This window comes from Castor canadensis, chromosome 6 (genome assembly GCF_047511655.1).
Source record: "Castor canadensis chromosome 6, mCasCan1.hap1v2, whole genome shotgun sequence".
Lineage (NCBI taxonomy): Eukaryota > Metazoa > Chordata > Mammalia > Rodentia > Castoridae > Castor > Castor canadensis.
In genome coordinates, this window is record NC_133391.1 from 8,585,237 (window position 1) to 8,657,325 (window position 72,089).

Consider the following 72,089-nt stretch of genomic DNA (forward strand, 5'->3'; position numbering starts at 1 on the left):
GCTCTTCTTTTGATGTTGTTCTTCTGGAAACCCTGACTAATATACCAAGAGCCTCTAACCTTTCTGCTGTTGCCTGACAATCTGGGGTCTGTGGCCTGAACCAGGGACCTTTGACCTCCCTCCAGGTGGTCAGCATCAGAATCCCATTGTGCTGTACCTGTCCTTAATGGCTCTGCCTTCCTGAAAAATTCCCCCTCCTCAGTTGCTCCACCCGCTCAAACATCATTCCTTTCTAAGCCTTTTTTGCTGGGGGAGGGATATTGGCCTTAACTCAGGTCCTTGAACTTTTAAGGCAGTTGCACCATGACAGGAGTCACACCCCCAGATATTTTCCCAAAAAAAGTGAGAATTACTAAGTGACTTATTGCATTTCTGTCAGTGGTTTTGCAAAAGGGTTATTTACAAATCCTAAACTCACCCTTTTTTCTTACACTGCTGGGGCTGGAACCAAGGCTTCCCAAAAAGGCTACTAGTGCTATGTCACTGAACTATACCCAAAGGCCATTGCCTGTTTCAGTTCAGATATGTTCAGTATATTTGCAGAGTTGTATAACCATCACCATGATCTCAGTTTAGAATACTTAAACCCCGCTCCCCCAATGGGAACTCCTGCCATTTACAGCTACTTTCCCCTTGTAACCTCTATCCCCAGGTGATGACTGGTATACTTTCTGCCTCTATCAAAAGATTTCACCCTGTAACAAAATCAATTCAAAAAACTACAAAGTTTCTGCAAAGCCAAAGAAACAGTCAACAAAATGAAGAGACAACCTAAAGAATGAAAGAGAAATCAAGGCAATATATTCACCCAAAGGGAATTAACATGTAGAATACAGAAAGATCTTAGAAAATTAAACAAAAAGAGCAAATAATCCAACACTATGGACACAAAAGTTGTTGGTACCTGCTATTCAACCAGAGGCTACACAACATTGGGTCAAAACCCTGCACTTGGGGCATTACTATAGTCTATAAGTTCTGGAAGCCTTGAGAGATGGGAACAATGAAAATGTGAATGGAGAAAGGCAGGTATCTTACCAGTATAAACTCCAAAGAGTTAGATGTACAAACAATCTCTCTGTACAGCACCAGTTGCCAACCCAGAGGCACATGTCCAATTTAGCCTGCCATACACGGGAATGAAAAACACAGACCCGGATGAGTGAGAGAAGAGCAACAAAAACAGAAAATTTTCAAATTTACATAAAATTTTTAAACATTCCTGCTGAACTGTGATGTATATCTCATACTCATTTACTTGCAGATATTTTTTTCTTTTTTCTGTACATTCCAACAGTGGTTTTTGTCTTTTTGTTTCCCAATTCCTTCTTTTAACCTACCTGCCTCCCACCCCCTCACAGCAGGCATTCATGAGACCCCCACCTTCAAGTTTACAACCCTAAACTTCTATTATGCCATTTCTACCCTGACCCCCAATTCATTCTTTCTTCCTGTCAACCACCAAAACAACCTCAACCTATCAATTCTTTTTGTCTACCCTCCCTCAATTCTCCTTCAATACCAATAATTCCAACAGATGAAGGGGTTTCCACATGTTATTTTTTCTGTTTTTTAAGTTCTGTGGAGTTTATATTTGTTTGTTTTTCTATTCAATTTTCTCCAGTATTCTTTCCCCATTTCTCCCCTACTTTATTACCTACCTGATCTCTTCTACCCATCTGACTCTGCCTTCTAATTGATGCTTTATATTAGCTTAGCCACCATCCCATCCTATTGTATAAGCACTTCACCTCTTATTACCCACTCTACCTTTCCCTCTTTCTCTGTCCCATGACAACTCTAATTACCTTTGACTGTTCAAGTCCATGAAGAATAATATTTGTTCAAATTGAAAACAAAACATACTGGAATAATAGTTATATCTGATCTTCACCAGGGATTACTGTAACTTCAAGGCTGTGGTTCAGTAACTGAGACAGGTTGAGTAGCCAGTCCTTCTTTCCTTATGTGAAACAGGGGATAGAATTCAACATCTTGAGAAAAAGAATCTCAAACGATTGACACTGAGTCATACCATGCCCTCTTCTTTTTTTTTTGATAAAGAAGTCCTACAAAGTTATTTTTCTCATGATACAACTTCAAGGCCCTGCCCCCCCACCAAAAAACTATACATCAAATTCTTTTGCAAATTTTGGTTCTTCTGCTTTGCCTATTTGAGGGTGTGTCCTTGAGAAAGTCATCTCCCTTCTCTGTAAGCCACAGTTTCCTCACCTGCAAAATCTGAATCCAACTGCTCTGTGGTCCCTCTAGAGACTAAGGCCCCTTCCATGGCTGGGCTCTGTGCTGAATGCTTTCTTCTGCTCTTAAGCCCACTCTCCTTCCTAACCTAACCCTGAATCTATCCACAAGAACATCAGATATAACAGTGATTGTTTAGGGACTCACAATGACACTGTAATGTAGATTTGGGTGTGTCATCATTCCCTTTGCCAACCTGGAAGCAAGCTCCAACTGTGAGATGACATGCTCAAGGTCTTACAACCAGTAAGTGACAGAGTCAGGATCTGAACAGAAAGTTCCACTCAATTTCCTCTACTCAAATCTCCTATCCAAGATGGCAGAAAACCCCAAAGCTTTGCTGTTTGGGGAGTTAAACTTCATTTCCCTGATAATGTATGCATGTGTCATATGTGGGGTGTCACACTGCACATCAAGTCATTGGATCAAACCAGGGCTACAACTTTTCAAGTGCTTTTAGTCAAACTCTCAGTGAAGAGACTGGGAGGGTGCAGCTCAGTGACAGAATGTGTGTTTAGCATGTGCAAAGCCAAGGTTCAATCTCTAGAACCACCATAAAAAAAACCAAAAAAAACAAAGCTTCATACATGGGCCAGTGATTCATGAAAGCACTGAGGCCCAAAAAGATTTCCTAAAAAAACAGCAGCCCTGCAAATCCTATTATTTTTCCTTTCCCTGTTCAGGCACAGCTGCCTGACTCCTGCCTCTCTCCTACCTCAAAACAACGCTGGCATACATGTTTAATTTCCCAGTTACTGTATCAAATAGTCATGGAAAAATGAAGAATTTGGAGAAATTCCTTCCACTAACTTTATAGTTTAGTATTATTTTATTTCAAATTACATAGAGGAGTCTAGACATACCTGCCCACACTACATGGGTTGTAAATGAGGGAGAGGTGGTTCTCCACATGAAATTTGAGGAAATCTTTTTTCCAGAGAAGGAGACTGAATCCTGGAAAGCATAGAAAGGAGATATCCACATCTAACTCTTGGTCTTCCTCTGTAAGCTGAAGGACCATTTGCATAGGACACAGTTTGAACTTGCCCCTCCCCTCCCTGGACCTCATCTCTATGTAAACAACTACTGCTTACTCAGCACCTATTGTACTAAGGTGGAAACAGGTTTCACCTGTGGGCACATAGCACACAATCCCATCAGTTGGGTGTATGTAAGTTTAAATGTGTTTTAGATTCAAAAGAAAAACAAAGACAGGTTCAGGTAAAGTGGCTTTGCCTAAAACATATACAATATTGTATGTATTGTCAACCCAGGTCTGCATTGCACCAAGATATGCCCCCTTCTTCAGAAAGAAAACAAACCAGAACACAAATATTGTCTAGTCCTGTATAATACTTCATGAAACCCCAAACACAGGGGCACAGAGTCTGGAACCCTGATCCAAAAACAACCACAGATTTGTAACTCTCAATTTAGAAACATAAAACACAAAGACAACAATTTCCCCTCAAAAGCCAACTCCACCAATAAGGATATAAAGAGTGAAAAGAAGAAAATATGAAATATTGAAATCCAAAAAATAATAGACAGTATGGTTCATTTGCTCAAAGAAGAAACACCAAAACTAGTGTCTGATCTTAATGAGGATATGAATAAACTACAAAAGAGTCCAAACAGAATTGAAATAAATAGATGAATGAAATTAAGAAAATTATGGAGTGTAGAAAGAGGAACTCAATAAAGATACAGAAATCCTGAAAAAGAATCAAGCTGAAATGAGCATCTTAATATCCCAAATAAAAATCTCAATTGAAAGCTTGGCAAGAAGAGTGGAGCAAGCTGAAAACAGAATATTGGGAACAGAAGACAAAGTAGAGGAATTAGATCAAACAATGTGAAAGAATGGGAAAAATTCCTAAGAAAACATCAATGGAACAATCAAGGCATCGGGGACACAATGAAAAAATCAAAACTATGAATCCTGGGTACTGAAGTAGGAAAGTAGAACAAACTAAAGGCATAGACAACAAATTCAATAAAATAATAGTTGAAAACTCCCAACAACATGTGAGTAAAGTACCCAGGTGTAATAAGAATCTTATACAGCATCAAATAATTAGGAGTAAAAAAGAAATACCCCTAAACAAATCATAATCAAAACACTCAACATACAAAACAAAGAAAGAATACTGAAAGCTGCAATAGAGAACACACAAGTCACATGTAAAGGCAAACCTATTAGCATAACAGCAGATTTCTCAACACAAACTCTAACACAGGAAAGTCAAGGACAGAAATATCTCAGGCCCTGAAAGAAAACAACTGTCAAACTAGACTAGTCTATCCAGCAAAACTATTCTTCCCATTTAAAGGAGAAATTTAAACCTTCCACAACAAGGAAAACCAAAAGGAATTCTGGACTACGAAGCTATAGCACTACAGAAAGTACTTGATGGGCTGCTACACACAGAAGAAGAAACTAGAGTGAGACAGGAAGATGCAAAAAATAAATAAATAAATAAACACTTTTGACCAGCATACCAACAATTAGGGAATGGGATAAAAGTAAACATAGGGAAATAAAAATGACTGGAAAGACCACACAACTCTCAGTACTAACACTGAATGTAGACTGCCTCAATGACCCAATCAAAAAACATAGAATAGCTGACTGAGTTAAAAAACAAGACACTATCATATGTTGTTTGCAAGAGAGACTTCTCATTCAAAAAATAAAGACTTTCCTAGAGTCAGTGTTTTTGAAAAAGATTTTCCAAGCATATGACCACAGAATCAGACAAAATAGACTTCAGACTAAAATCAGTCAGGAAAGACAGTGAAAGTCTCTTCACATTAATAAAAGGAACTGTTTATCAAGTGGAAATTTCAATTCTTAACTTTTATACACCAAACAGAGGGGCACCTAACTACATTAAAAAAACACTGATGGACCTAAACACAGATAAATCTTAACACAGTGATAGTAGGAGAACTAATGCCCCACTGTCACCAATAGATAGGTCATCTAGGCAAAAAATCAACAAAGATATTAGAACATTACACACATTAGGACACATGGACAAAATAAACATCTATAGAATATTTCACCCAATAACCAGGAAATAAACACTCTTTTCCACAGATCATGGAACTTTCTCAAAGTAGATCATCTTTTAGGACACAAAGCAAGTCTCAACAAATTCATAAAAACTAAAAAAGGCCCAAAATTATATCAGAACACAATGGAATAAAACTTTACCTCAACAAAAAAGAAATCATAAAAAATATTCAAACATATGGACACTGAACAACACACTGCTGAATGACCAGTGGGTGACCAAAGAAATAAGGGAAGATATCTAAAAGCTAGAATCTAATGAAAATGAAAACACACCTTACCAGAATCTGTGGGACATAGCAAAGGCAGTGCAAATGGGAAAGTTTATTGCTATAAGTGCCTACATTAAAAAATAGACATCTCTAAAGTAAACAACCTAATGATGTACCTTAGCTTCTAGAAAAACACGAATAAACCAAACCCCAAACTAGCAGATGAAAGAAATAAAAAAGATCAGGACCAAGAACAATGAGCTGGAGACCAAAAACAAAACTATACAAAAAAGCAATGAAAGAAAATGTTGGTTCTTTAAAAAGGTTAAGAAGATGTATAAAACTTTAGTCAACTTGACAAAATGGAGGAGGAAAAAGACACAAATAAATAAAAGCATATATGATAAAGGGGCCATAACCACAAATACTAAAAAAAATCCAGAGGAGTATTAGAGAGTTCTTTGAAAACTTATATTCAAGTAAAGTAGAAAATCTTGATAAAATGGATATATTTTTAGATGCATATAACCAATCAAAATTGAAGATATTGGCCCCTTAAACAGTCTTATTCCAAGGAATGAAATTGAACCATTAATAAAAAGTCTCCCTACAAAGAAGAGCCCAGGACCTGATGGATTGGCAGCAAAATTTTACCAAACATTTAAAGAAGAACTTATACCAATACTCTTCAAACATTTCCAGGATGTAGAAAGGGAATGAACACTACCAGACTCATTTTATGAAGCCGGCATTATACTCATTCCAAGACCAAATAGAGATGCATAAAAAGAACCAGAACTATAGACCAACATATTTAATGAATATAGATTCAAAGATTGTCAACAAAACACTGGCAAACAGAATTCAACAACACAACAAAAAGATCATACACCATGACCAAGTTGGTTTCATTCCACAAATGCAAGAATGGTTAAACATAGACAAATCTACTAATGTCACAGCATATAAACAGAAGCAAGGACAAAAGTCACATGATCCTCAGAATAGGTGAAGAAAAGCCTTTGACAAAACTTCAAACCCTGTCATGATAAAAGTTCTGATGAAAGTAGGAATTGAAGGAATGTTCCTCAACTTAATAAACCTAAAGACAACATTATACTATTTAGAGAACAACTGAAACCATTCCGACTAAATTCAGGATGATACAGGGATGCCCACTTTCCCCACTTCTACTCAATATAGTTTTGGAATTCCTGGCCAAAGCAATAAGACAAAAGCAAGAAAAACAGGGATTCAACTAGGAAAAGAAGAAGTCAAACTATCCCTACTTGCAGAGGACAGGATCCTAAACCTAAAAGACCCTAAAAACTTTACCAAATAACTATGAAAAATTTTAAACTCTTATGGCAAATAACAGTATACAAAATTAACATACAGAAATCGGTATCCTTCCTGTATACAAACAATGAACAGACTGAGAAAGAAACCAAGAAAATAATCCCATTTACAATAGGCTCAAGAGTCATGGAATTGTATTCAGCCATGAAGTAGAAAGAAATTGTGTCATTTGCAGGTAAATGGATGAAACTGCAGAACACTGAATTAAGTGAAGTAATTCAGGTTCAGAAAGACAAAGATACTAACAGGAACGGAGAGAAGAAACTTATCAGCTTCTGCTTTTGCTCATTTCCATGTTGCATGAGCACAAATATCTATATTTGAATTCTTGTCACAGGAATGCTCTATCAAAGAACCTAAAACAAGTAACTTAAAACAACAGAGATTTACAACAATGCAGGTAGGAAAGGTCCCCAGGACTACATCTTAAAACCATAGAAATTTTGAGAACCTAGATGTTCAAAACAAAGGTTTCTCTGGGCCCATACAACCTGTGAGCCACTGGACAGTATCTTTCCTACTCTCGTGGCATCTGTCAGTGCTATTCAATTTTGGCAATCCCTTCTATGCAGTTTCATAACCCCAGCCTCCATCTTTATGATCACATGACACTGTCCTTATAATACAGGACTCCAGTCACACTGGGTAAACGCTCACCATAAGGACTTCATCTTAACTTGAATACACCTTCAAATACTGTATCCAATTCTGGTCACATTCTCATGAAGCAGGGATTAGGACATTAACACATTTCTGAAGACACACAAATAAATGAATAACAGCAATATTCCTTAAGATTTTAGATGATAGGCTTAGTGTCATAAGGTCTCATATTTTCATGGTCTTTGCAGAAGTAAGTGCCAGCTAGTCAGCCACATAATGCAGTGTTATTTGAATTTTACAATGCCTAAGCTTGGAGAAATATAAGAACTCAGTTTTTTAAGCAATTGACCTGATGTTTTATTGGCCTTCTCCCTTTCAACTTGCACCTAATGTAGCATTCTCTGATGCAATGCATTTAAATCACTTGAAAGGACTTTTGTGCCAGATGTGAGTATTCTCTAGGTCTGTCTGACCCTTTCACCTCAAATATTATTTTGTGTCATCTGATGCAATTCACTTACATCATTGCAAATGATGTTCACTCAAATGGTTTGATGACAAAGTTTTGGTAGCAAAGCTTCTCAAGAGGAAATTTTCCCTGGGGACTTGATCTCTGTGGTCTTGGGTGAAATCACAGACCTGGAGTTGGAAAGGATGACACTCACATATATTTTCTAACTTGTGATTTTTGCATAGACACAGGAATTCAGCTGCAGTGCCCCAGGGAAGAGAATATTCCAGATATACCCAGGTGCATGGAGGAGGTTGAAGAGAAAGGAACTGGGAGACAGAGTGAACTCTCCATTCTTCAACACTAATAAAAACAGATATATGCATACTTGCACACGTTTATATGTCTACCAGTATGATGTCGCAGGTTCCACTTTTGCCTACACTTAGAGCTCAGCAGAAACAACAGAGATGTTTATATATAACAAGTCCCCCTGGACAAAGGGACTAGCAACACACTTTTTATTAAAATGTATGTTCTTTTTAATTTATTTATTTTCTGATTTATTATTATGACGAATGATGCATAGGAGGTCTATGGATGGATAGATCAACAGTGCTGTGTCTTCTGTCCTGTTCTTCCCAACCATACCAAGACCTACCCAAAAATTATTCTGTCTTGTACTGCTGAATACTTAGCCACTTTTGAAGGGTTGAGGTTATTTTGCATTTCACTCTTTTAGTGTCTCATTTTCCTGGTGAAAGCTGAGTGAGACAGTTGTTAATTGTACTGCTGCATCACAACTCTCCATCCTCTTGAGAGTTGTCATTGCATGGGGTCAAATGATGTCTTTTACAAACACTGTCCAAGCCAGTGGCATGAGCTTAGCACTAAGAGACTGCAACACAGTGTCCCTTTAAAAAATCAATGGTTTACTAATGTTTCTTTAAAGAAGCAAATAATTCCTAATGCTTGTGCAGATGGGCTACTGTTATTTATGTCCCTCCTGCTTCCGCAGAGGTATTAATGATATTTACATACTCTTTCACTAATGTGCATGCCATCACTTCATGCCAGTGGTGCTCCATCCTAGTGATGCTTCATGCCAGTGTTGCTCCATGCCCTGCAATCCAGGAAAGGAATAATAGAATTATCATCTGTGAGATTTTTATGCTTTCCATTTTGACTCTGCTTTACTTAGACTTATGCACAGCCAGAGGTATTACCAATTCAGGTCTGCATTCAAATGTCTAGTTAATAGATGAATGAACAGACATTCAGGGAATCCTAGTAGATGGGGTGAGCTCCTTTGAGGAAAGGGAAATTTCAATGAAGACACTGATTGATTACATCCCTTGTCAGATGCTACAGTGGCAGGTGTCACACCTAATATTTGAAAAAGCATAAATGGGTGGTTTATAAATTAGAGTCTCATTCCTGATGTAAAAGATGTCTAATTTATATATTCATGTTTGGATTTTATCTGTTTATTTTTTCTAATTATCTGGGAAAACTATTTTTCCTTTACTCTTGTCTTTTTTTTTCTCTTTCCTTAGTTTTACAACTACAAATTTTAATTCTGATAGTTGCTGCTGATTTTTGATGTTAGGTCTGAAGGGTTAGGACTCTGATTAAAAGAAGGTCTGTTCCCAATCTCCTGGTGGATATTAAGGAAGAAGTAGTTGAAGACTACTTTTTATAGTTGGTGATACAGACTTAAAGACTGCTCAAGATGGGTCATCACTATAGGCATAGGTACAGTTCCAGTGTAGTTTCCAGAAGACAGAGACAGAGAGAGAGAGAGAGAGAGAGAGAGAGAGAGAGAGAGAGAGAGAGGATTTAACTCTGTATATAACATGAGTAAATTGGAATTGATAATGAAGGAACAGTTTGCAGGTCTGGGGGTCAAATTGTATAAAATTATCAAAAGGGAGCATAGGAGTAAAGGCAGACTGGTGAAACTGAATTAAGCATGTGTTGAAAGCTGATCAGGGTGAGCAGAAATCTCCTCGGTATGGTGCTGGATGAGAAATGGTGAGCTATTGAGAGTAATCAGATATCTAAGGTAGATAAATTGACAAAGCAAGATTTATGCTGAAATTGGACAATGAAGAGAAGAACACCATAGATCAAAAGATGAGTCCTAGTCAAAAAAGAATTCAGAGGATGCTGAATAGAATTTTAACAGAGTTCAAATCTTTGTTGCAAGTAAGGCTAAGTATCTTACTTGTCGTCCCCCCAATCCTGAGGCATCCTGGATGCTGGAGGAGACATTTCTTCACTTCACAGGAGATTAGGCCATCTGCAATTCCTCTAGTCATCTGTTCACTCTCACCAGATCAAGGATCATTGTACTTTAGCCATTGATTCTTTTCAGACCTATGAACAGAAAACTCTGTATGTGAAAAATACATAGTTGTAATTAAATAAAAATTTCATATCCAGGTTATATGTCCACACCAAACAAGCTTTAGAGCCCAAACAGGGTGTTAAAATTCTTAAGTTCACGAGGGATCAAAAGAATATTAGGACAAGGAAAATATTTTCAAACATAAGCTACTAATTTTTTAATACCACCAAGATAAAGAATGTGGTCCTCATTTACTCAAGCCTACAAAACACACAGTATGGCTCAGAATATATATTTTATTTTTTCATCACATAAATAAAATCACATTTTAAGCATGGGATATTCTTACCTATCAACTACGTAACTTATTTTCATTGCAGAACAAAATCTCATGAATGTGTTTCTGTACTTATAAAATCCTTACATTTCTATATGGAGTCTAAATAATATTATATCAGGTATGGTAGAATGTTATTGGCAAATCTGTTTTTGGATATTGCTAATTTTGCAATTGAGTTCTAGTTTTATATTTGTATGTATGTATATAAGTGTATATGTCTAGATGTATATATAAATATATGTGCATTTAGGTGATAGAGGGATTATAGTATATTGTTTCTTCAGCTTGAGTAAAGCATCTGAATTTATAGGAGTAAAATCTCTGAGTATGTGATATGTACACATTGTTTTTTATTGGAGATTGACAAACTATAGTTATATATTTTAGGGCATGCAGAGTGATGGTCTGTTACATTATATAATGGGGTGATTATGTCAACCTAAATAGTATATTAGTCATCTCAAATAATTACCATTTTGATGGCAACTATCTATATATGAAAATATTATTAGGCATAAACCCTAAGAAATTTCTGGAAATTTGTCATTGATATTTTCACCAGTTTTGCAGAGAATACTATTTTTCCTTTTTAATTGAAAATTTTCTTGCCTGATCTATAAGTGTAAATATTTTTTCATTGATTATACACATAATTTTAATTACAAGTAGCACATTTATAATGGAATAAAGTTCATCTCATCACAAAGAAACAGTAATCTTACATCACATATCATTTAGAGTTATATAACTAAATAGAAAAGTAGAAGAAAAACAGAAAAGATGTGGATTAGGAATGAGAACAAGAAAAGTTAGCTAATTTGCATTAGCTATAAGGCCTTATAAGAACCAACTGTTAACACAGATAGATATACTTGACTGCATATGCACCCTAAGTTGGTTCATTGTCTTAGACAGTGAAGGCTGTTATATAATTAAATACTCAAAACTGAGGGACTTAAATAACACACATTTTTTCCACAATTATGCAGAATGAGAATTGCAAGTTCAATGCATTAGCAGATTCATTGTTTGGTAAGGACCTGCCTTCTGGTCCATGAATGGCTTATAGTCTACTCACAATGTCCTCATCTATCTGAGATAAAGTAAGTTCTCTGCATGTTCAAAAGTACACCAATCTGGTTTACAAGACATTCGTGCCCTTGAAATTTTAAAATCCTAATTTCTTCCCAAACATCTCACTTCTAACACCCTCATATTAGCATGGAGCATGTTTTCAACATAGGAATTCCTTTTGGGAAACAGTCATGAATATGTGTTAGATTTCAATCTTCTATTTGGAGGGCTATTTCTGAAGATCCCAATCCCTTCTTTCAGGTTTCTGTGGTATACAACATGCTATTTTACAGCATATGCTTAATAAGTCATGTGCATTTTCTGTTGTCTTCTACTTTACAGGTAAGTAGGGAAGATAGCATTGAGATGTAAATTCAAGGTAGTAACATATGGCTGTGATAAATGTATACAACGTGATCTACAGGATGAAATAAGTGATGATATACATATTTTGGAAGGTTTCTGTGAATTCTTTCAGAGGGATATTTTTAGTATATCAAATTAATCAAGGGTGGAAGTAATTTTTGGTAAAATTGTTAGAAATAGCTGAATATGAAAAATTACAGAGTTGTATAAAGACCAGAGAAGAGTTTTAAAAAGTTCCATGTAATTTGAACACAAGAAAAGTGAGGGTGGCTGTGGAACAGGATGTAAAAAAGGGGCAGAAGAACAATACTAAAGAGTTTGGATACAGTAGATTTTGAAAAGAGACCGAAAAAGGAATATGTGTTGGAAAGTAAGGAATGATATTGTGCTTATTACATATTATCAATTAATAGGAAATCCAAATGAATTAAAAATTAGTTCTTGACCTTAGTGGTGGCTGAATATATGTTTACATGGTAGAATTTTCATTTCTAGTTGTTAATAATGTTGCATTTGGAAAAGGAATTATAAAAGATGAGATTTATGATATTTATAAATTATGAAATACCTACAAAAATTAAATGAAACAACTTAGATCTTCTCACCATAAATTTAAAGAACATCCTTTAAAAAATATGAGAGTATATAAATAGTAGAAAAACAGGCATGTCCCTGGGTGAAAAGTGTTACAGTGAAGATATCTCATTATTTTACTACTAGATCTACTGATTCAATGTAATTAGATTTAAAATCCAAACATAATGTAGGATGGAAATATAGCTGTGAGGTCAGAAGAGTAACTCCCCCTATTAAATATCATTTATTATCTTTATTTATTATAAGCTCACACATTATCTTGATCATGGTGCTATCTCAATGAGTACATAGTTCTGGAGTGTTTTAACACAGCCATATTTTATAAGCTTGTAATCTTATAAGCATGTAATTTACTGATAAGAAGCTTGTGTACTACCAAAATTCCTATGTCAAAACATAAATCACAACATGATAGTATTAAGATGTAGGACTGTTTTTGAGCTAGTAAGGCCATGAAGTCTTCATTTATTTAATACAAGTGCCACTTACAAACTAATTTTATGGTGAGGCAAAAGTGGTAGAGCACTTAATAAGCAAGCATGAAGCTCTGTGTTGAAGTTTCAGTACTGCAAACAAGCAAAACAAACATATGTAAAACCCCACAGGATATAGGAGAGTTTCTTTCTCTCCACTTCCATGGGAAACATATAATCTTCATCAGATACTGTATCATCTAGCCTCTCGATATTGATCCCAAGTTATAGAACTATGAGGACTACATTTATGCTTCTATGAGTTTGCAATGCAAGGAATTTTATTATCACATACTGAATGTACTAAAACACTAGATACATTCCTTTGCATAAGGTAAAAACCTTGTGAATATGCAACTTAAATACGGACACAATAGTGTTGTTTATTTAACAAACAAAGTCTTCAGGTATTATTAATTAGGAATCATTCCTACAGAACAATCATTTTTTGCATTTTCCACCCACAAAGCAGAATTTGGCTAAGGTTATCTAATGTACTTAGTGAGGTGTCCTGTACAAAAGAGAATGGCTAAACTTCTACTGAAATATCACTTTTTAAATCAGATATGGATCATTGTGTGAAGTGTCCAGGTTATCAGTATGCCAACAGAGAACAAAAATACTGCCTCCAGAAAGCTGTGGCCTTTCTAGCTTGTGAAGATTCTTTGATGGCTCTGCCTGTATGGCTGTTTGCTTCTCTGCACTTATAGCTGTTTTTTTGGGATGTCTTTGTAAAACAGCAGGACATTACCCTTGTTAAGGCCAGTAATCTGGATCTCAGGTACATCTGATAAACTCACTTCCTGCTGTTTTCTGTGCTCCTTGGTCTTCATTAGCCATCCCCACCCAGTCACCTACATCCTGGGTTGTGTTTACCATGGCTCTTTCCACTAACTTGGCCAAAATTGTCACTCCTGTTCCTGCCTTTAAGATCATTTCTCCAGGGAGAAGGAGGAGAAGATGCCTGTTTGTAGGGGTTCCTAAGTTCGCCGTACCCATCTGCACACTGATCCAACTGATTCTCTGAGGAATCTGCTTGGGAACATGTCCTCCATTTATTGATGTTGATACACACTCTGAACCTAGCCACATCATCACTGTGTGCAACAAATGATCAATCACTGCCTTCTACTGTGCCTTGGGTTACCTGGAATCCTGAGCCTAGGGGAGCATCATAGTGGCTTTCCTAGCAAGAAACTTTCCTGACGACACATTCAACAAAGTCAAGTTCCTGACGTTCAGCTTGCTGGTGTTCTGTAGTGTCTGGATCACCTTCCTCCCTGTCTACCACACCACCAAGGGAAAGACCATGGTGGCCGTAGAGGTCTTCTCCATCTTGGCATCCTAGGCTGCATCTTTGCCCTCAGGAGCTACATTATTTGTTAAGATCAGCTAGGAACTCCCTATGAGTTCAGGGATAAAACACATTCTAGGAGTAATGAATTTTCTTAATTTTTAACTGATATCTTTCTTTGACTTTCTACAGACAATACCACCATTCTACCTACCAAATATTTGTTTTAATATGAGATTTGATATCATGACCAGCTATTATTTCACCACTAACTGTGCTAGATTCACTGTAATCTCAGCCAAAACCTGTTTTCAGTTGCACTTCTTTTTTAAAATTTTCTTTCATGCTGTTAAGTCACCGTTCATTTAGGGTATTCTTGGTTAATTATGTCCATGTAATCCACTTTATTTGCCTTACACTTGGTCTTTTCACAATATTTTCCTAATTTGCATCCTACATCTTGCTAAAGATTCATTTCCTTAATCTAGCAATGTTGAAAGACAGAACCAAGAGCACTCTGGAATCTCATTTAAATTTTCCAGTAATTTGGGAAGTTGCCTTTTTAAATACACTATATCCCTACTTGTAAGTCATTATGTCTTTGTACCTCTTGATGTATTTCCTTAATGTAATTTAATTAATGTTTTCTTCTTAAAGGAGCATGCTTTTAGCAGGACCTACATAGCAAGCAGAGCCCTGAGTTCAAGCCCCAGCATCACACACAAAACTGAAACACACTTTTGTTAGATCAAAGTAAGTCTGTCATGAAGGAGACCTCGTATGAAGAGTCCTTAGATACCAAATGTAACTGAACATATATACAGCCTGGCATGTAATAGTCATGAAGATATCATCTGCATATGAATAGTATATGCACATAAATTTAACTTTATGCCATCGTTTCCCATGTTCATGACCTGAGAAAATGATTTGGAAAGCTACTGTACAATCCATGATGCAGAGTCATATCCTGACTGGGAAAACTGACACACAGAGGTTGGACACACCTAGACATAGTTGGAGACTGAAGAAAGCAGGAACATATACACATGAAAATTTAAGTAAAATGGCTGACAGTAGATCACATATGTGTGAAGAGATGACTAGCCATCCCAATGAGCAGGAGTTTAGCATCTGGACACTGACAAGAGGACATGGATGATTTACATCTAACATGTCCTAGTCTGTACTAAAGAGTACTTACAGCACAAGCCTGAGCAGGGACTGATCAGCCTGGCTCCTTTGTGAGCACCATCAGAATGACGTCCAAACACCAGAAACAGCTCAACAAGAAGAAAAGAGCAAGGATCTTACAAGACCACATCATGGGCTGGGAACCAGTATCTTACCATTGCAATCCTAAGTACTCAGGAGGCAGAGATCAGGAGGATTGCGGTTCGAAGCCAACCCAAAGAAACGAGTTCCACAAGACCCTATGTCAAAAAAACCACCTCATAAAAAAAGGCTGGTGGAGTGGCTCAAGGTGTAGGCCCTAAATTCAACTCCAGAACTGCAAAAAAAAGAAAAAAAGTAAAAAAGACCACATCTGGGGATGGATATACCCGAACAACAAGATGTTACAACAAAGGCATCTTTTTCACATATGTTTATTGTAGCACTATTCACAATAGCTAAGCTATTGAAATACTAAGATGCCCCACTTCTGATGAAAGGATTAAGATACAGGATTAAAATAAAGGATTATGGTATAAAGTTAAGAAAAAATGGTATTTATCTAGAGTGAAATTTTACTCAGCCACAAAGAAGAATGAAATGTTGTCAGTTAAATGGATGGACTAGAGAACATCATCTTAAGTGAAGTTTGCCAGGCTCAGAAGGCCAAAAGCTGCATGGAATATAGACCTAACACAAATACAGCAACATTATAAAAAACTGGTCACACTAAGGGGACATCACTTATGAAAGTGGTACAGTAAAAGAAGAATACTAAGGTGATGAATGTGGTTAATATACTCACTATTCAAGAATGAATATAGACTTCTTAAACTGGTTGAAACTACCATAAGAAAGGAACTAAGGTGGAATGAAGAAAAATAGAAAAGATGAACCATTTGGGGTTATAATACATATATACATGGAAATATCACAGAAGGAAACTCCCTATGTGGTACTTTCATCTCAAACAAGCAAAAATATCATTTTTTCTTTTCTCTTTTTTCTTCTACAAAATTGGAGAAGAGGAGGGTGGAACAGGTCCTGCCTGGGGGCTAGTACCAGTGGGAAACGGAGGTGGCTGGGATAGGGTGTAGGAGGGGAATATGGTGCAAAAATGTGTACATGTGTATATAAATGCAAAAGTGATACCTGTTGAAACTATTCCAGGAATGGGGGGAGGGATGATAAAGGCCACTGGGTGGAGAAGAAAACAAGTATGATACATTTGATACATTGCAAGCACTTTTGTAAGTGCCACAATGTACAACCAGCAAGTACAAAAATAAAAAAAAATCATGAAATGTGAACTCTCTGAAGTGAAAGCTGAACAAGATTGTGAGAAAAAAGAACAAGAAAAAATCAACATCTGTGTATAGAAGAATCAAAATATGAATGTCAGTGTCAAGAAGTAAATAGCCATCTCAGGAATATTGCAAGGCTAGAATTGTCTATAAGCCAGCTACATGAAGAGAAGAGAATAAAAGAACATTACTCAGCACTCTTAGTAAGAGGCCTATTCCTGAATTCCCTTGTGCTTGAAGTCTTCACAGAAGTTTGGGCCTTAATCAAACTTTCAATCTAAGAGAACAGAGTGGTTCACACCTCAAACCCAAGAGCTTTCAATGAGAGCCCAGAGGCCCTTGTGTTACAGGAAGTGAGGAAGTCTTTAGACATGATATCTAGTGAACTAAGAGAATTTACAGTTGACTTTGAGACTGGGACTGCTAGAAATTCTGTGCCATGATGTATGTACACTTGGAAAGAAAGCAACATGTGGAAACACAACCAGATTATATGGAGATATGAAGGAGAAAATGTAAACATAAATATACATATAAATATATATTTATATTTAAAGCCTGAAATCAGAAGGATAACATTACTTACTGAATGTTAATGTGCCATTTATATTGTTCTTATTTATATGTATGTGAAATTTTTTAAGATGCAAAATGCTTCTGTAAAAATAACCATCAAACACTCAAGTGTACAATGGCTGAGGGCATCAATAGAGATTTGGTCACTACACTGGAAAATGGCCAACTACAGAGGAAGAGGAGACCTGGAGTGAACAGTGTTCTTTCCCTCTTCATCCTCTTGAATTCATGTATTCCTAGCATACTTCTCCCATTTTGTTGTTTCTTTCTATGTGCCAGGCAGAGAGTTGGCCTAGAAAAGAGCTTAATGGAGTGAGTTCATTCATTCCACATCTTGTACTCTGGGATGACTCACTACAAACAATCTGGATAGAGGGACACAGATTGTCCTATTTTAGTAGATCACATGCCACAGCCACAGGAAATGAATTATCTACCATACACTGAAGCCTGAGAGTATTCTGGTCAATTGATACAGGCAAAATCAAGGTCAGCGTTTTTGAACTCAGCACCAAGTTTACAACACAGCAGAATTCAACATTATCTGTGACAGCTGTTGCCTTCTGGGCCCCAGAACTGTTTTAGGGTAAGGAAAATGATGGATCTTCCAGGGACGTATGAAAACTGGGATTTTCCTTTATAAAATGCTCACAGACTCCATGCCATTTTGTAGAGATCACACTTCTCTGCTGGTGTAGCAGTTTCTGCAATCTACAACTTTCCACATTTCCTTCTCTCTTGTGAGATACTGTCTATCCTGTGTACACACCCACATTAGAGGACATCAGAGGCACCAATGGCTTGGTCATGTGAGAAACAGTGCAGCAAGCTATTCCACAGACAGATAAGCAGCACCATTGTGGCCACGATGTATCATTTTAGGTATCATAAATGGAAGATCATGGATACTCTGCTATGGAGAAAGTTTAGCAATACAAAGGCCATCCATGTTCCTGATGGGGCACATGTACACCACCCATTCAAGGCCAGGCATGTGGAGGACCTGCCTTGCTTACTCCACACAAATCCTTCCATCACACAGAGCAGATCTTATGTGCCAGCCATTCTTCATTCCTTCACCTTTGTGCCTCACAACATTGTTGGCAAATGATCACAGTGAGTCCCAGCAGAAAGGTAGCAGAATAGCCCCCATACCTACAGTTCCCAAATGCAGGCTACACGTGAGGACATGAATTTCACTCTCAGAATCGTACTGTGGTGCTGGGAATTCCTCCTGCTCTAGCAACAGTGGCTGGCAGATCAACCCCAGTAGTTTAACATAGGGGAGGTATTTTTAGGAAACACCATTTCAAGTGGGCGGTACCACAGTGAGAGCACAGCTTTCACCTCTATCAGAAAAGGCTGGCCATTCCTTCCTGTGCAGATGCTCAGAAAAGTCCCTCAGCAGAGGGCAACACCACAGAATTACCGTTGTCTGTAATGCTGATGGAAGTCAGTAATGTGAGACCATGGCACATGTGAAAAGAGGAAACTGTGAAAATCCAACTAGCCAAATGCATTGGGCAAATGTGCTGCTCCCAGCCGATGACAAAGAGACTGAGCCAAAAAACATCAAGTAATTCTGATGAGAGGGTGGACACAGAATCATGTTGGGGTGTGGCCCAGCTGTGCTTCTGTATTGTATTCTATGTCTAAAGCCTTCAATGAAGAGGCCAATTTCCAGTATAGGCTCCCAGTGTGGCACCATGGCTTCCTCCTGAATAAGTAGCGTGAGGTCAGAGACAGATCCAGCAATTTCACACCTGGTACATGACCATTTCCTGACCCATTAGGAAAACCCACAAAATGCCTAAGTTCTGACACAAAGAGCACTCTGGAAACAATAAACATATAGTCAGAAAATGCCTTCCACATTGGGCTGCCTCACAAAGAGACCACAGCATCCACTGCTGACCTAGAGAGCAGCCTATCCTGCTAAGGTCCCTCACCAGAAGAAAAGTCCCTCTTCACTGTGCAATTTTTTGTGGGATTGCAGCTTTTAACCCTGACCTAGGGAGTAGAAAATCTTCCCCAGATATGTCAGAGGAAGAAACACCAACAGGGATTATCCTGATGGTGGAACTGTATCCGATAATGATATGAAGTGTTGTCTTCCTCACCAAAAGACAAATCCCTAAAACAGGAACACATTATTGGCAATGAATAGAGTGGACAGCTGATTCTGACACAAAACCAAGCAGGAGTGGCAAGTGAGCTGCTTTTTTGCATGTGATTTTATCTATACCATTATAAAGATAATATGGAAAGTGTGGGGTGTTCTCAAGGGATGTCTGTGCATTTTCTGCATCTATGTGTTCTCAGAATATGCTCCAGTATATCCCTTTCAAAGAACTTAGGATAGCAGGAGTTAACATTTTGACAAATAGGCTTCAATCAACACACAAACATCTAGCATGGCATTGAGTACATGCTGTCATGACAGCTGCTTCAGAGACTAAGGTAGGTGGATCTCATGTTCATAGCCAGTCCAGGCAGAATTCGCAGGAACCATGTGGGAAATCCAGAAGTAAATTCACATGAAGTGGGGGTTGTCAGTTATGTGAAAGTTAGTGAAACAAATAATAAAACTAAGGTCTCTAATTGCATAATTGGGGAGTGTCCTGGAGGACAGCATCCTGTGGGGAAAAGGAGTCCGGAAGTGTTCCTTTCCTCCTCATGCCTCTGAATGGATATATTTCCAGAAAACTCCTGTCATATTGCCGCTTCTTTGTGTGTTTCTGGAGAGAATGTGTGCCTTTAGAAAAGAGCTTGAGGGACTGAGTGCATTCTGTCCACTTTCCACCATGGGAGGACTACCAGAGTTTGCCCTGTTGGAAGGGGAATGTTCATCCTGTTCCAGCTGATCATGTGTGCACTGCGCTACTGACACGAGTAAGGAATTGTCCAACTACATGTGAATCCTACCAACATCTTGGATGACAGGCTAGAGAAGGATCAAAACTGCATGACCAGACTTAAGACTTGTCACTGTTAATACATTGGTGAATTTTAGAAATTGATAGAATAACCTAGTTAGTTTCATGTCATATAGAATTTTACATGAATAATTATGATTGACATTTTGTTTGGGTTATCAAACCTAACGTGAAACCATGAGGAACACGGCATCATGAGGCTGCAAAAGGCTGGCATCCCAGAAAATTGACACCAAATTGGTCAATTGTTGTATTTCAATTTTTATTTAAATGGCATTGTCAGATCTGTGTTTTCTTGAAGATTTCTAGGGAACCTAGTGAGGAGCCACAGTGTGGCAGAAGCCCAAGAACATCTCTTCAGAGGACAGAGATCACAAAACTCTATAGGGTGTTCCAGACCATGTGGAAATTCAGTGTTGACAACACCAACATGACACTAAACATTGACAAAGACCTAGGTGTATATGAATATCATGCCAAAAACATACAGAAGTCCATTTACACCTGAAATGTATATAATGAAAAGTTTGGATCATCAAAATCGGATGAGTTTGTTCCACATCATCTAAACTAGTGGAACCATCTATATAGGCAACAGTGGGTCTGCCAAGGGAGAAAGATTCTAGGGAGATACTCCCCCAACAGCCATATAGCACCATTGAGGTCACAATGTATCATATGTGATATCATACAGGAGAGTTATAGAACTCTGTTATAGAGAAAGTTTAAGGATTTGAAGGATATGTTCCTGATACTTCTGTACAGACACCTCAGAGGGAAAATTATATCAACCAAGTCAATGTCAGGAATCTGGAGGAACTGCTTTGCTTGCACTCCACAACACCTGCATGACCCTACAGAAGACACCCAGTGTGCAAACCCTTCTTCTGCATGGGGACTGTCCTCTACAATATGCTCAGATGCTTCCTGCCACTTAGTAGAGATGGCTGTTCTCAGCTGTAGCAGTACTTTCTACAAGCAATCTATGACTTTCAATCATAGCTTTCTACAGAAGTGCAATAACTCACCTATGAGATACTTTCTGTAGACCCTAGGTACAAGAGAGAACATCATGGGGCTCCTGGGGCTCAGCCAGGGTCAGAAATATTCTAGGAAGGTACTCCCGGAACAGCCACACAGCAATATTATGGCCACAATTTATCAGATTAGATAATGTACACAGGGTATCTGGGAATCTCCTTAGAAGGGAAGTTTAATGAGGTCCTGGCCAGACTTCTGACACTTCAGCACCAGACACCTCATGGACTAGCAGCACCACTCAAGTGAAGGCTGGTTATCTGAATGATTTCCTGGCCTACCCAAGGTGTTTTCCCCCTGGAAGAATAGCATTAGGCCAGAGACAGATTTAAGCAACTGTACATGTTGTACATGATCAGAAACCTGCTACCCCACTGGACAACCCCACATTGGACCATAACTCCACTCTGACAAGTACAGCAGGTCATAAACTCTGGTACATTGTCAAAACACTCTCTCCCCATTGGGCTTCCACAGTCAGAATACAGCCTCTACTGGTGACCCATGGTGCAGCCTATCCTCCAAACAGACTGAATACATCTTCTCACCATGACTTAGAGATCTTCAGATCCTCACCACTAATATCACAGGAAGGAGCCTCACTCAAAAGGGACAGCCCAATGGTGTGACTGCACCATTACACCTGTAAGAGGATGCGAGACTGCAAGAGATGTCTAGGAAGTGTTTCAGTATATTTGCAGACTATGTTGCTGCTTGCTGGACAAAAAGAAATAGCCACATCCCAGGAAAAATGTGGTTAAAGGAAAGTGGTGGGCAGCAGAGACTGTAACAAAACCAAAGTGATAGAGTGTTTCTGCTGCAGCACTATATTTCATTCTATCTATGTCATTATTAATATCATCTTGTATGATACTGGAAAATAATGGAGCCAACTTGAGGGGTTTCAAAGGATTTTCTAGTGCATATACATTTCAGTAATATGCTCCTGAATATGCATTTGAATATACTCAGAAGAGAAGTATTGAAAACTAGGACACATTGGCTTGAATCTCCACAAATGGAAATAAAGCAAGGAGAAAGACCTGAAAACTTTGAAGCCTAGCATGATGTGATGCTCTATGCCTTCCCATCTACAGGGAGAAGATACAGGTGGATCACAAGTTTGAGACCACCCAGGCACAGTTAGCAGGGGACCCTATCTGAAATCAAAAACTTAAAGCAAGAGGAAATGGAATTGACTCAAAGCTAGAGTGCTTGCAAGAAAGTACCAGACTCACACATCATTCTCCTCTATTGCAATCAAAGAAAGAATCATGCCAGTAGATATTCTGGACACTGTACTGGATGGTGGCCACCTAAGCATGGGAGGAGTCCTGGAGATAGAATATCTAGGTGGTCACAAGAACATGTCTCCATAACAGCCAAACAAACTGTGAGAGTTACTCACACCTCTCACTAGGTGTGAGTAGCTGATGAAGTAAGGACAAGAAAAACATGTCACAGAAACAACCTGGCTGTGCTCCTCCTACCTCCACCTAGTGTGCGTAGGTTTTTGAGTCTCATCACAGCTACATGGTGACCATGAAACCTCAGACATGTACAGAGTGCTAGGGATGGCACCAAGTGCCTGAGCCTAGCACAGATTGGCCACAGGAGGATAAAACTGCAGTGGCAAAGACTTAAACTAGCATTGATTAACATTTTGAAAATGTTTACCCATTCACAGAATGCTCTAGTTATTTTCATGACATGCAGCATTTCAGGATAAGAATAATGATTGACAACACTTAGTTAGGACACTCAAGCTTCTCTTGTTAAAATTTGAACACATTTGTATAAGTCTGTAAAGGGTTGATATCACTAACAATTTTAATGAGGAGGATACCATTTGGTCAAGCTATGTATTTCAGTTTTTATTTATGTGGCATTGTTATTTGCAGTTGCCTTGAGGATTTCTAGATTCTAGAGAAGAGCAACAAGGTGGCAGAAGCCCAAGAACAGATGCTCTGTTGAGGAGAGATCACAGAGCACTATTGGGTCTTCTAGACAATTGGCAAATGCAGCTTGGCAAAGGTCAACTGGGCTACCACAAAGTGACAAAGACCCAGGTGACTGTAAAAATCATACCCCAAATATGGCAGAACTCCTCATTACAACTGTAGTGGATATAATGAAAAATTGGATCATCCAATTGTGATAATGTGTTTCATCTCAAAAGCACTGGAAATGTCTTCATGATCATGGAAAATGCGTGTCTAGAGATATTCTGGGAAGTATCCTGAAGGATGACTGCCAGGAGGAGGAGAACCCAAGAGAGGTACATGGTTTACTTCCTCTTCCCACATCTTGAACAGACATATTCCCAGAATACATTTTCCAGGAAAAATTGTTTCAAACCACAATTTATCCTTGCACCTTCACTGTCTCCCCAAAGAAGAAAGAGAGTCTTCACTACCCTTTATCTTCAGGACATTTGAGTATCTGCTGCCTGAGGATGAGGAGCAGTTAGGACAGAATGAGGACAGCAGAGCCACCATGCCTGCGATTCACCTCTGCAGCCTGCATAGGCTCCATGTGTGGTCATGTGGCTTCTCCCTGCAGGAATACCAGAAGGTAGGAGACACATATCAGCATGTTGTCCCAAGGTTTGATTGTTGAAAGCTTCTACACCATTTGGCCCAAGGTGGGGCCAAAGCCATATCTATGACACCAAGTGCTGTCTGTAAACACAGGGTACTGGGTCAGAACACTCCATTCAGCCCTTCACCTTCAAGACTTCTCAATGTTACCTGCATGAGGAGAGGTCATGGCAGGAGCTTAGCAGAAGACTCTTGCATGGAGAGGTCTTGACTTCATCATACTACAAAAGAAAAAAAAAAGAAAGCACAATAAACCTAAGGCATTTAATGGATGATTGTGTTAGGTTTGACTGTACCTGCATTCTGGATGTTGATACTAAGATTCACTTAACCAGACCTCATGGCCATGCTTCGACACCCTCTGCTCCTAGCATTATTGTGTGGATGCTTTTCAACATTTTTCATTACACCTTCTCATATGTTATAAAATCACATTTTATGGTATGCAATATTTTTATTGCTCTGTCACTCTCTTTTCCTTTTTCTCTTTGCCCCAGTTCCATAGAGTAGTTACACTGTTACACACATGTTCTAAATGGAATTTGTATATGATTATATTTTATTTTGTGTATATGTTTATCTTTGGATCTATCTTCCATGTATGAGAGAAATCATACTTCTTTTGTGATTCTGATCCTGGCTAACTTCACTTAATATGATGTCCTCCAACTGCATCCATTTACCTTCAAACCATGTCATTATTCCTTGTGGCTGAGTAATACTCCATTGAGTATATATACCAGAATTTCATGATACATACATCAGTTGTAGGGTACCTGGGTGTTTCCAAAGCTTGGCTATTGAAAATAGTGCTGTGATGGACATCGGTGTACAGTGCCCCATTTCTTTCCTGGCTTATGTTCCTATGGGTAGATGCTCAAGAGTGGTAGCACCAGATTAGATGGCGGTACCATCTGTAACTTTTTGAGGAATTGCCATACTGCTTTCTGTAATGACTGTACTAGTGTCCGTTCCCACCAGCAGTGTATAAGGGTTCCTGTTTTGCCACATCCTCACCACATTTGTTGTTATTATTATCCTTGATTACAACCAAACTAACTGGGGAGAGATGAAATCTAACTGCTGTTGTTTTGGTTTTCATCTCTTATAACCAGGAAAGTTGAGCACTTCTGCATGTATTTACTGGCCATTTTTACCTCTTCCTTTAAAAATTTCCTGTTTAATTCATGTAACTATTTTTTCATTAGGGTGTTGATTCTTTGGAGGATAAGTTTTCTTAGTTCCCTATAGATTCTGGATATTAGAACCTTGTCAGATGAGTAGCTGGCAAAGATGTTCTCCCACACTGTGGGCTGTCTCTTGAGACTGGGGACCGTTTCCTTTACTGTGCAGAAGCTCTTTAGTTTAATGCAGTCCCATTTGTTAATTGTTTCTCTTAGATGCTGATCCTTTTGAGTTCTGTTTAGGAAGTCATTCCCCAAACCTATCTGTTCTAGTGTATTTCCTACTGTTTTTTGGAGTTGTTTCAAAGTTTCAGTCCTTATATTATGGTCTTTGATTCACTTTGAATTGATTTTGGTACAGGGTAAAAGACGGGAATGTAGTTTCAGTCTTCTGCATATGAATATGCAGTTTTCCCAGAAAGTATGCAGTTTTCTCCATCATGTGTTTAGGGATTCTTTGTTGAAGATCAGCTAACTATTGCTGTGTGTGCTTATGTCTCAATCTTCTCATCTGATCCATTGGCTTAAGGTGCAGCATTTCATTCTTTCTTTGAGAGGTCTCTGTCTTTTTAATGCAGGCACATAGAGTTATAAACATTTTCTTTAGCATGGCCTTTGCTCTTTCCCACAGATTCTGGTAGGTTATATTTTAATTTTCATTGGATTATAAGAATATTTTGAATTCTTCACTTATGATTTCAATCACCTGTTGGTTTTTTAGCAATGTTTTGTTCAGTTTCCACGTGTTTGAGTATTTTCTGGGGACTGTTTTGTTGTTGAGGTCTAGTTTTATTCTGTTTTGATCTGATATGATGCAGGAAGTTATTTTTATTTTCTGGAATTTATTGGGATTTGCTTTGTGTCCTAAAATATGATCTATTTTTGAAGAAAGTTCCATAAGCTGCAGAAAAGAATGTGCATTTCCTAGTCATTCAGTAAAATACTTGGTAGATATCAACCATGTCTATTTGGTCTAATGTATGGAGTAATTCTGAGGACTCTTTATCTTTTATCTGGATGATCAGTCTGTTGGTGAACTGGGATAGTCAGGTCCTCCACTACCACTGCGTGCATGTCTATCCGTGTTCTTAGGACCATTAGAGTTTTTTAATGTAGATGGGTGCCCTAATGTTTGATGCATATATGTTATGGATTAATATTTCCCCTTGATGAGTTGTTCTTTTCATTAATAGAAAGTGACCTTCATTGTTGTTCCTGGTTGAGTTTAGTTTGAAGTCAACTTTGTCAGATATGCTACAGCTACTCCTGGTTGCTTCTGGGGTACATTTGTTTGGACCATTTTCCATCCTTTGACTCTAAGCCAGTATTTGTTTTTATCAGATAGATGAGTCTCTTGTAAGCAATATATGGTTAGGTGTTATTTCTTAATCCAATTTGCTATTCTACGTCTCTACATTGGAGTCGTTGAGGCCATTGACATTCAGTGTTAGTATTAGGCACTGCCTGTTGTTTGCAGTCATTTTTGTTTACATGTTGTTTAGTTTTACCTATTTGTTGTGTATTGGTCTGCTTGTTCAAAATATTTATTCTTCCTTGAGTCTACATGTCTCACTCTATTTTCTTCTTCTATATGTAAAAGTCTTTTATGTGTCTTCTGTAGGGCTGGCTTGGTGATTGCAAATTCCTTTAGTTTTCCTTGTGGTGAAACATTTCAGTTTCTCCTTCAATTAGAATGGATAGTTTTGCTGGGTAGACTAGTCTAGGATGCCAGTTCCCTTCTTGCTGCATCTGAGTTAAGTCTTTCCATGACCTTCTTCCATAAAGACATTGAGTTTAGGAATCTGCTGTTATTCTAGTGGGTTTGCCTTTATATGTGACTTGTCTTTTCTCTTTTGTGCCTTTCAGAATTCTTTCTTTGTTCTGGTGCTTACTGTTTTGATTATGATCAGTCTGGGTGTCTTTCTTTTGTGGTCATGATGGATTGGTGTTCTGTAAACTTCCTGCACCGGGGGGACTCTCTCCTTCTCAAGATTAGGGGAGTTTTTAGCAATTACTCTATTGTATACATTGTCAATAGCTTTAATTTATATCTCCTCTCCTTCTTCTACACCCATTGTGTGTATGTTTGGTCTTTTCATGGTGTCCCAGATATCCTGCATCTCCCATTCATATTTTCGCAGCATTCTTTCATGATCTTTTACTGTTTGGTTTAATTCCTCTACTTTGTCTTCTTTTACTGATACTATAATTTCAACTTGCTCCACTCTGTTCTCTGAGTTTCCGATTATGATTTTTATTTCGGATATTGAATTGTTTATTTAGGATTGATTATTTTTCAGGTTATCCATATTTTTATTGGTTTTCTCTTCCATAATCTGGATAATCTTCTTAATTTCATTAATCTTTTTTGTAGTCTCCTTTGTACTCATTTAATTGGTTTTTAATGTTCTCTTTGAGATCAAATACTTACTTTTGTGTTCTTCCTTAAATGTCATTAATCATTTCTACTATTTTTTGGAATTCATTTTTTAAATACTTTTCCTCTGTGCAGGAGCTGGGATCAGTATTGGTGGAATTGGCTTTTTATGGTGGGCAGTTTCCTTGCTATTTCATTCTTCACTGGTACTTACATACTTGGAGTTGGTTTTGGTCAGGATTTTAATCCCTTGTGCCCCTGTATTAAGGTTTTGAGGTTTTGTCTCATGGAGCTTCAGCAGTGTTCTTCAGAGAGGGGTATACTGGATGTGTTATGCATTGCAGGGTTTTTGTTGTGGTGCCAATTACCTCACTTCTAACCTCAGTGAGGGGCTCTCCTGCAGTTGCAGTGGGAATTTGGTCTCTGTGCAGTGTGAGGTTCAGGACTCCTAGTACCAGCAAAGTAGCGGATTGCCATTAAGTGCAGGGGCTGGATTCAAGTTCTTGGTCAGGAGAGATGACTCTCGTGCAGGGAGATGCAATGTGAAGTGCTCAGCTTCTTTGTGCCTGGGGAACAGGGCTTCTCATGCCACATGCAGAGTAGAATTCTTCAGCTTTCCTCTCCTCAATGGGAAATCTGGCATTCTCAATCTTTTTGGAGGAGTGAGGGTTTTGTTGCTATCAGGCCAGTGGGGAGTTTGGGCTTCCTTGCTCTGTGAGAGGGAAGCCTTCCTATCTCTGCAAAATAGCGTGGAACGTGTGGTTCATTTGGTGTGTGGTGCCAGACTCCTGGCATTGTGTAGCAAGTCAAGGGCACCTGTGTGGCAGCAAGGCCAGTGGGCTTGAATCAAGCCCAAGTCTCCCTAACCACATGGCTTCCATGGCCTCCAAAGGGAAGTACATTTCTGAACAGGGCAGGAATTATATATGCTTTCTATGGAAATCCACACCATCCAGTTTGTTGGTCACTGGTGCTGAAATCCTGCTCAGAAATGCCTTTCCCTTTGGAGGTCATGGAAGCCATGTGGTTAGGGAGACACAGATCCAGGACTCCCATCCTGAAGGACAACATTAAGACAGACAAAGCAGAGTCAGTGATGTGTCTCCACCATGATATGCTGTGCATATCTTCCTTACCCCAAAAAGAAGGTGAATCTTGGACATGGATGGAAGCACAGAAACCAGCAAGCAGATTAGTTGGTTCCTCAGGTAACCTCTGCATGTAGACAATTCAGTATACTGTCCCATTTGTAACATATTTGGGGGCACTGATCAGCTTAAACACTTTCTGCCCCCAGACCCAAATTGGGGGCATTATGAAGCAAGTAAAAACCTACTCAACTGACAGGTTTTAAGCTCCTTGTGGCTAACAGTAATTCCAAAGAGAGGAAGCTTCTATACTAAAGCAGTCTAGAAGTAGTCAAGAGACCCTTTTATTAGACATTCTAGGTGGTTTACCTCAATGAGACTAGTGTCAGGGCCAGTGTTCTGAGCACATGGGCAAACATCACAACCAATGTGGAGAAATCAATTCTCAACCTTGCCACTACACTCTCCTGCATAAACATTGAAAATAATTCAATGAAGACTAAGGTGATATAAATTTATCACCAATGGCTTGGCTTCTGATGTGCAAAACTTGAGTAGAAACCCAAGAAATGTGAAACAAATAAGGCCACATGATTCGTCCTAAAGTCAATATCTTCAAAGAAACAAATGCTAATAATAGTGAAGAAGAGGATATCTTAGACAGACAATTTAAAAATGGTTATAAGAGTGCCCAAGCCTTACTTAAAGATTGGGGTTTGTGACCATGGAGCCTTTGTGAGCACCTACTGTGTGCTGGCACAGTGTAGGTGGCCTTCATCCATCATGCATTTAAGCTTCACAGCTACCCCTGCTAGTAGTCATTGACAAATAACAATAGGACACATTTTGACAGCACCACTGGGAGCCAGTCTGTAGCCTTAGCTCTTGGTAGGATTAATCGTTTTAATGCTCCTCACCATGATGAGACAGATATTATTATCACTTACATATCAGAGGTGAGGAAACAGAAGCACAGTGTCATCCAGCAACTTTCTCAAGGCCACACAGTAGAAACATACTGTCTGGATGTGTGTGCTGTGTAGACACCAGACCCACACTTTTAAGCTACTTCTCCAAATGAGACTCTAGATATGAGCAAATTACCCAGATTCTGGCTGGGATGCCACAGAGCTGGACCATTGTGTCCTTCTCCCCTTTGTCAGAAGCTGCTCATGTCCACACAAACTGTCATGAAAGCATTCCTGAGGGACACCCCAATCCACAAGGAGTTCCATACTCCTCTGCAGGATTCTGTCTGGGCTAGTGAGAACTCTTACTACCTTAGGCATCCTGAGCTCCCACGCCTGGGCCTGCTGGAGTTGTCTAGGGGATTCATGTGAGTAATTAGCATGGTTTATTAGTGTGAATGAGCCTCTAATTTATCCTGCCTTGACCTACTCCTTGTGCACTCCCCAGTCCCATTCTCACCTCTTCCTTCATTGTCTTTGTCTGCATCCTCCAGTTACCCTCAGACACATCCACCTTTTTGTGCAGTATGGCTTTTATGTATGCTTCACTCCTGTGCCCCAGAGAAGCAACACATATCACTTGGCTCCTGTTGGTTACACATGTGAGTATGTGCAAGAGTGTGTGTACATGTGCATATCAGTGTTGTGTGTGTGTGCAAAAGTGTGCACATGTACGAGTGTGTGTATTGAGTATATTTATCCTGAGTGTGTGTGTATGAGTGTATTAGAGTGAGAAGGCCCACTATGGTGAACATACATGCATCTATATGCATACATGTGTGTTCATGCTTGTGAGCTTGAGTACATACGACAGAGCAAGGACACTTCCACAACGTCTTCCCTTCTGGTGCCCTTATCCAAAAGTCCTGAACTTGAACCCAGCTATAGTCTTTCTTGTCCACAAGACACTGGTCTGTGGCCCAACTCTGTAGACTCTCTCATTGCCTACCTGCACAAATGAGCACCAGGGCAGACATAGGCTCAGGCAGGACCTTGTTTAAGGATTCCCCCCCCCACCCACACACCAGGAATCCCATAGGGTCTACACTGAAGGCAGAGCATCTGGAGACTTAGATTCTGGGCTTGACTATAACTTCTTGGCCCACATCCAGCAACCCCTGCCTGTCCCAGCATAGTCAGTGTCCAGCCACTGAAGACTGTTTAGTCAGAAGGAAAAGCATTTCAAAGGTGGGGTACAGTAGAGTGGGGACAGTATTGAGGAAATAATCTGTGATGTGTTTGGCAGGTTCTCACCTTCATCCATGCTTCCAACTCTCCTTAGTCATGTTCAAAAAATCCATGAGCAGCAGGAACAACCTGATTTGCCCTGTACCCAACTCAGGTGTTATGAAGGGACTGTCAGGGTCCCTGGATCCAAAGGGCACTCTCCCAGTTCTGTCTCCCCTGCTTAGCTGTAAGTGTTCCTGTTTACACTTATGTCCATGATGTGGCCAGGTACAGAGTAATGGACACTGAAATGAAGTGGTAACATGTGTAGGACAGGACCTTGGCAAGGAGACTAGCAACTTTCCACTAATGAGAGGCTGTGACTGAGGTGGCAGGTGGGGGAAGAGGGACAATGGTATTCAAGACTGATGTAGGTTTGGACAGCAGCCCCTCCTCACTGGCCCAGCCTACATCAGCAACCAAAGCACCCTTAGGTTTCTGATTCACCTCTCTCTCAGAGATGCTTTATGGATTATAAAAGAATTTCATGGAATTTCTTCCAGGAGGATTTATTTATCTAATGTTATTCATAAATTCTAGTGTCACCTACAACATTCAGTTTGCAATTAATTAATTTAAATTGGTGAAGTTTAGAGAGTAAATTAAACAACTTTTTCAGGCAGGGGTTAGCAAATCTAATGAATGGTCCAGTGTGTTCTAAAGGAGAAATAAGAGCCAAATGCTCCACTCTACTTGATGACTTCATGAAATGAACCAGTGACACTGCACCTTGGTGTCCTCCTTGGTCACAGTTCTTGCCTCCAGTTCTTCAGATCTTGGCAATCTGAGGTTGGCAAGAGTTTTTATTCATAGACAAACACAACAAAGGGCTTTATGATGGTTAATTTTACTCAGATATTTGATCAAGCACTATTCTAAGTGTGGCTGTTTCTGCGTGATCTGAATATATGAAAGCACTGAATGATGAAATCCAAGCTACTCGGGAGGTAAAGACAGGGTGGATTGCATCTGAAGGCCAGCTAGGGAAAAACTCAGATCCCTTGTCAACAAATAAGCTTGGATTGGTGTTGGCACCTGTGTTCCCAGTTTTGTGGGCTGCTATTTAGGCCCATCGCAGTGCAAGGAAAAGCATGTATCTATCTACAAATTAACTGAAGCAGAAAAGGACTGGGATTATAGTTCAAGTGGTAGGGCAGTTGCCTAGCAAGACCAAGGTTCTGAGTTTTGACTCTGGGACCATTAATCAATCAATCAATCAATTAATTAATAAACAATGCTTTCATTTCTTTTACTGACAATATTGTCTTGGCCTGGATCCCAGCATAAGGTGTACTGGAAATTGTTACATTGAGCATTTTTGTCTCATTCTTGTTTCACCATTGGACCCCAAAATGTGAAGCTCTTTTTTGGGATTCTGTAAATACCTTTTATGGGATTAAGACAACGGATACCTGCTTATTTAGTAAGACCAGTTCTATTAGTATTAATTTGAAGATACGAATGTGTGTGGTATTTAATTATACATTTTTCTAGAGTTGGTGATATTATTATATCTGTTTGAAGAAACTAGTTCAAACCAATAAACTAGTTGAGACATAATTGAATTCCATTTGAAGTTCCCTTAAAATACCTTGAACAGGAAATACAATTTTAGTTCAAGAAGGAAAATGTCGAATATACTTCTCTTCTATATTCTCACTATGGTGAACCAAGTTTAGCTCTTCTCATAAGATAAATTTTATTGCCCCATTCTTCTTATTTTGTGAAAGAGTTTAAGAAAATGAGTATTTTTAAATTCTTGAAATTTTAATAAATTTCACCAGTGATGTTTGTGATGATCATAAAAATAGTCATAGATGATTCAATTATGGTTCTTACTTATTACGTATATTCAACCGTGCAGGTTTCTGTGTGGTGCTGGGGATTGAACACAGGATATCAAGTATCCCATGCCTTCGCTCTATCCCTGTGATACACTGTAAACCTTGAGATGTTCAACTTCTCCTTCTGACAGTTTTTAAGTTCAATGACTGAGATTTGTGATTTTTATTTATATTTTAAAATGTGTCGATTCAGTTCTTATGTTATTTTTTTCTGAGTTTTTTTTCAATCTTGGGGGTTGAATTAAGGGCTTTATGCTTAATATGAATGTGAACTTGAACCATTCCCCTGAGCCCATTTCTTTTTTAGTTTGCTTTACAGATTGAGTACCACACTAACTTTGCATGGGCTGGCCTCAGAGCATGATCATCTTACATCTGATTACAGGCAAGCAACAACACATCCACCCATGATGTTGACATGATTCTGCAGAATTTCACAAGTGATGTCCTGTTAGAAATTTTTGATTTCGTGGTAAGCATTCATGTTAGGGATTTTTATCATGTTTATTTATATTAGAATACACCTTAACATTGATTTTCCTTTGTTGTATTATATTTCCTTGTTGTATTATATTTCCTTGTTGTATTGGTTTTCTTGTTTCTTTGTCTTTAGATTGCTTTTCCTTTTCTTGATTGTGATAGGTGCTTGTTATATAAAATGTCTAGCATACCTGATTTTATGCCTGAGTATTTATTCCAACCTTCAAGTCCATTCATAATATTTTCATGTTTTGATTATTTATAATCCTTATTTAAATTGTTGTTTAAAGTGTGGGTGCAAACAAGTATTTGCTAATATGTAAACTTGAAGATAATGGCATTATTTATAGAGAGTTCTTTATCTGAGCAGAGTGAACCTACATTAAATCCTGTGGTCACAAAGAATAAACCATGCAAATTAACTGCATCTGCACTGTGTTGTCAATCTCATTATATTTAAAAATGAAACTGAAATAATGCAACTATACTGCTTAACTAAGGTACATATGAATCATAAGGGAAATGAAAATCTGTGATGTAGAAGTGTTTCTAGCATGTAGTATTTAAAATAAATCTGGACATTGTGAATGTGATATGCTAACTGTGGCATCCTAAAATGTTCCATATTCATTTGTATCTCTATTCGTCATCATTACATCCACCTTTCTCTGGGTTTCTGCCAGATGTAACCATTTTCAGTTTCTGTGATTATTACAAGAACTCATAGCATAATAATCTAGTTGACATTTCCCCAACTCATCTACCATAATATTAGTGTGCACGTATCTGTGTAGAAATTTATGACACTTTTTCAGTAGGTCTTTGTGCGTTCATAGCAGACATATTATGCTGCTTTGAGTTCATGTTATTATGTTTTGTATGTGTTTTTACATGTGTAATGTTGGTTTGTTTTCCTTGGAGGGGCTGGAGTAAAAGCTGAGGGTTTTACACTTGCAAAGCAAGCACTCTACCACTTGATCACAGCTCCAGTCCATTTTCCTTTGGTTGTTTTTGGTATGGGGTCTCACACTGTTTGCTTGGACTGGCCTTCAACTGTAATCCTCCTGATCTCAGCTCTTAAGAAGCTAGGATTATAGGTGTAATCCACCAGCAACCAGGTCTGCCCTCTGAAGCGTTAAAAGAATTTCTTACAATATAGGTAAACCTATCCCTTAAACCAATCAAAAATTTTTTGAGCTCCTGGTCTCTGTCAAGCATTTTGATAAGACTCAGAAAATAAACATGTGCAAGAACCATGTATTTACTGTGAGGTATAAATAGGAAGACATCTTTCCATAACATTTCTCCTAAATTCCATGATAGAGATCAAACTTAGGTAGAGAGGAGAGGTGCAAGGTGTTTTCTTGAGAAGGTAATGCATACAATTAATATAACAATGAATCAAATATGCACATCATGGTATATGGGCTGTATTGTTTCAAAAGTCAATGTGATACTTTGTGTCATTTAATTTGCCAATGGATGTAGGTAGACCTTTCCTATGCAGTCCACTTGCAAAGCTTTTCCCCCTTCAGAGAATATTGGAAACTATTTAGGATGGGTGGGAGTTTCTCCATAAGTCCCATGAAGATCTTGTAAGTGCTGCTATAGACTTGCTCTCTTATCTACATGTGTAATTAGGAACAACTTTGTCAGGCCCAGAATGCCAAATGAAGGAATTCTCTAATGTCCTCCATTCAGTGTGTGGAACATCATAAATATCAAATCCCAGAGATATGTTCAATAGAAGAAGGGGGTTCCTGTTGATCTCCTCAATGGCTAAAACCATGGCTAGTACAAACTGGTAGTTCCTTAAGAAAAGCTTGCGTAGAGACCATTGTGTTCTCCATTATGAAGAATTAGTACGTGATATGTTCAAAACCACAGCAATGACTTTGGTGGATTGAATGTGTGTGTATGTAAAATTAATATGCTACATAATCCCTGCCTTCTTCTATTCAAAAGGAATATGTGTTCTTCTTTAGGTTTAGGTGAGGTCATAAAAATAATCTCCCACAAATGAGATTCAAGTCCTTATGTGGACAGGGAAAGAAAGAGAGAGTGGCAGGGAGAGGAGGAGAGAAAGTGAAGGGGTAGACACAGTTAGATGTAGGGAGAGGGGTAAGGGGAAGGGAAGAAATAGAGTTACAGGGAGAGGGAGAATGAGGGGAAGGGAAAAGGAAGGGGATATTGCTTTGTCATCTCACTGCAAATTTTGTGGCACATTATGCTTTGTTTTTCTTGTGCCACATATGTGAAAATGTATGTTTGTTGTTAACTCAACCCAGTATGTTATGGAGCTATATGAATTCACAACTTCTTAACATCTACCTGCTCTCTAGAAATACAAATTTAGTTTTTTGCTGACTAACCACTATCTGAGATCCTTGTGCCATGAGAGTTGATCATGGTCCATAATAACATCAGCCCAAAGGCCAGTTGTCTTCTGTACAGTCACTACTCCAAACTCAGCCTCCTTAACATGGTATAAGACAATGCTTATCATAGGTAAGGCCAGATTGTAAGATTACAATTTTTATTCTTGAACTTGTTCCTAGGATGTTGATTTCAAACACTGGGCTGATATAAATCACACTGCCCTCCAGTGCAGAGCTTCTAGAATACCCGTACTGCATTTGGAAGATATGTAGTGCCAGTATCTTGCACTTTTACTACCTCATTTTGCATCATCTGTGGCTGGTGGCAGCAATTTTGGGTCTAAGTCAACTTTAGCAATAGGAAGTAAATAGAAGAGTGAGCCTTGGTCATATCTCAGAGTTGTGTTAGTCTTGGTGAGTAATTTCATTGAAATGACATATCTTGATCACTTTGGTGGCCACAGGAATTACAAGGAGGTTGGAAACTGGTCCAACCATAGTGATTATTTTCATAGACAAGTAGTATCATGCAGTTTATAACCTTAGACTAGTTACTATGGATGAGATATCTGGGCCTACCCTGTCCCAATTGAGAGGTTCCTATGTATATAGTAATCTCTCTATGCATTCCATTCTTGGGGTTTTCATTTTAAATACAGCAACAGATTATGTGTGACAAACTGGATTTTCCTTTCTGTCCATTAATGATACAGTAATAATATACCAGCAAATCATTCCCCGCAATCCTTTGTAGAGAAATAGTGTAAATGGTAACAGGCTGATACAAAACAAATACAAAATTCTTAGAATTTCTGGAAACACAAGCCCAAATGAAACCAGAAAAGGCAGAAAGACTGATGTAAATAAATACATGATACTTGAAAGCCGAAATGATATCCCATGTCAGAAAACATCATGGACATTTCAGGAAACTATGACCTCACCTTGTTCTCCAAATGAGATAACAGTGTAAGATCAGGAACTACTTGGTAGGGCAGAAAACTCGGAGAATTAAAAGAGCTGTTTTAAGGAAACAAATTCCATGAACTGTAAGAAGACAAAGAAATGTTTCCTTACTGTACAGAAAAATTTAACAAAAACAAAGAAAGAATTAAAAAACATTAAACCAAATTTCTTGAGCTGATAGATACTAATAGCAAAATTTAAAAATATGATAGAAGTAAACAATAGCAGGACAGATCAACAAAAGAGATGAATGTTCTTAGAGACAGGCTGTTTAAAATATACAATTGAAGGAGAACAATAATGAAGAAGTTGACAATTGTTATGGCTTCTTTGAAAAAGTACAAAAGACCAAATATTTGTGCTATTGTGATTCTAGAGGCAGTTGAGAAAGCCAAAAATGGAAGAAGCTTATTCAAATAAATAATAACATTGAAACTCTCTGACATAGAGAAAGATACAAATATCTAGGTCTAGGAGGATCAAATTAAAACATTCACAGGTGAGCAAGACCAAGTCTGCCTGAAACCATAGTATAATGAACCTCTCACTGGTGAAAGATAAAGAGAATATTCTCAAGCCTTAAAGAAAATAGTAAGAAATAAATGTAAGTTTAACCCTGCTGTCCTGTGATGGGAGTTCTCAGCACAAACGTACAGTCAAGAAGAGCTATTTGAGTTTCACAGTATGAGGAAGAACAACAACAACAAAAATCTGCAACACAAAGAGCTTTCCTTTAGCAATGAAGGAAGAATAAAGACTCTCCTAGAGAAACAAATGTAAATGAATGTATTAACACCGGACATGATCTATAAGAAATACAAGGGAAATTTTCACATGGATATATATATATTATGACATTCTGATACATTTATATGAATATTTGTTGTATGTAACCCTTGCAATTCTTATGAGTATCCAGTCTGTCATTTTTTGCTTCTTTCTATGTTGGTATCATGATTATATTAGTTTGTTATTGTTAAAAGTACTCCAAGGAGCTTGTTTTTTCAACTGATATTTTCATAATACCCATCTTGGTCACTAACTGAAATACTTCTGTACACTAACAAAAAATAATGAGTACAGAATCAAAACATACACCAGTAACAATTCTCTTACCACAGAAAGGACTATAAAAGAGGGTGCAAATGAGGGGGAGGTCTTTAAAACATTGGGGAACAAGTTATAACCTGCCTATAGGGAGATCTGACCAAACAGAATTAGTGGGGATGTGGATGGGATCTATTTTCCTCTTTAGAGACACAGAATGCATGAATAGATGCAATAAAAGACCCAACTCTATGTTACTCCCAAGAATCTTATTTCAACTCTAATGATAAACATGGCCTGAAATTGAAGGAATGGGATATTGTATTGCATCCAAATTGAAGCTGTGATAAAGCAGGAAGGGCCATACTAACATCAGACAAAATACACTTCATTCCATGCAATATAAAAGCACACAGAGAGTCATAATATGAGAAAGGAGTTACTTCAGCAAGACAACATTATTAAAAATATTCATTCATCAAATATCAGAGCACCCAAATACACAAAGAATATCTTAATGACTCCAAATTCAGAGAAAATCTCAGATTCAGAAACTGGTAAATCCTTTCATATCCCACACCTAGCAACAGAGAGAGATCCAGACTGAATATCAATATCAAAATATTCGGAGTTAAATTGCACCCTAACCAAACATATCTACTTTACCATCCAGGCATCATCTTCCAAATACACAATTTTCTCATCAGCATTTATAAATGTTCAAGAATGGATCATAACCCAAAACATAGGAATATGTCAAAAATTTAAGATATAACTATATGTAAGGCTTACTTTCAGGAAAAACCATAAAAAAAGTCAAGATGAAAAACTTCAGATTGAAGATATATGTGATAGTTTAAAAACTACTTTTGAGCATCCAATGGATCAAAAGAAAATTTGAAAAAGAAATTGAAATGCTTCTTGCAACAAAAGAAAATGTGCAACACCACACTGTATAATACAGTGCAGGCCACACCAAGAGAAAATTTTACAGTATTCAATGCAAACGTTGAAGAAAATAGGAAGAGCTGCAATTAATAACCTTTAACTGCCTCCTCAATGAGCTAGAAAAAAGAACTAACCTAACCTAAAATTAGTACAAGAAAAGATAATAATTATGGTCAGAGAAGAAAGAAGTGAAATGGAGACAAAAAATATAATGACAAAGACATCCTCATAATTTGAGAAGATGTTAGATTAAGAAACGGACACAACAATGAAGTATATAACAACAGTGATGAAAACCACAACCAAAAGAGAACACATAAATAACAATCATAAGGAAGTATATGTCAATAAAGTGACTCAGAAAGACATTGAATTCTTGGACACATGAATAACAAAGACAGAATGAAAACAGAAATTCTCCTTCAAAGAAAAACTGAAGACTTAATGGATTCACTGATGAATTCCACCAGTCATTTAAGAACAGGAAGGTCACAGTTACATAATTCCAAAGAGCTCTGAAGTGCTATTTCACAGTCTGATGACTATAAATTATAATTATGCACTTTCCATTTCAAAAAGAAGAAAATACTTTGAAAGATTTGAGTACAAAGAATGGATATTGTATTCACAATACTTCAATAGCATAATATACTATAATGAGATAAATGGCAGCAAAGAAAGCAAATGTCCAGTTTTGTCATGATTAATGCTCTTAGAGACTCAAAGGGACAAATGAAGTAAAGATATCAATTTCACATAGGTGTGAAAACATCAGCAACATGGATGAGAAATTCAGCAAAGACATATTCTGATAAAAGAATGAAACTGAAATGTTGGAAAAGAAAAGTTCAATAGAAAACACCTGAAAAGCATCACCAATCTATTATCAACTCCCAGACAATAATGATTCAGTGAAGAAATGCACAAGTGACTGAACTGAAACTGTTCAAAAAAGAAACAGAAATGGCCAAAAACAGATGAAGAAGATCTCAGTGCCCCTGCCTATAAAGGAAATGCAAATCACACCACATTAAGAATTACCCTCACTCCTTTTAGAATGGCTATCATCAAGAACACAAAACAACAAGTGTTGGTGAGGATGGCAGTGGGAAAAGGAACTGTTAACTGCTCCTTCTTTGTACTAAATTAGTACAACCCTGTGGAAATCAGGAAAAAATAAATAAACTTGCATACCCATGTTTAATGCAGTATTATTCACAATTGCCAAGCTATGGAAACAACTCCAATTCTGTACAACTGATGAAAGGATTAACAAAATGTGGTATTTGTACAGCATGGATATTTTTCAGCCATTCAGAAGAATAAAACATTTTCATTTGCAGGTAAATGGATGGAACTGGAAAGCATACTATAATGCAACGTATGCCAAGTTCAGAAAGAAACAGTGTTCAGAAAGACATGTATTGTCTCTCACATGTGGAAGATAGGTCCAAACACAAATACTAGCAAGCAGCATGTATCTTTAATATACATATAGCATCATTCAAATGAGGAGTGTTGGAAGACACTACAGAAGAGGGAAAGGGAAGAGAATGATACGGAGTGAGTAATATTGAAATATTTTGCATCTGTGTAGGAAAAAGACACAATGAAACACACTCTGAAAACTGCTGAACAATAAAGGGTAAAGGATAAAGGACAAGGAAAAGTAATAAAGAGGGTTAGACTGAAAAAATTATGATATATTTAGAGGCAGAATATCAAGAAAAGCCCCCCTCTATAATCAAAACACCCTTAGACAGTGAAGGTCAGTAATGGAAACATGTTGTTAAGGGAAGGGTAAGAGTGGGAGGTGAAGGGAAAGATGAAAAAGATAATGGAGGTTGAACAAGGCTGATGTGTATTCTGCACATGTATGAATATGGAACATTGAAACCTGATGAGGTCAATTTAAGAAAGGTGACAGTCAAGAGAAAGAATGGAGGGGATGAACCAAACTGGGGTACCTTGTACACATTATGGAAATGTCACATTGAAACCCCATGTACAGCTATTAAACAATAGTAAAATGGAAAAAAGAAATGGATTGAATTTCAAGGAAAATTATGATTTTATTATATTCACATAGCCATAAATTTTAAAAAGCTATCATGCTCACAAAGCCAATATTACAGAAGATCCTTGCAGGAATCCTACTCACACATGAAGAAAAAATATGGTCAAAATCAATAGAATCAGAGAAAGACTAAATCCCAGGAGAAGAATACACAATCAAATGAGAATTAAGGAAGAATCACACATGGTGAATTTCATAAAGTACAGACCTCCATGTTGAACATAAGGAAAAGAAGTAGACATGAAATTAATGAAGTGGAATGTAAAATAGCAATATGAATAATCATTGAAAAAAGCTAGACCTTTACGAGATAAACAAGATTGACAATCACTTATTCATACTTAGAAAATAGAAATAATCCCGTGCATTCTGTCTGATCACAATGCATTAAAACTAGAACTCAACAAACAACAAAATCAACAGCATAAAATATACAAACAATTGGAAGCTGAACAACACATTGCTCAATGATCCGTGGGTCATCCATGAAATAAAAGAGGAAATTTAAAGATTCCTGGAAGTTAATGAAAATGAAAACATGAACTACGAGAACATAAGGGCCAGAGCGAAGGCAGTCCTAAGAGGAAAGTTTATATCCATGATTGCATATAGTAAAAGGACAGAAAGACCTCAAAACAATGACCTAATGCTACATCTCAAACTCCTAGGAAAACAAGAACTCGCAAAACCCAAAACAAGCAGGAGAGAAATAATAAAAATAACAGCCAAAATTAATGAAATAGAGACAAGGAAAAACACAAAAAGAATGAACGAACCAAAAAGCTGGTTCTCAGAAAAAATAAACAAGATTGACAGACCCTTGGAAAATTTGACTAAAATGAGGAATAAAAACAGTGCAAATCAGTAAAATAAGAAATTCAAAAGTGGAGATAACAACTAACACCACGGAAACCCAGAGAATCACCAGAGACTACTTTGAGAACCTTCATTCCAATAAATTTGAAAAGATTGAAGAAACGGACAAATTTCTACGTACTTATAACCATCCAAAATTGAGCCAAGAGGATCTTAACCACCTAAATTGATCTATAACACAAAATGTAATTGAAGCAGCAATCAAGAGTCTCCCCAAAAAAGAAAAGTCCAGGACCTGATGGATTCTCTGCTGAATTCTTTCAGACCTGTAAAGAACTAATGCCAACCCTCCTTAAACTGTTCCATGAAATAGAAAGGGAAGGAATACTGCCTAATTCATTCTATGAAACCAGTATTATACTCACCCCAAAAGAACAAAACGACAAAAAAAGAAAAAAAGTTGGAATATTACAAGATAAACAAGATTGACAATCCGTTATTCATACTTATCCTCCCCATAAAAGAGAGAGAAGAATCTACTAAATAAAATGAAAAGTGAAAAAGTGGATATTAGAATTCGGATACCACCAAAATCCAGAGGATCAATAGAGGATATTCAGAAAAGTGTATTAAAATAAATTTGAAAATTTGACAAAACTGATTATTTTCTAGGCTGTAAGATCAAACAAAATAATACCAATGGTTCTCAACAATCGTGTAAATTGAAAGGGAAAAAATGATCTTAAATACATCCTACCAATCCAGTATAAGCCTGATAAACAAACCAGAAAAGGACAAAACAAAAGAAGAAATAATACATAAATATTCTTGAACACAGACACAAAAATTGTCAAAATTTACAAATAGTAATCAACAAAACATTTAAGAAGCAAAACTAACAAGACCTACAAAAAAAAAAACCGACTCAAAACTATACTACATAGCCACAGTGACAAAAATAGCATGCATCAGAATAAAGACCATAATTTACATAACACCAGAATTTAGTATCCTTCTGGAATTTCTTAGTCTATTATATATACAATAAACTAGTAGTAAAGAAAGAATGGAAAGTAAGAAGCAGGTAGCATTATTTTGTAGAAGATGAATGTGTTCACCTGGAAATTCAAATGAATATATATAGAGGTTGCACAACACCTTTATAGAATAAGATATTCCTTACTCTATTCAACTAATAAATCACATAACATTTCTCTAAGTCTAGGAGATTCAGACTAGACTCCTAGAAAACAAATTTCAAATTTTTCTAATTTTAAGGTAGCTAAGGACTAGACAAGCAAAACAAACCAGAGTCAAATATATGACAAATGCATCCATATCTCTATTCAAATATGATTTCTAAAATTGTGGGAAAAACTAACTATGCTTGGGAAAACTTTGGAGACTAACAAAGATCAGCAGACAAACATTTAAGCATGTAATAAGAGCTGTGTACTGATACCTTCCACAGCAGGGAAGAAACTCAAATTCCTACCCCATCATCCCTGCTTCCAAATGTGTGCAGATACCACAGGTAACACTCACTACAACAGCACTTGAAAAGACATGCAAGGAATCACTGCTTCCAATCAAGTTGTCACTGCTAATAGGGCTGTAAATACATTGCTAGAACTCCATGGAATTTTGCCTTAACAATTTATTAATCAGATCTTCTGCTGCAGACCTGGCATTTGTTCATATCCAAAAATGAGCACAGATATGTGTCTAAGTGAAGCAGTAATAAATTGGAGGGGAAAAATCTCACAGGGTTTATCGTTTATTTCTGGCTATGCTTGCATTTCCAGATTTGACACAGAATCCCAGCATGACATGCATCTTATTTTAAACAATAATTGGATGTCTACAGTATGATCATGAGCACAAGTACAGAACTTCTCTGTAGAGACATTACTAGATACATTTGTGATGAAAGAAATCTTATTACTCCATTGATCTACAAGAAAGGGAGCTTTGTTCTAGTCTTTCAGTACAGAACACATGCAATTGACTTGTATTGCATTTCTAACCATGGTCTCTTGGTGTTAGCTTTCGCCCAGGCTGGAGGAGTCCCAGAGATGGTGGAGCAAAAGCATAGATTTCAGCCTTGTTAGGGAAAAGAGAAAAAGAAAAAAAGGAATATTCTTACTGTTGAAAGAAAAATACACCATAAGCACAAAATAGGTTAGGGATGTTTCTAGGAAAGTAGGGGAGGAAGGACATTTAGGGGTTATTATCAGCATTGGTCTATGGCAGTATTCATCCAGAAATCAAATACAAATATGTAACGTAAAGCCATAACTTACGTTGTAGAAACTTCATGCAGATTAGAATCACTGCTTGTGTCATCTTTGACAAAAAAATAAAGCTGGAAAAATCCAGCAATCAGTACATTTCCATCTTTGTATATACTGGGTTTAGGGCTGGGGAAGCAGTCTGGATCGCTAAATGAACTGAGATGGAGGGGAAGCTGGAGGAGAAGGAAAATAAAAATCAAGAGGAACATGTCTAGAAATGTGTAATTCTGGGTAGAGGCTGAGCCTACAGTGTCAGGCAGGTATATATGCTCTTATGTGCTTCTGTATTCAACTGGAATGTCCACTTGAATTCCCCATTTTCTTTCACCCCAATCTTCCACTTCCATGGAGGACTCTGGAGCAATTTCTGCCCTGGGCTCTGCATCTGAGACCCTGCATCCATGAGATAAACACTAGTTGGAAAATAAGTCTGAGGGTCTTTCTTTCCACCCCAGGTGCTATGATTTCATCCAAGCCCACACATGGTAAGGCCCCAGGGATGAATTAAACTTTCTTAGAGTTGTTCTGAAGTAGGAGTCAAAAACAATTTTCAGGAAAGCTATTTGGCATGTAGAAAATGAATTACATCATTCGATGCCATGTAAGGTGCAAAATAGGGAAGGTTGAATTCAAGGTATACCTAGCTTCTAAAGACACTCAAAATTCTAAGAACTGGTAGAAATCCTAAACATTTTTGGCAAAGTTGCAAAAAGGATACAAAATTAACATACAGAAATTAGTAGCCTTTCTATACACTAAAAATGAACACATTAAGAAAAAAATCAGGTCAAATATCCCATTTACAAGCGCCTCAAAAACAATAAAGTACCTTGAAATAAATTTAACAAAAGAAACAAAAAAACTTTTCAATGAAAACTATAAACCACTGGAGAGAGAAAATGAAGAAGACATTAGAAGATGGAAAGATCCAAGCTCATGGATTAGTAGATTCAAATTTGTAAGACTGGCCATAATACTGACAGCAATCTACATCTTCTATGCAATCACTATCAAATTTCTATGACATTTTCCAAAGAAATAGAAAAGTGACACCTGAAACACACAAGGAAACACAAAACACGTCATGACATAAAATTAACATTAAAAACAGCATGTTATTGTCACAAAAGAGATAGAGGACCAATGGATTAGAACAGAAAACCCAGAGATAAACCCATGCATCTAGAGCTTACTGAACTTTGACAATGGATCCCAAAACACTCTAGGTAGTAGACAGCCTCTTCATCAAATATTGCTGTAAAAACTGGATATCCACTTGTAGAAGACTGAACTACATCCCTATCATTCAACCTCCACCAAAATCAACATAAAGTGGATCCAAAACCTTAATATTAGGACTAAAAATTTAAAGAACTACAAAAAGTGATAGAAAATACACTGGAACATACAGATATAAGGAATTGCATGCTAAGTAGAACTCAAAATGCTCAGTATCTAGGAGAAAGAACCAAAAAAGGGACTACATCAAACTAAAGAGCTTATGCACAGCAAAAGAAACAGTCATTAGGCTAAAGAGACAGGATACAGAATGGAAGATAATCTGTGTCAGCTTCATCTGATAGAGGCCTAATACCCAGAATCTACATGGAACCCAAAACACACAACCTCCAAAGAATCAACAACTCAATGCAGAAAGGAGCACATTAATTTAACAGGGTATTCATAAAGAGTGATTCTCCAATGATTATAGTTCAACATAAAACTATGAGGTTGTGTGGGTTACTAATAGAAGGCTGAACAAAGGACTCAGTTATAAAGAAGAAAGAAATGATGAAAAGATGCAAATACTGATTACTCTAATTGAGTCATTAAGCATTGTGTGCAAGTATCACTTTTCTGCACCTTGTAAATATGTACAGTCCTTGAGAGTCAATACAGAGACAAATACAAATTCAAAAAAGGAAAATTACATATGTGATCACAAACTTCTCTAGTGAAAGCAGTCCATAAGCAACAAGTGACCCTTTTGCTAGAGACTCTTGTTGGCTTAGCTCAATCTGACTCCTGTCAGGCCCAGTGCTCTCAACGCATGGGAAAACGCTTGGCTACTGAGCCAGGCCATAGCCCTGTGTTGAGAAATACAGCCTCCTCCTTGCCACTACACCTCTCCTGCCTGAACACTGAGAATAGATCAACTGAAGACTACAGGTGAATAAACCTTCCCAATAACGGGCTGGCTTCTGGTGCAAATTCTAATGCAGAAACTCAGGAAATATGAAGAAAAAAAAAAACAGACCATTTGACTCATCCTAAACTCTGTATCTACAAAGTAACAAACACTATCAATAGTAAGAAGAGGAAATCTGAGACAAAGAATGTTTTTAATTTTATTTTTTATATTTCTGTTGTTCTGGATTGGTGTACATTGTGGATTTACAATTGTTCTTACAATATGTCAAATTTATCATACCTGAATTCACATCCTCCATCATTGTGTTTTTCAACATCTCCCCCCCACATTCTGGGAATAGATTGAACATGTCTCATTTGTCAATTTCCATACATGTGTACATACTGTTTGCACTATATTCACCCTCCCATGCCTTTCCCTAAACCCTCCCCCACCCACTAGTACCAAATCCCCAGGAAAGTCATTTTCCATACTCCTTATCTTTAATTTTGTAAATGAGATAAAATGAAATTTAATGTTTGGAAAGGGACTTTCCTTGTGACTCCCCACATTTGTATGTATTATAAACTGCATTAGTTCATGTCCTTTATTTTTCTTATTTTTTCTCTAGTCACCTTTGTATGGTGGCTTCAGCAAGTTTAAAAATTCTATACTCATTTTGTATGGAGAGTACATCTACCATATTTACCTTCTGAACTTCCATCTTTTATCCTCCCTTCACAGGCACAAAAAATAGTGAAGAGGAAGAAATCTCAGACAAGGAATTTATCAAATGATTATAAGAATGATTAATGAAGTGAAAGAGGGCATTAACAAATGCAAAAATAAATAACAAGACAACACAAATAAAGACCCAACAATACTAAAAAAGCCAATACAGGACATAAAAGATTAATTTAAATTAATTATATAGAAATACTTACAGAAATCAAGTTGACATTCTGGGCACAAAGAGCTCCTGAAATGACTGTAACATTTAAAAATTGTGTTCACCAGTGTCCAGGTCACCAAATGCCCCTTCAGCCCTCCATCATTCTCTGAGAATCACCTGTGAAGAGGGGTCATCCTACACCTGGCTGGGAAGCCCTGGCTTCCTCTTCCTCTCACCAGTCAGGTAGAGGGAAGAGAAAGTGCCGAGGACCTGAGGCAGAGACACACCAGGTAGCAATCACAGGAGAGTGAGTTGTGAGTGAGGTGATGTGGACAGGGTCTTACCTGGGGCTCCAGTGCATGTTTTTGTCATATGGAGGGAATTTGATATGGGGGAAGAGGGAGAATGGCATTCAAGACTGATGTAGGTTGGGGTAGTGACCCCTCCTCACCTGGCTCAGTCTACACCAGCAACCCAAGCATGCCTTAGGTGTCTTAATCACCTCTCTCTCAGAGATGCTTTATGGATTATAAAAGAATTTCATTGAATTTCTTCCTGAAGGATTTATTTACCTAATGTTATTGATAAATTCTTACAACATGTACAACATCAGTTTGCAATTAACTAAAGTTGGTGCAGTTTAGAGAGTAAACTAAACACTTTTTTAGGCAGGAGATAGAGAAATAAATGAATTGGCCAGCATGTTCTAAAAGAGATATAAGAGGCACATGTCCCCCTCTAGTTGATGACTTCATGGAATAAGCCAGTGACACTGCACCTTCTTGTCCTCCTTGGGGATGGACTATCACAGCACCTACCTCCAGTTCTTCAGGAATCTGAGGTTGGCAAGAGTTTTTATTCATAGACAAACACAACAAAGGGTCTTTTGAAAGTTTAGTTTATGTGACATGTGCATGGTCCACTGAGTACCCAGATAGTTGATCAAGCACTATTCTAAATGTGGCTGTTTCTGAGTGATATGAATATATGAAAGTACTGAATGAGAAAATCAGTTGGCCTTTTTAGTGGGGGTGGGCCTTGTCTAACCAGTTCAAGACCAGGGTAGATGAAAAGGGCTAAATAACATGTAGTTCTTGCCTGACAGGTATTAGCTACAACATTGTATTTATCTTGCCATTGTCATGAACAAATTTGTTGACTCTTACTGTTGGATCTTGAGCAACTTTTTAAACTGGAATTTACACCATGTTCTCACCTGGTTTCCAACTTGCTGATGGTAGGTACATTTGGGACTTCTCAACCTGCATAACTATTTGTTCAGTGTGTGTGTGTGTGTGTGTGTGTGTGTGAATGAACACTCTGTTGGCTCCATGCCCCAGGTGACAATAGGGACAAGTGTCCTGGCTTTGACTCTTAAACCCAAGTTTTTAGTTGGAAGAAATTTGTCTCTGTGTAATTTCAGTTGAGGTATTCACAAAATTTAGGGATACTGGACATAACTATCGTTTTGTATTTTGTCATCACTGTACTGGGGGATGTGGCTCAAGAGTCATACATTCAACTGCAGTGCTGAAGACACTGGGTCCAGCCCCCAGCTCCACACCGGGAAAGAAAGCTTAGCTGCAGAAGCATGAAAACACCACTCATGGGAAAATAACAAACCCTGAAAAAGAAGAATCATGGCCACTGTTCCAATATCCCTAGAAGATTGTAAGAACTCAGGACTATCAGTGGCCAATTTCCAGTTGAGCTAACCTTCCAGGGGGTCCTTACTGCATTTCCCTTTTAGAAGACCATATTGCTTGTTGCTCAGTGTAGGCCTCAATTCTGTGTTTATAAAACTAATTTATATGCTACATCAAGCTAACATCAATTTATAGAATGAGGCAGTGTGTCATTAAGGAAGAACTCTCTGGTTGTCACTTTGATTAGAATTTGAAGCATTTCCTTTAGAAGCAGAGTTGCCTATTCCTTCACTATGCAGACAGGCACTAATAGGAGGGAGGAAGACCAGGCCAGCCCAGGAATAAAGTGCTATACTGTCTCAAAAACAACAAATGCAAAAAGGGATGGTGGTGTGCCTCATGTGGTGGAGTGATGCCTGGAAAACACCAGGCATGGAATTTTCCACTATTATCAAAAAATTCAATGAAATATATCAAGGGACATTGAATTTCATATATTCTAAAAATTGATGAAAATAAATTGAAACACCAAATGGCAGAAAACATCATTGTGGAGATTAGAAGTCTAAGCCAGTAATATTTGCAGAGACTTTGCAGAATCAATGAGACAAAGCAAAACACAAAACCACAATGCAATCCAATCTTTAAAATGAGATAAATGCAACATATGGAAATTCTAAGCCTGTTAGAAAAGTAGTATGTGTTTTCATTACACTGAAGTAAGTCACAAATTATAATCTCATATCTAACTGCTACAATGGTGTAGCTTTATTTTTGATTCTTTGTTTAAGATACACATGAGTTTAACCTTCAGAAACTTCATTGTACATACAATGGGTTTTACCCCTGAAGCTATACAGAATGTTTCTCTCTGGCCCTAACAAAATAATGTGGCATTTATGAGCAAAGATGAAGCCTAAGATCCCTGCACTAGAGGCCAAGATGGAGAAGACCTCCACGGCTACCATGACCCTTCCCTTGGTGCTGTGGTAGACAGGGAGGAAGGTGACCCAGACACTACAGAACACCAGCATGCTGAACGTCAGGAACTTGGCTTCATTGAATGTGTCAGGAAGGTTCCTTGACAGACAAGCCACTGTGAAGCTCCCCAAGGCCAGGAAAATTAGGTATCTCTGGATGCAGTAAAAGGCCACAACTGATCCCTTGTTACACACGATGATGATGTGGCTATGTTCCGAATTTGTGTCTGTGTCAATGAAGAGTGGAGAAGTTCCAAGCCAGATTCCACAGGGAGTCTGTTGGATTAGTGTGCAGATGGTAATAAGGTAGCTAAGTGCCCTTGATACCAACAGCGACCTCGTCCTATTCCCTGGAAAGGTGACATTGAATGCAAGAATCACAGTGAGAGTTTTGGCCATGACAGTGGAAGTAACCACTGTGAATACAATTCCAAAAGTGGTCTGTTGGAGGATGCAGGTGGCCATGGTAGGATGGCCATTGAAGAGCAAGGAACAGAGAAAACAGAAAGTGAGGGAGATGAGCAGAAATGTAGCTGAGAACCTGGCTATTGTCTTTGACAATGGAAGTGTCTCAGTGTTTCACAAAAGGTCACAAGAACAACAGTTATGAGTACATAGAAGATCACAGCCTTGCAGGCCAGAGCCAAACCTAAGGGATCTTCATAACCCAGAAAGGTCATAGATTTTTGGAGGCAGTGGTTTTGGTCGCTGTTGGCATACTGATGATCTGGACACTTCACACACTGATCCATGTCTGGTGAGGAGTGCAGGTTACCATTAGTCAAGGTTCAGTTTTCACACCTCCCCTACAGCACAATGGTAAACTTTTCAACTTTTGTTGCTTTAGATAAAAATAAATTCTACACAGCAAATAATTCTAACTGAACACTTCCCATTTTTGTTATTGTGGCACCAAGAAAGTTACTTTAACTTCCTTAACTTATCTGACATATTCATGACACCATTTTCTAATTTTCAAAAACACTAAAGTTATGCCTAGCTCACCAAATTAAACCTCTGTAAACTAGATCTTGTTTTATTCACATAATCCTCAAATTTATTTAGAATTATGTTCCCTTTTATTATGACATAGATAATTGACAAATTCCCTGAAACAGAGGCAATCAGTAACACTTTTTAACTGGGTGAAGAAGTCGCAACATCCTGCATCTCATTGTCATTTTCACCATATGCATGTTCTAGTTTGGAGTACCTTTGCACTGAATCAGTACATTTATTTGTAGGGTTCTGGCATATTTCCAGTATGAATTTGTCCTCCCACAATCATATTTCAACCTGCACTAACTCCAGTCTATTTGTCATTATTCTATGTATTTTTTTAATGTCAAGAGTCTTTCAAAACAATCATTTTTATCCCTAGGTAGTATATACATTAAGATATAGTAATGTAAAAAATTCACTTAGGACTTATAACTGCTATGCAGAATATAATACATTCATACACATTAACCTCATATTCCATCACAAGTAAATTCAAGGTGAGATTCACAATTATATATAAACACTACCTTATGAACATATTCACGTTATGTGTTCTGTTTCTGAAAACTATCTTTGTGCTTGGTGCACGGGACCAAGGCTGAAATCCAAGCTACTCAGGAGGTAAAGACAGGGTGGATTTCATCTCAAGGTCAGCTAGGGAAAACCTCAGATCCTCTGTCAACAAATAATCTTGGAGTGGTGTTGGCACCTGTGTTCCCAGTTTTGTGGGCTACTGTTTAGGCCCATCACAGTGCAAGGAAAAGCATGTATCTATCTACAAATTAACTGAAGCAAAAAAGGACTGGGATTATAGTTCAAGTGATAGAGCACTTGCCTAGCAAGACCAAGGTTCCGAATTTTGACTCTGGAACCATTAATCAATCAATAAATTAATTAATAAACAATGGTTGTCTTGGCCTGGATCCCAGCAGAAGGTGTATTGGAAATTGTTACATTGAGTATTTTTGTCTCTTTCTTGTTTCACCACTGGACTCCAAAATGTGAAGCTCTTTTTTGAGATTCTGTAAATACATTTTATTGGATTAAGACAATTGACATCTGCTTACTTAGTAAGACCAGTTCTATTACTATTCATTTTAAGATACAAATGGGTATGGTATTTAATTATACATTTTTCTAGAGTTGGTGATATTATTATATGTTTGAAAAAACTAGTTCAAGTCAATAAACTAGTTGAGATAGAATTGAATTCCATTGCATATATGAAGTCTGGTTATTTGAATTTTCCTTAAAATACCTTGAACAAGAAATACGATTTTAGTTCAAGAAGGAAAATGTCCAATATACTTCTTCTCTTCTATATTCTCACATATGGGGAACCAAGTTCACCTGTTCTCATAAGATAAATTTTATTGCCCCATTCTTCTTATTCTCTGAAGGAGTTTAAGAAAATGAGCATTTTTAAATTCTTGAAATTTTAATAAATTTCACCATGATGTTCGTGATGATCATAAAAATAGTCATAGATGATTCAATTATGGTTTTTACTTATTACATATATTCATCCATGCAGGTTTCTGTGTGGTGCTGGGGATTGAACACAAGACCTCAAGTACCCCATACCTTGGCTCTATCCCTGTGATGTACACTAACCCTTGAGATGTTCAATTCCCCCTCCTGACAGTTTTTAAGTCCAATGACTGAGATTTGTGATTTTTATTTATAAATTCTGTTAATTAAGTTCTTTTGTTATTTTTTTGGTTTTTTTTCAATCTTGGGGATTGAATTAAGGGCTTTATGCTTAATATCAATGTGAACTTGAACCATTCCCCTGTGCCCACTTCTTTTTTAGTTTGTTTTACAGACTGGGTAAGATGCTAACTTTGCATGGGCTGGCCTCAGACCATGATCATCTTACATCTGCCATCTGAGTAACTGTGATTACAGGCATGCAACAACACATCCACATATGATGTTGATGTAATTCTGCAGAATTTCACAAATGATGTATTGTTACAAAGTTTTAATTTTCTTGCTGAACACTCTTTTTAGGGTTTTAATCACATTTATTTATATTAGAATACACCTTAACATTGATATTCCTTTGTTGTATTGTCATTAAATATATTTTCTTGTTGTATTGGTTCTCTTGTTTCTTTGTTCTAAGGTTGCTTTTCCATTTCTAGATTGTGATAGGTACTTGTATACATACAATGTCTGGCATTCCTGGTTAGATGCTTGAGTATTTATTCCATCTCCTCGAGTCCATTCATAATATTTTCATTATTTATGCCTTTATTTAAGTTGTTTTTTAACTGTGGGATGTGTAAACAAGTATTTGCGAATATACTTATACTTATACTTAACTATAATGAGTGAGTCTGAGAATGAGATAATTTTTAAACTCCTGGAAAAACCTGGTAGGTATGTATTTTATGAATGAATGTAGAGATTCAAATATCAAATGGGTTCATTAACACCTAAACTGGAATTAAATCAAATCATTTATATAAAGTACCCACTACAGTCTCTAGCAGGACATAGGTACTCAAGGACTTCATTGTCTTTTTTCTTCTTATTTAAAAAACTGTTTGTGAAATGCTTACTCTATCATAGTGAAAACATTTTCCATGTAGGTTGTTGAGGCCACTTATAATGGAAAACATTGATGTGGAATAAAAACGCATTTCTTTTTGACACATTGCCCCTCGTATTCAGGAACACATCTACTCAGGTCTAGTTATCTCCTATAAAGTAAAAAAATGTATACTTCCTATTGTGCTGTCTGAGAAATTGTCACAAACTACTTATTTTGTCTATGAAATCAGTTCACAAAGAGACGTCCCTGATGTCATGTACCTTCCAATGAAAAAGCCTTTACCTGAGAAGGGGAAAACACCATCCATTTTCCATTTCCCACTGTTTGCATTTGGATTTGATGAAGTAGCATCTCATGAAGGGTGTGGGCCACAGCATACACAGCATTGTAAATATTGTAACTCTCTTCACTCATGGCTGTTTCAAAACGATTCCCAGGCAACCAGTCTAAGGAGGCATCGTGTGGACAGTTCTTAGAAATTCCACACTGAGACTCAGAAAATGAGCTATTTAAAAACACAGTAGCTAGGTAAAAGTCTTCTGGGTATTTGGAAGGGTTAACTGTCTGGACAAAATTTCTGAAACCAGAATTGTCTCCATGGTGGTGTGGAAAAATAAAATGTCCATGGAATGAATCTGAAATGATATATATATTAAACTTGTTACATCCCATTGAGTATTCATGACCCAGACTTTGCCTATCGTAAAGTATGCCTAAAATCATACAATAAACCTTGCAGGTAATCACTGACATCATAAATGGTGATCACATTTGTTGGTGATTATTAAATCTGGTAATATTTTGACCAGGCATTTGGGAAAAAGGACACTATGGTGACTGGGATCATTTCCACAAAGACTACACAGATTCTGTGCTTGTCCATCTCTTTTCTCATGTCTGAGAGAATCTGAAAACCTCTATGGTCTTCTGAAATGAAGAGCCCAACCCAGGTCCATCTGAAACGAAGCATCAGTAGACCATGCCAAGAACCCAAGATGTTTCTTTGGGAGCCATCTGATAGAGAGATGTGAACTTGTCACGGTCACTCATGATAGGATCAAAAGGCCCAAAGGTAAGCTAAAGGGAGAAGGAAATTGGAAGCCACATGAAGAAAAGGACAGTCAAAAAGTACAATCAGATGCCCGGTATGCACTAAGCATGAGTAAAAGAGGTAGGAAGTAAGGCTTGCTCACTGCACTTTATGAGAACTTTCTGGAAAACCATAGGTCAGTCGCAGAAATCTAAGAAAGCCCTATGTCTGATCCAACTTCTCCCTCTTCTTCATTCCAAACAAAAGGAACATGGGTGCTCTGCAAAGTCTATAACATTAATAATGGAGTGCTTCATAAAACAAGACTCCTACTTTTGTTCTTCCCAACAACTGAGAATTGCACCAAAGAAGCCATGGTTTCATCTATGCACATGCCACCCACACCCTTACCTGTGGAAATTTTTAGAGTTCCAGCAGTGTCCCAATTTGGGCAAATACTGCACAGGAAGATCCTGTAAGTGCTGCTATAGACGTGCTCTCTTTTCTACATGTGTAATTAGGAAAAACTTTGTCAGGCCCAGAAAGCCAAAGTAAGGAATTCTCTAATGTCCTCCATTCAGTGTGTGGGACAAAATAAATATCAAATCCCAGAGAAATGTTCTGTAGAAGAGGGGAGTTCTCGTTAATCCCCTCAATGGCAAAAACCATGGCCAGTACAAACTGGTAGTTCCTTATAAAAAGCCTGGATAGAGACCATTGTATTCTCCATTATAAAGAATTAGTATATAATACGTTCAAAACCAAAGCAATGACTTTGGTGGATTGAATGTGTGTGTATGTAAAATTAATATGCTACATAATCAGTGTCTTCTTCTATCCATTAAGAATATGTGCTCTTCTTTAGGTTTAGGTAAGGTCATAAAAATAATCTCCTATAATGAAATTCAAGTCCTTATGTGGACAGGGATAGAAAAAGAGAGGGTATGGAAGAGGGTGAGAGAAAGAGAGAGGGGGGAGACAGAGAGGCATAGGGAGAGGGGGAAAAGGAAGGGAAAAAGGAGAGGTCTGTAGAGGGACAGGGAAAGGGGAGGAGAAGAGGGAAGGGAGAGTGACAGGTAAGTGAGAAGGAAGGAGAAATGAGTTTTCCATCTCACTGGAAATTTTGTGGTGCATTATGCTCCATTTTTCTTGTGCCACATGTGAAAAATGTGTGTTTGCTGTTAAATCACCCAATATCTTATGGGACTATATGAAATCACAACTTCTTAACATCTACCTCCTCCCTAGGAATACAAATTTGGTTTTTGCCTGCTAACCACTATCTGAGAATCTTGTGACCATGAGACTTGAACATGGTCAATAGTAACATCAGCCCAGCGGTCTTCTTTACAGCCACTACTCCAAATTCAGCCTCCTTAACATGGTATAAGACAATGCTTATAGTGAATAAGGCCGGATAGTAAGATTATGATTTTTATTCAAGAACTTATTCCTACTGTGTTAATTTCAAACACTGGGCTGATATAAGTCACACTGCCATCCAGTGCAGAGCTTCTAGAATACTTGTACTATGTTGGGAAGATATGTAGTGCCAGTATCTTGAATTTACTACCGCATTTCACATCATCAGTGGTTGATGGCAGCAATTTTGGGTCTAAGTGAACTTCAGCAATAGGAAGTGAATAGAAGAGTGAGCCTTGGTCATATCTCAGGGTTGTGTTAGTATTGGTGAGCAAGTTTATTGATGTGACATATCCTGATCACTTTGGTGGCCATAGGAATTACAAGGAAGCTTGGAACTGGTCCAACCATAGTGATTATTTTCAGAAACAAGTAGCATCACACAGTTTATAACCTTAGACTAGTTACTATGGATGAGATATCTGGGCCTACCCTGTCCCAATTGAGAGGTTCCTATGTATATAGTACTCTCTCTATGCATTCCATTCTTGGGGTTTTCATTTTCAATACAGCAACAGATTATGTGTGACAAACCAGAATTTCCTGTGTGTCCATTCATTGTACAGTAATAATCTACCAGGAAATCATTCCCTGCAAACCTTTCCAGACAAATAGTGTAAATGACAACAAGCTAAGACAAAAAGTACCAAATTCTTAGAATTTCCAGAAACACCTGCCCAAATGAAGCCAGAAAAGGAAGACTGAAGCAAATAAATATGTGATACTTGAAAACCCAAATGATATCCCTTGTTAGAAAACATGAATGTTTTAGGAAGCCATGACCTCACCTAGTACTCCAAATGGGGTAACAGTATGTCATCAGGAACTATTTGGTAGGGGAGAAAACTCACAGAATTAAATGAGCTGTTTTAAGTAAACAAATTTCATCAACTGGAAGAAAACAGAGAAATGCTCCATTACTCTACAGAAAAACTTAATAAAAACAATAAAAGTATTAAAAATATTAAAAAGAATTTCTTGAGCTGATAAATACATTCAGCAAAATCAAAAAATGTGACAGAACTGAACAATAGCATGACAGATCAACAAAAGAAAGAACATTCTTACAGACAGGCTGTTTAAAATACACAATTGAAGGAAAACAATAATGAAGAAGTTCACAATGACTATGGCTTCTTTGAAAATGTATAAAACACCAAATGTTTGCACTATTGCATTTCAAGAAGAAGTTGAGAAAGACAAAAATGTAGGAAGCTTATTCAAATGAATAATAGCATTAAAACTCCTCAGTTTAGAGGAAGATACAAATATCTAGGTGCAGGTGGATTAACCATTCACAGGTAAGCAAAACCTAGTTTGCCAGAAGCATTGTATAATGAAGTTCTCACAGGTGAAAGATAAAGAGAAGTTTCTCAAGGTTTAAATAGAATAGTAACAAATAAATTTAAGTTCAACCCTGGTGGCCTGAGATGGGAGTTCTCAGAAGAAACATACAGCAAGAAGTGTTTCACAGTACTGAGGAAGAACAACAACAACAACAAAACAAAAACCTGTAACAAAAAGAGCTCTCCTTTAGCATTGAAGGAAGAATAAAGACTTTCCTAGACAAACAAATGTGAAAGAATGTATCAACACTAGACATGTTTTGTAAGAAATACTGTGGGGAAATTTTCACACACACACACACACACACACACACACATACATATATGTTGTGTATTGTGTATGCTCATATATAACTATACTTATATATATTCATATATATATATATATACAAACCTATCAGAGGGTTTTTATTATGACCTTCTGATATATTTATATGCATATTTATTGTATTAAACCCCTGCATTTCTTATGAGTATACAGTCTCTCATTTTTTTTATTTCTATGTTTGCATCAGGATTATATTAGTTTGTTAGTGTTAAAAGTACTCCAAAGAGCTTTTTTTATCAACTGATATTTTCATAATACCCATTTGGGTCACTAATTGAAATATTTCTGTAGACTAACCAAAAATAATGAGAACAGAATCAAAACCAGTAACAATTCTCTTAGCACAGAAAAGGACTATAAAAGAGGGTGTAAATGGGGGGGGGCTGCAACACACTGGGAAACAAGGTAGAACATGGCTATAGGGAAATCTGTTTAAACAGAATTAGTGGGAATGTGAATGGAATGTATTTTCCTGTTTAGAGACACAAAGTGCATGAATGGATACAATACAAGACCCAACTCTATGTTACTCTTACTTCAACTTTAATGATAAACATGGCCAGAAATTGAAGGAATGAGATATTATTACATGCACATGGAAGCTGTGATAAAGCAGGAAATATGATACTAACATCAGATAAAATACACTTAATTCAGTGCAATATAAAAGTATACAGAGGGTCATGAATGAAAAAGGAGTTACTTCAGCAAGACAACATTATTAAAAATTTATTCATCAAATATCAGAACACTCAAATATACCAAGAATATCTTAATGACTCTAAATTCAGAAAATCTCAGATTCAGATACTGGTAAATCCTTTCATATCCACACATAGCAATAGACAGACATCCAGACTGAAAACTCAATAGCAAAATATTCAGAGTTAAACTACATGCTAACCAAACCTAATTAATACATATCTACTTTACCATCCAGAATCATCTTCCAAATACACACTTTTCTTTTCAGCACTTGGAAATGTTCAAAGATGGATCATATCATAAAACATAGGAAAATGTCAAAATTAAAAAATATAACTATATGTAAGGCTTACTTTCAGGCAAAATCATAAAAAGAAGTCAACAAGACAAACTTCAAGATTGAAGATATATGTGATAATATAAAAACTACTTTTGAGCATCCAATGGATCAAAGGAAAAATCAAAAAGGAAATTGAAATATTTCTTGCAACAAAAGAAAATTTGCAACACCACACTGTATGATGCAGTGTAGAAGCACCAAGCAAAAACTTCATAGTAATCATTGCAAAAGTTGAAAAAAATTAAGAATAGCTGTAATTAATAACCTTTAACTCCCTCTTCAATGAATCGTAAAAAAGAACTCACTATATCTAAAATTAGTATAAGAAAAGAAATAATTATGATCAGAGAAGAGAGGAGTCAAATGGAGACCAAAAAAATATAATGACAAAGACATCTTCATAATTTGAGAAGATCCTAGATTAAGAAATGGACACAAGAATGAAGTAAATAACACCAATGATGAAAACCTCAACAGAAAGAGAACAGATCAATAATGATCACAAGGAACTATATGCCAATAAATTGGAAGTCTAAAAGAAATGGAAAAAAATTAGGGACATACATCTTACTGGAAGTGAGTCAGAAAGACATAGAATTCTTTGACAGATGAACAAAGATGGAAGGAAAATAGAAAGCCTCCTCAAAAAATAAAAACCAAAGACTTAATGGATTTTCTGATGAATTGCACTAGTCATTTAAGAAGAGCAAAGTCACAGGTACATCAGTGTAAAGAGCTCTAATGGGCTATTTTACAGTCTGATGACTATAAATTATAATTATGCACTTTCCATTTCAAAAAGATAGAAGAAAATATTTTGAAAGTTTTGAGTACAAAGAATGGAATTCTACTCACAATACTTCAATAGCACAACATAGTATAATGAGGCAAATGGCAACAAAGAAACCAAAAGTCCAGTTTTGTAAACAATAAATGCTCTTAGAGACACAAAGGGACAAATGAAGTAAAAAATCAATTTCACATAGGTGTAAAAACATCAGTAACATTGAGGAGAAATTCAGCAAAGAAAGATTCTGACAAAAGAATGAACTGAAATGTTGGAAATGAAAAGCTCAATAGAAAACACCTGGAAAGCATCACCAATCTATGATCAACTCCCAGACAATAATGATTCAATGAAGAAATGGGCAAGTGACATGACCAGAAATTTTCAAAAAAGAAACAGAATTTCCCAAAAATACATTAAGAAGATCTCAGTGACCAGGCTTAAAGGAAATACAAATCAAACCACATTAAGAATTCACCTTACTCCTCTTAGAATGGCTATCATCAAGAACACAAAACAACAAATGTTGGTGAGGATGGCAGTGGGAAAAGGAACTGGAAACTGTTCCTTGGTTCAATAAACTAATAAAAGAACTGTCATAAGAACCTGCAATACCACTCTTGGGCATACATTCAAATGACTGGAAATCAGGATACAATAAACACACTGCACACTCATGTTTAATGCAGTATTATTCACAATGGCCAAGCTATGGACACAGTTCCAATTCTCTACAACTGATGAAAGGATTAAGAAAATGTGCTATTTATACAGCATGAATATTTCTCAATCATACAGAAGTATAAAGCATTTTAATTTGCAGGTAAAAGGATGGAACTGGAGAGCATAATGATATTCAAAGTAAGCCATGTTCAGAAAGGCACAGGTCACATGTTTTCTCTCACATGTGGAAGATAGGTCCAAATACAAATACTAGCAAGCTGTATGTATATTCAATACATATAACATCATTCAAATGTGGGACTGTAATAAGTCACTAGGGAAGAAGGAAAGGGAAGAGAATGATAGGGAGTGAATAGTATTGAAATACTTTGCGTCTGTGTAGGAAAAAGACACAATGAAACACACAGTGTTTCAATGAAATAGAAACTACTGAAGAATACAGTGTGATGGATAAAGGACAAAGAAAAGTAATAAATGGTGTTAAACTCAGTAAATTATGATATATTTAGAGGCAGAATACTAAGGCAAGCTCCCCTGTTCAATCAAAAGACCCTTAGACAGTGAAGGTCAGGAATGTAAACATGTTGTTAAGGGAAAGATGAAAAAAGTAATGGAGGTTGAACATGGCTGATGTGTATTCTACACATGTATGAATATGGAACAATGAAACCTGATGAAGTCATTTAAGAACAGGGACAGTTAACAGAAAGAATAAGGGAGGGGTTGAACCAAACTGGGGTACATTGTGCACATATATGGAAATGTCACATTGAAATCCCATGTACAGCTACTAAATAATAGTAAAATGTAAAAAAAGAAATGGGTGGAATTTCAAATGAAATTATGAGTTTACTAGATTCACATAGCCCTAAATTTTAAAAAGCTGTCATGTTAACTAAGGCAATACTGCAGAATATACTAACAGGAATCCTAATCACAGATAAAGAAGAAATATGGTCAAAATCAGTACTGTCAGTGAAAGACTAAATCCCAGGAGAAGAATACACAATCAAATGAGAATTAAGGAGGAATCACACATGGTGAATTTCATAAGGTACCAAACTTCAACTTGAATAAGTGGGAAAGGAAATAGATGTGAAATTAATGAAGTGGACTGTAAAATAACAATATAAATAATCATTGAAAAATACGTGGATCTTTACAAGACAAACAAGATTGACAATCTCCTATTTATACTTAGGAAACAGAAATAATAACACGCATTTTATCTGACCACAATGCATTAAAACTAGAACTCAACAACAAACACAAAAGCAGAAAATATGCAAATAATTGAAAACTGAACAACACATTGTTCAATGATCAGTGATTCATGCATGAAATAAAAGAGGAAATTTAAAGATTCCTGGAAGTTAATGAAGATGAAAACACAACCTACCAGAGCTATGCGACAGAGCAAAAGCAGTCCTAAGAGGAAAGTTTATAGCCATGAGTGCATATATTAAAAGGACAGAAAGATCTCAAATCAATGAACTAATACTACAGCACAAACTCCTAGAAACGCAAGAAAAGCAAATCCCAAACAAGCAGAGGAGACAAATAATAAAAATAAGGGCTGAAATCAATGGAATAGAAACAAACAAAACAAAAAACTGTACAAAGAATCAATGAAAAAAAAGCTGGTTCTTTGACAAAATAAACAAGACTGACAGACCCCTGGCAAACCTGACTAAAATGAGGAGAAAAAAACCCAAATCAGTAAAATAAGAAATGCAAAAGTGAGATAACAACAAACACAATGGAAAATCAGAGAATCATCAGAGACTAGTTTGAGAACCTACATTCCAATGAATTTGAAAATCTTGAAGAAATGAACCAATATCTAGATACTTATAACCATCCAAACTTGAACCAAGAGGATATTAACCACGCAAATAGATATCAACATGAAATTAAATTGAAGAAGCAATAAAGAGTCTCCCAAAAAAGAAAAGTCCGGGACCTGGTGGATTCTATGCTGAATTCTATCAGACCTGTAAAGAACTAATGCCAACCCTCCTTAAACTGTTCCATGAAATAGAAAGGGAAGGAATACCGTCTACCTAATTCACAAAAACAAAGACACATCCAAAAAGGAGAACCAAAGGCCAATCTCCTTAATGAACATCAATGCAAAAATCCTCAATAAAATAGTGGCAAACCGAATCCAACAACATATCAGAAAGATTGTTCACCATGACCAAGTCGGCTTCATCCCAGAAATGCAGGGGTGGTTCAACATACCCTGACCTATAAATGTAATACAGAACATTAATAGAAGCAAAGACAAAAACCACTTGTTCATCTCAATAGATGCAGAAAAAGCTTTTGAAAAGATCCAACACCACTTCATAATAAAAGCTTAAGAAAGCTAGGAATAGAAGGAATGTACCTCAACATTGTAAAGGCTATATATGACCAATATATATATATATCCAACATCATATTTAATGGAGAAAACTGAAACCGTTACACCTAAAATCAGGAATGAGACAGGGATGCCCACTATCCCCACTCCTATTCAACATAGTCTTGGAATGCCTAGCCAGAGCAATTAGGCAATAAGAAGAAACAAAAGTAATACAAATAGGTCAAAATATCCCTTTGTAGATGACGTGATCCTATATCTCAAAGTCCCAAAAAACTATACCCAACAACTTCTAGACAGCATAAACTTCAGCAAGGTGGCAGGATACAAACTCAATTTACAAAAATCATTAGCTTTTCCATACACCAAAAATGAAAAATTCAGAATGAATTTGTGGAAATAATTCCATTTACAATAGCCTCAAAAAAATCAAAACCTAGGAGTAAAATTAACAAAGGTTGTGAATGACCTCTACAAGGAGAACTGCAAACCTCTGAAGAAAAAGATTGAGGAAGACTACAGAAGGTAGAAAGATCTCAAGGGCTCATAGATTGGAAGAATCAACATAGTAAAAATGACTACACTACCAATCTACATGTTCAATGCAATTCCATCAAAATCCCAATGACATTCATCATAGAGATTGAAAAATCTATCTTAAAGTTCATTTGGAAATACAACAGACTCCGAATAGCCAAGGCAATACTCAGCAAAAAAGAGCAATGCTGGAGGTTTCAGAATACTCGACTTCAAACTATATTACAAAGCAATAGCAATGAAAACAACATAGTACTGGCACAAAAACAGACATGAAAACCAGTAGAACAGCATAGAGGACCAGGATATGAATCCACACAGCTATGCCCACCTTATTTTTGACAAAGTTGCAAAAAACTATGGTGGAGAAAAGACAGCCTCTTCAACAAATGTTGCTGGGAAAAGTGGTTATCAGTCTGCAGAAAACTGAAACTAGATACATGTTTAACAGCCTGTACTAGTACCAACTCAAAATGAATCAAGGGACCTTAATATCAGACCCAAAACTTTGAAGTTAGTACAGAAAAGAGCAGGGAATACTCTGGAAGCAATAGGTATAGGCAACAACTTCCTTAATAGAACCCGAGCAGCTCAGCAACTAAGACAAAGAATGGACAAATAGGACTTCATAAAATTAAAATCTTCTGCACAACAAAAGAAATGGACTCTAAACTGAAGAGATCATCCACAGAGTGGGAGAATATATTTGCTAGCTATAATCAGACAAAGGACTGATAACCAGAATATACAGGGAGCACCAAAATTAAACTCCCCCCAAATAAATGGACCAATAACGAAAGGGGCAACTGAACTAAACAGAACTTTTTCAAAAGATCAAAATCAAATCGCCCAAAAACACATGAAAAAATGCTCAACATCTCTGACCATAAAGTAAATGCCAATCAAAACCACACTAAAATTCCACCTCACTCCTGTTAGAATAGCTATCATAAAAAACACCACCAACAAATGTTGGTGAGGAGGTGGGGAAATTGGAACCCTAATACACTACTGGTGGGAATGCAAGGCAGTACAACCACTCTGGAAAACAATATGGAGGCTTCTTTAAAAACTAAACATAAATCTGCCATATAATCCAGCAATCCCACTCCTTGGGATATACACAAAGAAATGTGACTCAAGTTGCTCCAGAGGCATTTGCACACCCATGTTTCTTGCAGCACTATTCACAATAGCTGACTTATGGAAACAGCCAAGATGCCCCACTACTGATGAATGGATTAAGAAAATGTGGTATTTATACACCATGGAATTTTACTCAGCCATGGAAAGGAATGAAATCTTATCATTTGCAAATAAATGGATGGAACTGGAGAACATTATTCTGAGCGAGGTTAGCCAGATTCAGAAGACCAAAATCGTATGTTCTCCCTCATATGCGGACTTTAGATCTAAAACAAATGCAGTAATATTATTAGACATGGGTCACATGCTAAGGGGATGAAACATACAGGAGGAACACAGAAATGTAGGAAACCCAAAACTTGAGAGTGTGTGACATGCCCACTGCAGAAGAGTGAATGTAGTAACCTTAAAATAACAGAGGTCACTATGGGAAGGTGACTGGAAAATAGTGAAGAAGTCTGGAAGAGATGAATCAATTTGGGTTGAATACACTTGTGCATGGAAGCAATGATAGGAATCTCTCTGTACAGCTATCCTTATCACAAACTAGGAAAAGTGCTATGTCTTTCTTATTACTTCTTATGTCTTCTCTTCAACAAAATTAGAAAAGAGGGCAGAACAGATTATGCATAGAAGTGATGGGGTTTGGGGAGAAGAGGAAGGGTAGGGAGAGCACAGTGGAAAAATGGCCCAGACAATGTATGCACATACGAATAAATGAATAAAGGAAAAAACAAAAGAGGTTGGAACTTTACAAGAAAAACAAGATTGACAATTCCATATTCATACTTATCCTTCCCATAAAAGAGAGAGAAGAATCTGGTAAATAAAAGCAATGATGAAAAAGTGGATATTACAATTTTGGATACCACCGAAATGCAGAGGATATTTTGAAAAGTGTACTAAAATAAATTTGACAATTTAACAAAATGGATAAATTTCTAGGCATGTAAGACAAAAAAATAGAAAGAATAGAATCTAAAACACCCAAACAGATTTATATTGCTCAATGATATGAAGCGCTAAAAAACTTCCCAATAAAGTAACACCCAGGACTGGATTGATACACTGCTAAATCCTCACAAAACTGAAAAAACGAAATAACACCAATGGTTCTCAAACAATCCTGTAAATTGAAAGGGAAAGAATGATCCTGAATACATCCTACCAATCCAGTATTAACCTGTTACCAGAACCAGAAAAGGACAAAACAAAATAGGAAATAATACAAAAATATCCTTGAAACATAGACACAAAAATTGTCCAGAAATTACAAATAGTAATCAACAAAACATTTAAGAAGCAAGAATAACAATGCTACATTAAAACTGACTTAAACTATAGTACATACTCACAGTGACAAAAACAACATGCATCAGAATAAAGACCATAATTTAAATAACATGGGAATTTAATATCCATCTGCAATTTCTTAGTCTATTATATATGCAATAAACTAGTAGTAAAGAAAGAATGAAAAGTAAGAGTAGGTAGCATTATTTTGCAGAAGATGAACATGTTCACCTGGAAATTCCAATGAATACATGAAGAGGCCACACAATCAGTATAGTGGTACCAAAGCCAAACAAAGAGAAAATGTGCAATTGCCAATTACTCAAATACGAATCAATCACATAAAGCCTAAGGGGGAAATAGGAATACTGTCGCAATAGACATAGTACAATGTAACTGGCTCCTCAGACCAACTGGAAAACCTTGCCCAGGAAAACAAATTATTTTTTAAAACTTATAAACTTCAATGGATATGACCAAGTTCTATTAAGGTTAGCAAAACTGAAAGGAAAAGTTGCTCAAACGTGAAAAAGTCCATCTACATAAGTGATTTATAGATTCATGGTAATGTCTTCAAAATTAATGATATTTCAAAAACCTAACAGAAATGCCTTTGTAAGTTTCATTGTAAAGAAGTGTTGGAATTTTTTTGAAGATAAGTAATGTTTAATCTAATAAAAATTGTATGAAATATTTATATTTACTGAAATATATAACATGGTACCCATTAAATGTATAATTCAGTTTTTATGCATCAGTTACACAATAATGTGAAGAAAATATATAAAAATGGAAAATCTGACATTCTTCAAAGTACTAGTAAAACAATCACAAAAAGTTCACAAAGTTCACTGAATTCTCTGGCAGCCCAAGTAATCATGAACAAAAGATGAGCGCTGAGAATATACTACTTGAATCTATGAAGTCATGTAAAATTATTAGGATAAAACAAATTGACAGCCAGGCAGCAGTGGCTCAAGCCTGTGATCCTAGCTACTCAGGAGGCAGAAATCCTTAGCACTCAGTTTGAATCCAGCCCTGATAAACAGTTCCTGAGACCCTATCTCAAAAAAACACATAACATAAACTAAAGGGTTGGTGTAGTCACTGAAACTGTAGGCCCTGAATTCAAACCATAATAGGGCAAAAACCTCAAAAAACCAAAAGGTTATTTGCATAATTGCAGACACACACACCAATGGAAGATTGAAACACCCTGAACTACCCCATGCATTTCCAATCAACTGATTCACAAGTATGTGGCAAAAGCATACCTTAAAGAATAGACATTTTATTTAATAAGTTCTGTTGGGAATACTAAATGCTTGAAAGTGGACCCCCATCCCTCACCAAATACAAAAATAAACACAAAGTTAAAAACCTATAGTTTAACACCATAAAGTGAGAAACCATAGTCAAAAAACGTAAGGAAAGCTTTCAAGGCAAGGGAATGGACAGCAAATTTCAGAAAAAATAAAGAACTAAGAAATTCAAAACAAGTTAAACAAAAAGCATCATATTGAATGGAGAAGTTTCTTCAGAGCAAAGGAAATAATCACACAGAGAAGGGACAGCCTACAAAATGAGGAATCATGTTCTGCAAACTTTCATCTGAATGGAAATTCATATCCAGAGTGTATCACGAACTTGCTTAGAATCCCCCAAATAATTCATTATGAAGGCAATAATCTCTTTTATTACCTGTAAAAAAGACATATATTTGTGCAAGGAATTTAGTACAGATTAATTTAGTTTGCTCTCAGGGAATTTAAAATCATACCATAAACAGATATAAAATCTCCTCACTTAGAATAGCTAAGAGCTACAGTCTAATGTTATACAGTTATATTTGACAATATGTTGAGTTTAGAAATGACTACAACCTCCTTACCCCACAGCAAAAACACAATTGCAGTAGTACATGTATCAATGGAGCACATTCATAGAATAAAATATTCCTTACAATATTCAAGTAGTAACATATGTAACGTTTCTCTTCTCTAAGTTTAGGAGATTCAGAACAGACTCCTAGAAAACAGATTTCAAATTTTTCCAATTTCAAAGTAGAAAGGACTACTATAAGCAACACGAACCATTGTCAAATGTGTGGTAAATTCATCAGTAACAATATTCAAATGTTTTCTAAAATTGTGGGAAAAAATAAGTATGCCTGGGAAAAATTTGGAGACTAACAAAGATAAGCAGACAAACATATAGGCATGCAATAAGAGCTGTGTACTCATACCTTCCACAGCAGGGAAGAAACACAAATTCCTACCCCATCATCCCTGCTCCCAAATGAGTGCAGATACCACATGTAACACTCAACAAACAGCTCTTGAAAAGAGATGCAAGGAATCACTGCTTACAATCATATTTTCACTGCTAAAGGGGTATAAATACATTCCTAGAATTCCATGAAATTCTGCCTTAACAATTTATTAATTAGGCTTCTGCTGCAGACATGGCATTTGTTCATACCAAAGCCTGAGCACAGATATGTGTCCAAGTGAAGAAGTAAGAAATTGGAGGGGAAAAATCTCACAGGGTTTATCTTTTATTTCTGGCTATGCTTGCATTTCCAGATTTGGCACAGCATCCCAGCATGACACGCATCTTATTTGAAACAGTAACTGGATGTCTACACTCATAAGTGTTTTCACGACCATGGGCACAAGTACAGAACTTCTCTGTAGAGACATTATTAGATACACTTGTGAGTAAAGAAATCTTATTACTCCATTGAGCTACAAGAAATGAAACTTTGTTTTAGTCTCTCAATACACACTATATGCCATTCACTTGGACTATGTTTCTTATAATTATCTCTTAGTGTTAGCTTTGACTCGGACTCACTGGAGGAGTCCAATTGATGGTGGAGCAAATGCATAGGTTTCAGCCTTGTTATGGAAAACAGAAAAAGAAAAAGCATATACTTGTTCCTGTGGAAAGAAAAATACACCAAACCACAAAATAAGTTTGGGATGTTTCTGGGAATGTAGGGTAGGAAGGGCCATGTAGGGGTTATTATCAGCATTGGTCTATGGCAGTATTCATCCAGAAATCAAATACAAAAATATAACAGAAAGCCATCACTTACTTTGTAGAAACTCCTTGCTGGGCAGGATCACTGCTTGTGTCCTCTTTGACAAAAGGATAAAGTGGGAAGAACCCTGCAACCAGTACATCTCCACCTTTGTATATACTGGGTTTAGAGCTGGGAAAGCAGTCTGGATTACTAAATGAACTGAGATGGAGGGGAAGCTGGAGGAGAAGGAAAATAAAAATCAAGGGGAACATGTCTAGAAATGTACAATTCTGGGTGGAGAATAAAGAAATGATGACAAGATGCAAACACTAATTACTCTGATTTGGTCATTACAAAATGCATGCCTGTATCACCCTAGCTCACTCATTCTAGGAAGCCAGTATTGCACTCATTCAGATACCCAGTAAACATATGACAAAAAATGGAATTACAGACCAATATCTTTAATGGGTACAGATTCAAAGGTTCTCAGCAAAATACTGGTGGAGATAATTCAGCAACACATCACAAAGATCACAGAGCAAGACAAAATTTCTTTCATTCCAGGGATACAAAAATTGCTGGACATTTGTAAATCTATAGATGTAATACAGCATATAAACAGAAGCCAGACAAATTCCACGTGACCCTACCAATATGTATAGAAAAATTCTTTCATAAAATTCAAGACCTTTTCATGATAAAACCTCTGCAGAAACTAGGAACAGAAGGAATGTTTCTCAACATTACAAGAGCTGCATATGACAACCCGATAGCTGACATTATACTAAATGGAGAAAAACTGAAACCATTCCTGCCAAATTAAAGAATGAGACAGGATACCTACTTTCTCCACTCCTATTCAATATATACTTGGAATTCCTAGCCAGAACAATAAGACAAAAGCAAGATATAAAATGGATTCAAATAGGGAAGTTTAATTCCAGCTATCCTTATTTGCCGATGGCATGATACTCTCCATAAAGACCCTCAAAATTCTACCAAAAACTGTTAGAAATCATAAACGCTTTTGGCAAGGTAGGAGGATGCAAAATTAACATACAGAAATCAGTAGCCTTTCTATGTACTGACAATGGACACATTAAGAAAAATATCACTTCAAACATCCCATTTACAAAAGCCTCAAAAACAATCCAGCACTTTGGAATAAATTTAGCAAAGGAAACAGAAAAACTTTTCAATGAAAACTATAAACCACTGCAGAGAGAAATTGAAGACAACATCATAAGGTGGAAAGATCTTACATGCTTGTGGATTAGAATCAAAGTTGTAAGAATGACATACTACTGAAAGCAATCTACATCATCAAGGCAATAGCTACAAATTTCAATGACATTCTTCAAAGAAATAGAAAAATCAATCCTGAAAAACATATGGAAATGCAAAACACCTCATACATAACATTAACATTAAAAACAGCATGGTATTCTCACAAAACAGACAGAAGACCATTGGATTAAAATGGATAACCCAGAGATAAACCCATGCATCTAGAGCTTACCGATCTTTGACAATGGATACAAAAACACTCTAGGTAGTAGACAGCCTCTTCATCAAATGTTGCTGCAAAAACTGGATATCCACATATAAAAGACAGAAACTACATCTCTATCATTCAACCTGTACCAAAATCAACTTAAAGTGGATCCAAGACCTTAATATAAGGACCAAAACTTTGAAGAACTCCAGAAAGTGGTAGGAAATACACTGGAACATACAGATATAGGGAATGGCATTCTAAGTAGAATTGAAAAGTCTCAGTATCTAAGAGAAAGAACCAACAAATGGGACTGCATCAAACTAAACAGCTTCTGCTCAGCAAAAGAAACCACCACTAGGCTAAAGAGACAGGACAAAGAATGGGAAAAAATCTTTACCAACTACATTTGATAAGGGCCTAATACCTAGAATCTACAGGGAATCCAAAAAACATAACCTCCAAAGAATCAACAACTCAATGAAGAAAAGAGCACATGAATTTAACAGGTCATGCTTAAACAGTGATTCCCAAGACTATAGTTCAACATAAAATGATGAGGTTGTGCAGGTAACTTCTTAAAGGCTGACCAAAAGAACCAATTATGAAGAAGAAAGAAATGATGAAAAGATGCAAATACTGATTACTCTGATTTGGTCATTAAGCATTGTATGCATGTATCACTTTTTTGTACCTTGTAAATATGCAAGATCCTTGAGAGTCGATACAGAGACATACACAAATTCAAAAAAGAAAAATTGCATATGTAATCACAAAATTTCCTAGAGGAACTGTACAAAACAATCAGCTTCATGTGTGGGGCAAGATGGTAGACTAGAACCATCTTTTGTTTTCACTGCCTGAATGACAAGAATCAGATAACTAAGGGCAGGCTTTAATCTGAATAGAGAAAGAAATAACAAACACTGGGCATCAGAAAAGAAGAAACTGGTGAGATGGAAACCACAAAGAAAGGAGAAAAAAAAAGCAATGCAGAGCCATGCGATGCAACCACAACCTTAGGTGTGGATGGAAGATGAAGATGCATTCACAAGGGAAGCCAGATTGGTACACTTCTGAACCCCAAGGTAGATTTGGAAATTCAACCTGCACTTCTTTAAATCTGAACCCTTGTGTAGCATTTAGTGAGACTAAGACTGTCCAGGGTGAAGGCCAGCCTTAGCAAAGAAATACATTTGTCACTTCCCTTGTCTTGAAGGGCTATGGAAAGATGAAATCTGGAGGGAGGACCTATTGAGATTTAGCTACTGTGGGGGCGTGAAAACAGAGGAATCAATGCTCAGAGAGTTTTGGGAATCCCTGACATCACATTTGGGTAGCAGAGGGTCATGAATGTTGGGTATTGAGAGTGAGAGGGTGTGTGTGAACCATTAGAGAAGGTCAAGTAGCAAAGAGCTTTGTGAACAAAAAGCATGGTGGTTAGACATTCTTTCACCTCTGGAAGCATGTGAATCCCATAACGTGAGGATCAGGGGGAAACAATTCACTGAGTCTGCTTTGACTGACTTAATCGTGTCATTCAGAATGGGCATCCTGGATCTGCATGTTGCTTCTGGTGGAACAGAAAGCCCCAAGCCCAGATCCCTGAAATCACATGATATCCATGGCCTCAAAATGGAAGTGAATTTCTGGGCAGGGAATGAAAGTACATAGACTCTTTATAGAAATCCATTCAATCCATTGTTTGTTGCTAGGTGTGCTGAAAACCACCAAAATTTCCCAATCACATGATTTCCATGTCTTCCTTATCCTAACAAGGAAGTGAACTCCTGCACATGGATGGAAGCACTGAAACCAGCAAGTATGCTGGTTTGGCTCCTCAGGTACACCTCTGCATGTAGACAACTTAGTGTTCTGTCAACTTCTGTTACTCATTTGGTGGGCACTCATAGGTTTAGCCACACTTCATCCCTGGTCACAAACTGGGGACCTTGTGAAGCAAGGAAGATACTACTCACATGACAGGTTGTAAAGCTCCCTGTGGCTAACAGTGGCTCCAAGTACACAAACAGGGGAATCTTCTCTATTGAAAGCAGTCCACAGCAGACAAGTGACCCTTTTTCTAGAGACTCTCGGTGCCTTAGCTCAGTCTGACTCCTGTCAGGCCCAGTGTTCTGAGCACATGGGAAAACTCTTGGGTACTGAGCCAGGCCATAGACCACTGTTGTGCAATAGAGCCTCAATCTTGCCACTACGCTCTCCTGCCTGAATTCTGAGAATAGTTCAACTGATGACTACAGATGATGAAAACTTCCCGACAATGGGCTGGCTTCTGGTGCAAATTCTAATGCAGAAACTCAGGAAATATGAAAAAAAAAAAAAGAAAAACAGACCATTTGACTCATCCTAAATCCATATATGCAAAGCAACAAATACTATCAATAGTATGAAGAGGAAATCTGAGACAAAGAATGTTTTTAATTTTATTTTTTATTTTTCTGTTGTTCTGGGTTTGGTGTACATTGTGGATTTACAATTGTTATTACAATATGTCAAATTTATCATACCTGAATTCACATCCTCCATCATTGTGTTTTTCAACCCCCGTCCCCCACATTCTGGGAATA

The 72,089-nt window shown here is 37.2% G+C and overlaps 1 pseudogene; it reads right to left on the reverse strand.

Moving 5' to 3' along the window:
* Positions 1–49,250: 49,250 nt before the first annotated feature.
* On the reverse strand, positions 49,251–55,597 carry LOC109677100 (vomeronasal type-2 receptor 116-like; annotated as a pseudogene).
* Positions 55,598–72,089: the final 16,492 nt, after the last annotated feature.